This window comes from Haliotis rubra, unplaced genomic scaffold (genome assembly GCF_003918875.1).
Source record: "Haliotis rubra isolate DU_JTF1 unplaced genomic scaffold, ASM391887v1 Scf874, whole genome shotgun sequence".
NCBI classification, from domain to species: domain Eukaryota; kingdom Metazoa; phylum Mollusca; class Gastropoda; order Lepetellida; family Haliotidae; genus Haliotis; species Haliotis rubra.
Genome location: NW_025767606.1, coordinates 206,447 through 278,535, shown reverse-complemented (window position 1 = coordinate 278,535; position 72,089 = coordinate 206,447). Strand labels below are relative to the sequence as shown.

At 39.2% G+C, this 72,089-nt stretch overlaps 2 protein-coding genes across 2 annotated transcripts; both read left to right on the top strand.

Annotated features, from left to right (window-relative positions):
• The first annotated feature begins 18,907 nt into the window (after positions 1-18,907).
• Positions 18,908-43,650, top strand: LOC124263239 (cubilin-like). The gene is made up of 26 exons (XM_046697830.1): positions 18,908-19,039; positions 19,913-20,018; positions 20,213-20,337; positions 20,744-20,893; positions 21,344-21,437; positions 22,363-22,493; positions 22,588-22,743; positions 25,803-25,887; positions 26,691-26,797; positions 27,053-27,202; positions 27,699-27,774; positions 29,624-29,754; positions 31,821-31,961; positions 32,215-32,302; positions 33,155-33,288; positions 33,891-34,040; positions 34,414-34,498; positions 35,413-35,534; positions 35,804-35,959; positions 36,478-36,568; positions 36,876-36,994; positions 37,129-37,293; positions 37,929-38,007; positions 38,326-38,456; positions 39,306-39,470; positions 42,819-43,650. Exons 1-26 carry the CDS (start codon positions 18,970-18,972, stop codon positions 42,986-42,988), a joined length of 3,177 nt encoding a protein of 1,058 aa, XP_046553786.1. The 5' UTR covers positions 18,908-18,969; the 3' UTR covers positions 42,989-43,650.
• A 3,029-nt stretch (positions 43,651-46,679) lies between these two features.
• Positions 46,680-67,060, top strand: LOC124263245 (cubilin-like). The gene is made up of 26 exons (XM_046697837.1): positions 46,680-46,828; positions 47,876-47,958; positions 48,386-48,510; positions 49,096-49,245; positions 50,091-50,166; positions 50,542-50,681; positions 51,006-51,143; positions 51,455-51,536; positions 52,732-52,856; positions 53,813-53,968; positions 54,363-54,459; positions 55,443-55,567; positions 55,803-55,955; positions 57,986-58,070; positions 59,190-59,305; positions 59,787-59,936; positions 60,598-60,679; positions 60,934-61,052; positions 61,720-61,875; positions 62,140-62,218; positions 63,471-63,589; positions 64,108-64,263; positions 64,573-64,651; positions 65,327-65,451; positions 65,741-65,899; positions 66,477-67,060. The coding sequence occupies exons 6-26, from the start codon at positions 50,612-50,614 to the stop codon at positions 66,689-66,691; spliced, it is 2,586 nt and encodes an 861-aa protein (XP_046553793.1). The 5' UTR covers positions 46,680-46,828; positions 47,876-47,958; positions 48,386-48,510; positions 49,096-49,245; positions 50,091-50,166; positions 50,542-50,611; the 3' UTR covers positions 66,692-67,060.
• The last annotated feature ends 5,029 nt before the right edge of the window (positions 67,061-72,089 follow it).

The window sequence follows — 72,089 nt, the reverse complement described above, 5'->3', positions numbered from 1 at the left end:
ATTTAGCTAATTATGTCTACCATATAGTCCAGGTTTTTCAGTGAAACCCAACCACCAGAACTGGATCTATTTAGTCTACCCCCGACGCAAACGGCAGTAGAAAGGACGTATCTACAAGACTGTCGCCCTATTTCTCCACTGTCCGGATCAGCTCCTATCGAATTTCACATTAGCGGACAAAACAGTCTAGATTACATAGATCTCAGGCGCTCGTCCTTGTACGTCAAATGTCACGTGACCAAAGCAGACGGAACCAGCCTGACGCTCACGGACGAATGCTCTCCGGTCCAGCATTTTCTGCACTCACTATTTTCTCAAGTGGACGTCTGGCTACAGGGACGCCTCATCAATTCAACAAACAATCATTATCCATACAAAGCCATCATTAAAACGTTGTGAAATACAAACGAAGTAGACGCCAATTCCAAGCTGACATCGCAACTATTCGTCAAGGACACGGCAGAAAACATGGACGTTACAAAGCCAAACTCGACTAACAGGGGAATGTTGCGAAAGACACAAGCTTATGTCGGAGAGTAAGAGTTTCGACATGGAAGGTCCTATTATGCATGATCTCTTTCAGCTTAGAGGCTACATCATGAACCAGATCGACGTGCAAGTGAAACTATACAGATCTCCTCCGAGCTTTCTCTTGATGGCTACCAAAACGGATGAAAATTACACGGTGCACATAGACGACATCGTCCTTCGCATCAGGAGGGTTGAGGTGAACCCCGGCGTCATATACAGACACAACACCGCTCTTTCTACGACAACGGCTAAGTATTTTTACCCTCGCACGGAAGTGAAAAATACGTCCATACCCAGAGGTCAAGTGGCGTTCACGTACGATAATATCTTTCAAGGCATGCAACCCAATAAGGTGGTCGTAGGCTTCGTACCTTCCAACGCAGTAGCTGGAGATTACAGTCGAAATCCCTTCAACTTCGCCAACTACGATCTATCTCAGATAGCGCTCTACTGCGACGGTCGAAACGTCGGAGAATCGGGACCTATGAAACTTCAATTCGACAAAACGCAAGGTCAAAACATGATGACGGCATTCGCTAATCTCTTCCGGTTCAACGGGTGTTGGGTGGCTGACGGAGGAGGTATTGATTCACGAAGCAGCGTCTATCTAGATAGGACGGATGCCGACAGGAGTTACGCCCTATACGTCTTCCCATTGGAACCCGTCTTCGGGAGAAGCTACGAACAATCCTATCTAAATCTACAAAAACAAGGCAACCTCCGTCTGGAAGCTCAATTCGCCACTGCTCTTCCGGAAACGGTCACGTGTATGGTGTACGCGGAATTCGGGGATGGATTTCAGGTCGATAAAACCAGGAATGTCATAGTGCGATAGAGAGAAATGAACAGACAGAAGGAATGTTATGTATAGCGATATATACTGAGAGATTAGCTGTATTATCTCACTACTGTGTCTACCATTAAACGGTGTGCAACGCAACGACGATATGACGAGTACCGCACGAGACAGAGGAGTACACGGTACTATAGATGATGACGTCGACAACCTTACCTCTACTCGCCCCAACCACTATTTTCATTAGCGGTGCCACGCAAGCGGGGAAGTCAACCTTCACCAAGAGATTGATAGAAAATGTTGACGCCATGTTCGAAAGAAAAGTAACGAAAATACTATATTGTTATTCTGTGTGGCAAGATTTCTACAACTCTTTGGAAAGAAACGCCCGAGAAAATGCGCATCATCCGCTCTTAGAATTCCACAAAGGATTACCATGCGAAGAGAGTCTAAACGAATGGGCGAATTCTACTGAACTTAAACAACATAAGCTAATGATAGCCGACGATCTGATCGAGCAAGCATCACGTTTCCCGACAATGTGTAAAGTCTATACGACTCTTGGCCATCATAAAGACATAACGGTGTGTCTTCTCAGCCAAACACTCTTTCCCTCTGTCGCGTACGGAAAGTACGCCAGGACCATATCTTTAAATTCACATTACATCAGACTATTCAAAAATAGACGCGATACCTCTCAAATAACGACGATTGGACGACAGATCCTACCCGGGAAGGTGAAGTTTTTTTTGGATGCGTATGAAAAGGCAACGAGTAAACCGTTTGGGTATTTGATCATAGATCTGTCACTGAGAGGCGACCCGCGGTATCAGCTCAGAACCAACATATCCCATCACCATGTCCCATCGGTTATTGTCGGCGAGCGCGTTTCTGCATTTTATCAAAGATGCACTGACGGACTAACAGCGCAAGTCGATACTGAACCTAATGACCAATGAGCAAATGGACATACTGAGCGAAATGTGTGTAAACATCTTATATGGAAACATCCTAATTCCGCCCTATCTTAAGGAGAAGCTCAGATGCAAGAAAGGTCAGTTGAGGAAAATCGCCGACAGGAGAATAGGGCGCTCTATCACCAAACGCCTCCTGTTACAACTCAGACATTTGTTGCCATTAATAATAAGTCTATTGAAGCTTAGGACCGAATCTACACTCGAAGACGACGCATCAGAACAAGACACGCAGTATGGCACAGGAGATGGTTCTGATTCGGAAAGAGAAATATGAACGAGCGCTCATTGAACGATGCGTTCATCACGACGAGGAAAGAGCGAAGGATAACAACGTACCAGTCGACGACGTCAACGACATCACAACGCCGTCAAGTCAATACGACGAGACTACAACGAAACAACAGCGAACTGGGAAACAACGCAAACTCCCCGCATGTAAATCGACTCTGTATTACCACCCAAAAGCGAAAAGAATGAAGAATCATAGCGTTGGTCGACAACAGTGGATACGATATTGAAGGAATAGATCGTGAATCTAGAATATGAGAATACAGTACGTAAATTGCTCCATGTACAATCGTAGCGCTACTTCTCTATATGTGTATATGTATATGTATGTATTCTGTTTGCGCTATCTATGTATCCATCGTATATAGTTCTGTCGATTATATATTTTATCCATAGCCGACCTCTCAATGATAGTGAATCGAGATTATGAGAATACAATTTGTAATTAGCTTCACGTAAAATCGTTGCACTACTTCTCTGTTTGCGTATATGGGTGGTGTACAAGTATCACGAATCCACTGTGTGAATAGTGTTTGTAAATAGCACGATGTGAAATCGTAGCACTACTTCTGTTTGTGTATATGCATCGTATATGTATGTATTCTGTTTTGCGCTATCTATGTATCCGATATATACGTAATTACTGATTAACTGGTGTTTTGTGACTATGTTATGTTGTATAGATCACATCGGGCGCGTGTAGTTGTATGTAACGACGAATAAAAAACTCAGGAACACAGAAGTACATAATAGTTGTATTTTATTTATATAGATATATGGATATACACCGATACCAAGGATATATGTATAAATATATATATGAATCCAAATTTCGGAGCAGACTGTTCATCAAACACGTGAAATTACAGATCAACGTTATCTGAAAACGGGTTTCAAAGTCAAACGTAACGGTCGAGTCGTCACTCCGTCGGACATCACTACTCGTTTCGCGTAGAAATAGGACAGTCCCGAGCGCCTTTGCTGATACGTATACATGGTATTATCTCTACTTCTGAAACCGGTATTGACAATCGATCTTGACTTTCCATCGCGCAAGACAGACTGATAGAGATTCATTGGGTCGTGTATCTTTCTCTTGTTCTTGCAGCTCAATTTCACACGCTTATCGCTCTGACGAAGGGCATACTATTTGGAATTCAGCGATACCATCTCATCACCCTCGCTCTCAACTTTGAAAAGTCCTAGAGTACGTTTGTCTCACATGGCGTGTTTGGCGCAACATTCACGAGGTAGAAAATGCGTTTTATCGTCCGCCTCGATGTCATCTTTGTCGCAAAACCCGTACAGGATCTCGTCATACTCGGTTAGTTTTTCGGGTCTAACCGCCAGTCGTACATTCTTCTCTGATAAAGCGAAGTAACAGCTATCAGTATCGCACTGCAACAGCTCGAACATGCTCTTGTCTAGGAATTTCAGTAGGAATTCGTAATGGAATTGTAACATGCGTAGCTTGGCGTACTGTAACATGAAGTAGCCGAGGACGGATGGCATATCGACCAAGATAGACCTTTTAAGCGATATGACCTCGAAGTCGTCGTCGTCTAAAGTGCACAAGGACAAGAAATGTCTTTTATTGACTTTAGCCAAGACCGAGTTCTCTCCGTGAACGTACTTACATGTGGTATGTCGCGTTTTGTCCATCAAAAGACTACCGTACGCCTATCAGTTTCCACACCTCTCCCATGATAGCGAAATCTTTGTCGGAGTCACCTAGACCGCGACTCGCGGTCACCTTTTCCACGAAGGGTTTGAAGCATTTCATTCCCTTGTATTCGACCGCCTGGTAAATTTTGGTTACCACTAGACCGTGTTGTAAATACCATCTAAGTAACGGCGTGGCTAGTAGTATTCTGCTCGCTTTCATTCCTCCCACCAACAAAGTGCGATCGCGTTGACTAAGTTTCTTTTCTCTGACAAAGTCGCGCATATGAGTTCCCATTTCAGCGAGGGAAACTTTACACGTAGCAAATATTGGTGCCATTTCAGAAAAATGCTCGTACAGTTCGTCCGGAACGTGAATATCAACCTCTACCAATCGGAACAAGGATCCGGTGATCATGGCATTGAGTAGGGTCTCCTGGCTAACAGCGGTATTCGCGTGAGCACTCGTGAAGGGATAATGTCTCGTCTTAAGAAAATCTTGCAGTTCAACATCCGTTTCGCACATCATACGGAAATCGCATTCCCACATGCAAATGACCCCGTATCCCAAACCCCCTGAGGTAGCGCGTTCTCTCTACGGTTCTGTTAAATCGGAGTTTTGCTTTCTCATTCTGCACGACGCACGAATGTCCGTGAAAATAACACCCCAAAATTCGTAACAGGTTCGAGATAGCGGATCGTAACCATCCACCAGAAAAGGACCTATTCTTTTTTCGCACCCCGAATTCAATCGATGCATCAACGATATTCCTTTCCGGTGACTTTCCCAATCTAACCAATCGTAGCTCATGGTATACTTTTCAGATTTCTTGCGATAAAACCTGTTTTTACACCTCGTGTCCGGCAACCAGCGCATGAAATAACCAGTAGGCATCTCGAGTCCCAAACAGTAGAGATACAAGGCGTTGCAATCTAGACCAATGCACTTTTGACAGACTCTATCCTTATTCCCACGCAAAAATGTCTCGCCAGTGCTGTGATAACGACAAAAGATAATAGAAGACTATACCACGTCTCACCGTCTCCCAAAGATCACTATCCCCCGGTCCGAATAGGGAAAAGTGAGCGCATTCTTTAAGCGCTGTCCGGAACATTTATCGTCTCGCGATACCCAGTGTTGACACAGCATCCTTGAAAATATCTATGCGTGTCGCACGCCAATAGAAACGTTTTAGTCTGTCAATAGCCTCCACGCCGGGAAACACGTCTAGATTATTATACCAAATCAAAAAGTCCATCAGCGTTTGCATGTTATTCTAGTTTCATATTTTTTGTATGTAAGCATAGTTCTCCTCCGCGCTTCTCGGGACTGTTTTCAATTTCAAATGTGATAGTCTCTCTTGGGTTGACTTATTCGACGCTTCTACACTGCGCGCGTAGTTGACATATTTTTGCCAATTGACATCCTCCAGAGTATTCATACCCTTTAGGTTAGACCAAAACGCCTATATCGAAGAGAGCTTCGTTTCCTCTAGCCTCTCGAAACTATCGAGGTACTCGTAACAAAAGAAACCCTTAGACTGAGAAACGTTGAACGTAGATAGAAACTGGTCATAGCTTACTCCGGTTGGCATAAAATTAGAGATATCTAAAATTTTCAGTCTTTGGGAAACGATGCTAATGTACTGATTGTTTCTCTTGATGATGAAGTTATTATCGTCATCGACAATGTTTAATGCCCTGGCTAATTTGCTCTTCCATAAATTCAAATCGTATTTGGAACTATTGAATCCCAAAAGAGGGAGTTGATTACAATAGTCGGTCACTTTTCGTAACAAAGAAACCAGTCCCTCGAGCGTCCATTAACCCCCCGGTGTCCACACACGGGGCGAGGTGGCGCGTGCTTGAACATCCGCTTCGTTGATATCTTCCCATTCATTGTAGTTGATTTTTACTGCCGATGAGTCATCACGCAGTCCCTGCAACATGTCTCTGTACACGTTCGGTTTTGGGAGTCTATTGACCATGCTCGGAGATGGTTCCTCGTCATCATCATCACCATCATCATCATCATTATTATCATCATCATCATCATCATCATCATCATCACGTCGCTGATGTGGTGCCACGCTGTTGTTTTTCCTACCCCGTAAATGATCAATTTGCTTCCGCAATTCGTCCAAGGCCGGTTGTAATTTCAATTCGGTTAATCTTTTCGCCTCCGTGGCTATCTCCGTGACATAGTCCACGACCTGAGCGAGTAAACTCTCCGCTGCTTGTGTGACAATACACTTGGGTTCTTTGTAACCGGGAACGTTGGAGCACACAGAAATGGAAAAAGGATGGTGACGTGTCGTCCACGACGTAGACGAAGTATTTTTGCTCTCACGTATCAGGAGAGATTCACCGTCAAACATAGCGTGATATTCATAAAGTCTGTCATCCAGCGGAATGTAATTATCCACATCTTTCCTCGAGTTGTTCAAATATTGTCTGCGGCGGCGAAAAGTAACCACCGGGGAATCTAAGCACGCCTTTCTGACAACAACCGCTCTGTTCGTGATTCCTCTCGTAAGTCCTCCTGCTGAAGCACACATCGCAATGTCGGCACTTGAATCGCTTAGCATAGACCTCGAGATCGACGATGTAGGACAAGTGGTTCTCGTAACAATCCATATTCAGAGTGGATATGTCTTTGTCGTTGTCTTGTTTATTCGACAGATAGACTGGTATGCAAGAATGACCTTCGTCTTGCATTTTGAAAATGTTGACACGAACGTGAAAAGTCCTCTCGAACAAAGGAACATCGTCCGGGACGTTCAATCCTTTAAACGATAGTTGGCTGATTTCCTTTCTTCCCTTAGCACGCATAAATGTTCGAAATAGCTTTAAAATGGTACTTTTCTTGGGTGTTTGTTTTAATCTACACCCTCCCGCTTCACGATACAGTTGATGATATGCTAGACATCTGAAAGCGCATAGTGAATCCACTTCACGATCCCCCGCTGTCATAACGCACCTCTTGTTCTTTAACCACGTAGGTAGAGAGAGGATTTTCTTGCCGAGAACGTAATTAGTACGGTACACCCTGTATTGCGACATTGATGATGAATACTGGCTTCCACTTCGTGTTCGGACGCTGTTGGAAGATGAGCTCGTCTAGGTTTTTCCTGTGAATTCTTTTCACTACGCGTTTCAGCGAATCGCGCTTATGAATTAAAGGAGGTCTGGCAAAAACGAAAGTGTTCTCGTATGGAATAAAGTATCTGTATTCACCCGTTTCAATGTGACGTAAAATCATCCCAAATGATAAGTTCACTTTAAACAAATTTTCTTCGTGCTGGAAAATGTAATCCAGCTGATTTCTGGAATCGATTGCGTCCGTGTTGACGAGTTCGGTCAATGGGAAAATGAACGTGTGCACAATATTATCTCCACCATATTTATGAGGACGCAGTATGATATCTCTGTGAGTGATGTATACGTCTTTAAGAGCTTCGTTCACCACCGAACCTCCATCGACTTGGTCCGTCCACTGTCGTCTCGCATCTCCTTCTGGCCATGGCTCGGGTTGTAATAGTTCGTCATAACTGTTGTAATGGGTTCGACGTTGATGACGCCACAATAATTTACGACTTTCAAATCGTTGGTGAGATTGACGGCACGTTACCTTCTTAGTCGTTGCTCCGGAAGACGACGTCGTTGATAGATCATTGTTGTTGCGACATTGCAACGAGTGGTCGTGAAACGATCGTTGGCTTTGGAATATCCTGCCGCAGGATTCGCACAAATACAAACTCCTTCCTTCGCTGCAACATTTCTTGATATGTGCGTTGAATTTGGTGCGAGTCCGGAAGAGTTTATCGCACTTGGGACACGTGTACGTAATACCGGATCGTTTCCCCGCCGATAACATTTCACGGGCGTGAGAACAGTCGTGTCCGGCGCCATTGTCAGACAGACAGACAGACAGACAGACAGATAATTTATTTGAGTCTCACCTCAACATCATACATATGTACATAGAAGGAAATAATAGAACGTTGAGCCAATCTTTACAGACTTATGAGAGACTATATCATATAAAATACAAAACTAAAAGAATATAGGATATATAATATATATTTACAGTACGAAGTTAAGAATATAAAAGGGCATGTCGACGCCGAATGATAAGAAAGCAGGTTTTGGCTGTATCAAAAGACACCTTAGGATTGGACAGTAAAAATCGGATCTTATCAAAGTCACTAAAAGACAAAAAGCTCACAATAAGCTGCTCACATTTACTAAAAAGGACACCTCTTTCAAAAGAATAAAGTGGACAGTGCAGTAAAACATGACATTCATCTTCAATAAAATCATTACAATAAAAACATGTTCTTTCCTTTAGAGGAGTACAATTATAACGTCCAGTTTCAACTCTTACAGGAGCAATACCACATCTAAAAAGTGCTAAAGCACGTCTATAAGAGCGAGGTTATGTGGATAAATAAATAAAATTCAGGATGATATTCATCCTTAAAGGTAGCATATGTTCTTAACTTATTACCTCCGTTGCTCGTTGTACCATTTACATTTGAAATAGAATTTTTCCAAGAAGAGTTAAAACGATCAAATAATTTACGTATCACTTCCGAAACGACAAAGGGAATATGATAGTTAACGTGTATGTTATTAAAATGTTGGAGACCAAGATCAGAAAATTTAACGTGCACTCTAAAATTCCAATTCCGTTTCCTTAAAACAGCAGAAACATTACTCCAAACAAAAACTTTACTTGTTATACGGAATGGATCTAAATTACATAATCGTCTAAATAATCTAGACACACCTCGCCACTGATTAACAAAGGGTGGGCACCAACCCATGTCACCATTAACAGCATTGTTTGGGGCATATTTACGTAAACCCATAAAAAACCTCATTGCACGGTTTTGTACAGCATCTATACATGAAAATTTGTAGGTGCCCCATATGGATACGCCGTAATTGATGGTGGACCAAACCATAGAAAAAAACAACTTGGAATATGTTTGATATGGCATACCGCCTAACACTTTATACTTAGTAATTAATAAGCCAAGTGCCCGACTAGCGGAATTAGCTACAGATTTTGCCATGCGTAAATAATCTAAATGCTCTGTTAAAAGCAAACCTAAATAATTATAACAATCTGTTGTCTCCAATTCCGTATCACCACATACAAATAAAACATTACTTCTTGAAACTGACGGGCGTCTAAAATGAACAACTTTGGATTTAACATTATTGACAGTCATCTTATTGGATATACACCAATTATGTAAACATTCTAACATAAGATTTAAATCATTCTCATTTTCAGCAATTAAAACAATATCATCTGCATAGGTCAAAACTCCGATGCTGGTCCCGTCAACTTTAACACCCAGAGATAAATTCTCAATTGAAACAATGAGATCATTAACATACAGATTAAACATAAATGGTGACAGTACACAACCTTGCTTTAAACCACACTGAACATCGAACCATGATGTATATTGCCCATTAATACGCACAGCACATTTGACATTTTTATAAAGTGATAAAATAGCTTTATACATGCTACCATTCACACCAAGAGATCTTAGTTTCTCCCAAAGTAGAGACCTATCAATGCAATCATAGGCTTTTTTAAAATCAATAAATGCTGTAAAAGTAGACTTCTTCTGTGATTTTCTTGTTTCTATGATAGACGTCATTGTCACAAACGAGTCCACACGACTCGCACAAATAAACGTTGCTGGGAGTACGTTGATTATCATCCTCTCTATCATTAGTTTGCCAGTTACTACACGCGTCAATATGACGAATAAGATGATTGCGCGTGTCAAATCGAGTCTGACACATCTACACTCGAAACAACGTCTTTGCGTACAGGCACAATCTACGACATGTTGCTTAAATGCTTGTTCCTTCATCCACTGATTACAAAGTCTACACCGCCGATGTTTATCTTTTCTGTTCGTATTGTTGCTAGCAGACGTCGACATCCTACTCTCTCTGTTTGATGTTTAGTTTTCTTTTCAGGTATTTGTTCACTTTCAGGAGATCCTCGCCGGGGAAGCATATTCTGTTATCCTTTTGGTAGAGAGTACCCTCTTGTCCCTTAAAGCGACGAAGGTCCGCGTACCAATAGTTATCTATCTTGGTGAACGTGCATTGGTAGAACGGTTTCCTGGACACGAGCACTCGAGCCGCCTCTCTCACGTCGTGATCTGATTTGTGTCGCTTCACTACCACGCTGTACGTGAGCTTGATCTCCCCGATCTTCTCAAACAACTGTAAATAAATAAACATAATAATTAAAAAAAAAATAATACAAATTAATTTTGCAATTATCCAATGTTCCTTTAAAATGTGCCTAAGAGACAATTGCTCTGATAAAAATAAAAAAAATGCTGCGAGCGAGCGTTTGTGTTTCATATACCGTTAAATAAAGCTAAAATATATATAAAACATCTTAAGTTTTCCCCCTACGCATGCCCGCGAGTGCGCACACACACACGCGCGCGCGCGCACACACGCACGCACGCACGCACGCACGCACGCACGCACACACACACACACACACACACACACACACACACACACACACGCATGCACATTAAATGGAGAGAAAAGTTAATATATAATTGTTACATCTTAAGTTGTCCTTACCTTTCTCGCAACATTTTCCGGGAAGCACGGGTTTCTCGATGACGCTACTGCGAGCGAGCGTATGTGACTATAATCGCAAAACTATTGTCTCTCTAATGTTCACGCCAAGCACGCTCGCGCGCGCGCGCACACACACGCACACACATTCGTGCGAAACATATGAAAATAGTGACATTTCATATACCGGTTAAATAAAGCTACAATATAATTAATACATCTTAAGTTTTCCCCCCTACGCATGCCCACACACACACGCGCACGCACACACATACACACATTAAATGGAGAGAAAAGTTAATATATAATGGTTACATCTTAAGTTGTACCTACCTTTCTCGCGACTTTTTCCGTGAAGCGCAGGTTTCTCGATGATGCAAATGTATATTTTTGGATGTAAATCATAACAGCATCGATTTTGATTGAAATCTTTCTGGCGATAGTGTCCTTTAAAGTGAAGTGTGCCACGTTGGGGTTGCCGAAGTCGTAGTCGTCGTCGTCACTGTCATCGCTTAACAGGATAACATCGCTTTCGGTTTCGCTGGTAGCGTCATCGTCGTAGTAAGCGCTCTGTTTTTGAGTAAGGTTACTCAGCGAGTAGACATCGTCATCGTCACAGATCACGATATCAGTATCTTGTGAGGATCATTCCTCTGCTGTCTTTGGGTCCTCGGGCTCGTCGTCCTTCCAGTTCACCACTCTCTTTTTCGTTTTCTTCGAAGAAGAACTCGATTCAGCTACTTGGGGTGCCTTACGTTTCACATCTCTCTTCTCGGCTTTGGCGTTGTCGCTATTGCTGATTTTCTTCTTCAAGATGTCCATCACGTCGTCGTGCTGAGGTGGCGAGCTGTATGGTCTGAAGAGAGAATCGGGTAGCTTTCATATCGTTACACATAATACAAACACATGAAAAGAATAACAATTAGCGGTAGGATGCGAGGGAGAGAATAACAATTAACCGTGGGATGCGCGGTGCAGGAAAACGTAATCGAAGCAAAAAGACCAATTGTTACTAGGGTGCTCGGTTTCGGGTCAATAAGGAGCTTATGGGACGTAGATGTTTGCACGTGTCTACAGAAAGGAACATAACGAATACGCTTACTCGCGCACGATGTAGATATATTCGGGAAAGACCAATATCCTTTCTCATTACACGTCTCGGTATCTCTTCTCCATAAACAACTGAGGTTTAACGATGTGTATCGTCAAAAAAACAGGACTTCTCAAGGGTTTGAGTTAATTAATGCACGTGGTCACTTCAACGCCTCTAGATGTATCATCAAAAAACACGAATCTACGGGTGTTTATGTGATAACACAAAATTCGTAAATTACCCCCGACAAGTGTTGATAAAATACTACTAGATCCATCTCTCGTCACTGAGCATAGACGACCTCGCACTGGTGCAGCACACCGCCATCCCCAAACACTCCATTGATCTACTCGACAAAGTGTACCGCCAGTGCGTCTTACATACTATTAACATCAACCACCATAACCTCTGTATACCTAACGACGTGTTTATAATACGTGGGGGAGGAGGTGTGTGTGTGTGTATGAGAGAGAGAGAGAGAGGGTGTGTGTGAGAGAGAGAGTTGCGCGCGTGAAAACTAGATTATGTTTATTCATGTAAAATTATGTGATGAGTGTTTATTCATATATCATTTTGTGTGTGTGTGTGTGTGTGTGTGTGTGTGTGTGTGTGCGTGCTCGTGCGTGAGTATGTGGATGTGATTTATAAGTAAAACAAATGAAACACAGTATTACAAGTAAATAATAATAATAATAAATGTGAATTCTTACCTTCAGACAATGTTGTTGTTATTGTAGAATATATGGTTACACATCCTGTATTAGTATCGCTTAATTAGATGAATACACACCGTCACCATCTATTGTAATCTACGACTGCTACTTGATTCCATGTATATCTACAGTTCATCGCGAGCGATGCGATGTTGTATTGCATGTACCCACTCTGATAGTTGCTCCTTTAATTTGTTCAGATTTGTTTCCTTTAAAGTCCTGTATGAATGCCGAGTATTCATCGCGTAAGCGATATTGATATACATGTAGTTCGAATTGCTCAATGCTTCGTTCTTCAACTCGATCTCTGAGAGTTTTCCTGTGGGTACATACTGACAGCGGAGTATCCAAAAAGAATACGTAGTCAAAGTTCCATTGTGGAAAGTTTAGTTTAGCTTCCTCTGCTTTACTCAAGACGTAACGCTCACTGAATGATATCATGTTGTGCATTTTGTACAGGGTTTTGGTGAATACCTTAGCCTAATGGATACCTTTCTCCATCAAAACGACATCATAATCCTCTATGGGATTCTCACGACATGCTTTACTGATGGAATCCAGTACGTGCAATTGAAATGTAGTGGAGTTCAGTTGAGGGTGTGTGTAGAACTGTTCCAATGGATTCCATTCACTTCCCGAAAAAAATCCCGAAATGTCGAAAAATAGTCTCTACTGGTTCGAACAGACATAATGTTCTATTCGTTTCTTGACTGGTATCATCCGTGTAGTTGCGTAGAAGAGTGCTTTTACCGCTTGAAATAATACCATCGAGAGAAATAACTATTGGTCGCGACATGGTGAATCGCACAAGCGTATTGAACTTTTCAGTAAGTGTCCCTTTCCAATGACATCAAATTCAGCTTCTTGATTGAGATAGCGAACGTGTTGATTTCGGTGATAATCGGTGTCGTCTTCATTATACAATTTAAACCCACACTTCCTGCACTTATGGGTTTTTTTTGGGTTTTTTTTCGCACTGGTCGATGAATCTACTCTGCGGTATTGTAGGGGACGTATTGTTATGAACTCATTGAATGCTACAAACCACGTCTTCTGAGGATGAATCGTCCTGCGTAGATGATATTTTATCCGATTGTTGTTGTGTCTTCTCCTTGTAGTTTTCATTCGACATGATCAACGTATATATCTTAGGTTTTGAATTTGTTTTTCGTTCCGTGTAGTCTCTATTTTATTTCACTAAATACTTTTTTAAACGCGTTAATATTCATCTAGTCCAAAAGCTAACCATCACACGAAAGTGGGGATTGCTATCTTGTGTGTTAGTAGGGTTCTCCACTCGACATTTGTCATTCGATTGAGAAAAACGAATTGTATACAACACTCGCTGAGAGATGGATTTTTGTTTTAACCAGGTGGGGATGTGTTTGTCTTCGTTACTTGGTTTACTACAGTGTTTGTCGTTTACCATGTCTAGCAGTGTTTGTATTTACTAAATACTACTTCTCTTCAACGCGCGAATGTTCTTTGAAATCTAACTAATGACGATTCGGGTTGAAGTGGGGAATGCTAACTCGTGCGTGAGGTGTGACAACAGAGACATAATGTGTTTGTAATTAACCGCAAGTAGGAAATTGGTCCTTGAAGTTTTAGCGGGAGTAATGTTACCCATTCCATTGTTGTACGGATTAGTACGCGTGGGGGTTTATAAGTCGTGATTAGCTCGATACTCTTCCTTCGCATCATTCTTGTTGTGATATTCGTACAAATCATGGACCACAATCTCTACGCCAGCGACTTTTTTCATCTGTTTGACAGAGAGCTCATTTTCTCAAACGCGTACCTGTGTTCTCAGGTGGGGGAATATCTACGTATAGGATATAATTGTTCATGTAAAATAATGCTAGATTCATCTCACATGTCGTCCACACACACACACACACACACACACACACACACACACACACACACACCGATTATCATCTCTTCTACTACAGAGGTTGGTGATATTAATATATCTAATAATGTAGTGATTAACGCAATTATTCGAATATTTAACATATCACCTTCCCATGAAACGAAGATTTCTTCTACGACACAGACTAATGATATTAATATGACAAACGAAACTTCTCACATTGCGTATTAATAAAATATGTCTTACCTCATCTTTTTCCGGTGTCCCATTTTCAAAGCTTTTGTGATTTTGATGATCGCTCAATCCCGTGTCCCTAGTAATCCTCGTAGGGTTCGGTTTTTCTGTGTTCTGCTTAGGATCCGTGTGTATATAGGACATTGCTTTAGATGATGGCTTTGTGGGAACCCATGCATGATAAGATCTTTGAACATGTTTCTTTTTTCCTTACAGCGTCCCTGATGAAGACCTCGTTTGATGTTTATGACGTTTTAGAGCGATGATGCGGGCACAAAACAAACTTCCTATAAGTTCAAGATAAAAATGAAGATGAATAAATAAATAAATAATGCACTTCCTAAAAGTACCTTTCGTTGGTTGTTGATGATTGATGAACAGTTGTGTATATGTATTCACACGAGAATATTAGGAGCTTTGGTTGATATGTACAGTGTCCGACGGCGCTAGCGGAATGACATCAGTCTATCATGAGTTTCTGTACTGCCACCAAAATTTCTTGTATATCATGATTAGTCCGTGTATCGCATTCTCTTACACGAGCAGGAGTGAATCTTTGAAGACACCCTTTCTTCACAACACACTTGTTGCTATGCGTTAAAAAACGATGGTATGTGTATTTCAGTTTTGGTCTTGCAATACACACAAGTAAATAGACCTTCATAATCTTCACCGTTTGCGTCCACTGGAAGCAGACCAGAACACGCGTCACACAGGTAGGACATTTTACACTAAAGCCTAGGAACCCTCGAATGGCCTTGGTGCGCGCGTGACACTCCTCGACGAGATATTCAAACTCATGTCACTCTTAACCCATAATTGCCGATATCATTACACATTTAATTGTCATTTTCAAGTTCTACAGTTTGGTTGTTCTGTTCATACTATAAGACCACGTGTATATCTAATTAATTAACTGCTGTCTCATTAAAATACTTTTAGCTATGTCTCGATATCGGACGTCTGTGTACTTTTCTCGGTAGTTTCCTGGGGCAGGTGATTGACATAAGCGACGATGTGTTTAATCTGTGGACGCTCGTCTGTGTACTTTTCTCGCTAGCTTCCCGGGGCTGGTGTTTACCCTACGCGGCGATGAATGAATGAATGAATGAATGAATGAATGTTCTTTATTTCCACCAATGGTTTGATGAGTTATACATCCAGTTATGTATATATTTTTAGAGCATAACACACATTTGTGACAAAATAGAAAGTTCAATAATATTTGAAAAATTCAACAGAACATAAAAAATCATAGCTCTTGGCAACAGATGATCACTGGGCAATATGTACAAAGCATTGCATGCTATTCTTATAAATACAGAGATGCTGGCTAGGTTCCATGCACTGATGCGTTTTGCAATAATACTCATGAACCTAGCCCAGCTATCCAGAGTCATGTCCTGCACAACCGAGTAATGGAACCAAGGTATGTGAGGATTTTAACCTCGTCTTCAGCATCTTCGAGTCTAATATACGTGTTAAGAGACACGTTATCAAACAGATGCTCGCTCAGTGCGTTCCTGTTTTCTACCAGCTTGTCACAGTATAGGAGTTGATGTTTTACAATGTCCTCACTTTCAGTCTCGCATATAAGACACAGTCCAAGTGTGACGGGCAGTATACCCAACTTTATCAGAGCATAGACAGGAGGGGTGGCCATGTTATACCACAAACACAGGTTCCAGAGACGATGAGGAGAGAGGCGCGTATGAATGGCACCAAATCTCTGCATATTTGGACGCTCTTGGAGTTTATTTCTCCATTCAGTGTGTTCGTGGTGGCATATAGCCTTCTGTACCATGGAATTCCATACATTTTTGCATGGAAATTCTCCTGTTGTCATGAAGGTGTCAATGATATCTGAAAATCCATATTTGTGAGCTGCATTCAAGAGGTCATGGGTAATCGATCTTGTACTTTTTACCACAGTAGACATATATTCCGCGAATCTCAAATACATGATAGGCTTCACAATACTGGTACTGGCTGAGCGACAGAGTCGGCCCCAAAACAGGAGCTTTGATTTATCTACTCTGCCTTGCATTGACCATAGCCCTAGTACCTGAGCTGTAGCAACTGTAGGAGATCTCTTGTGGAGGTTCTGGACTCTTCTAGCAAAGTAGCGCTGGACAATTTCCATTTCATTCATCTCAGTGTTTAATTAGTGAGCGGCGGTTGCTCGCCGTGGCAGAGCTCGCTATTCTATTTTGTATTTGTCAGCGTGACTAATACACAACTACTGGCGTCTCTACTGTCACCATGTAACCTCAAACTTTACTACTCAACCGTATACTTGTATGTATGATTTTCTTCCAAACGTTATACATCATTCCAGTACCTTATGCTTACAACTTCTAAATGTCTGTCGTTATTGTCTTTGACTGACTGACTGACTGACTATGGCTTTACGCAGCTTTTGACAATATTCCAGCAATATCACGGCGGGGACACCAGAAAATGAGCTTCACACAGTGTACCCATTTGGTACCCGGTGTACCCGGGCCTTCGGCCTGACGAGCAAACGCTTTAACCATTAAGCAGTGCCACCGCCCCTTATTGCCTTTGAAAATCACTGACCTTTACCATGTTCCTGATTCCTGATTCAGTTTTCACGTGTCACTGATATTGGCATGGGGGTCTTGTGCACAATCATTCCAAGAAAAAAAGGCAATGTGATGATAAATGTATTGGTAGACTCGAATTGGTAGCACAAATGCGAGGCGTTTTAACATTTGCTAGGGCATATTTTACGGCAGCGATATCGACAAATCTCATCACTTTAAATCGGAGCTACCATGCTCGAGAGCAGAGAAAGGTTTCTGCACCTGGAGCTGCCAGAATCTGATCGAGAAGGAAGAAAAAATCTCAGTCATATCATCAAAATCTGGAACCTTTCAATACTTAACAGGCCTACTTCCAACTTTGAAGACGATACGCTTAAAAAATTTATTAGATCAAGTAAAGAAACAATGAGCATTATAGTCCGTTTGGCACAAAATCGGACTGATGAATTGCAATCTAACTCGAAAACTACTAAACATATAATACTCAATGAAACACTGATCATAACATCAGACAAACTCTGTGATTTGTTTGCAGAATTTATGTCCTAAAAATAAAAAAAAAGTTGTTTAACAAACTATCATTAAAATTTTGACACAGTTCACTATAAATTTTGTTACGAGGGAGGACTGCAAAGAGAGGAACAGCCAGGTGTACGCGGAGCACGTGCACAAGTGCCGACAATTCATTTACCTGTGCTGTGCATGCTGCGCAGTCTCCATCCTTTCTCGCACACCTGACTGTTCCTTTCTTTGCACCCCTCCCTCGTAACAAATAGTGACAGTCAAAGAAGTGACGACAGCAGTTATCACACACACAATAGCTGCGTTATCAGCAACACCGGCTTTCCCAAGGTATACATAGCTCGTAATCGGGGTGTTATCACTACGTGGTCAATTTAATCTTGTAAGACGTAAGTGGTTGGCCGGTAGTACTTAAATTTCCTTAAATATTCCCTCGTCTATATGATTTTATATGATATGGGGTGGGGTGGGGGCTGATCATGTTCTATCTGTACAGGGAAACGGTATCTGTCAGGCGAGTATACTTAGGAGTCTTGGGACCGTCCCCTTTAATGGATTCTCCTTTGGCAAGTGACGCGGAGCAATGAATGGGTACCCGGAAGTCTGAGATAGCAGTATGACTACTGCAGGTTGAGTTGTAAACTCCGCGGGGAGAATGATTCTGGCTTTCGCTATTATCACTAAGATGAATAGTGATTTAAATAAATCAAAGCGACGTTAATCCCTCACCAATATCGCGCTGTAAGGTAAATTTCTCTTGCAGAAAAGCGATCGCTTATATTGTATATCATGTGTAGCAGCAACTTAATATCAAGCCCAGAAAAACTCCCATGCTATTATTCGCAGTTGTTGTTTAGTTAGAGTGTCTCAGCCTTTATCTTCAGTCTTGATGTTCAGGTGTGGACAAGACCAGACGCTAGTCTGATCATGCAGATCAGATTATCCAGATTGACTTATCCAAAGACAGAAAGATTAAGGTTGCGATAGAAAACTCACAGTCACATAAATGTACAATCAAGGCATTTCTATATCCTACACGGCTACATATACGTCTCATTCGGGAATTTAAACATGGAAAACATTCTGAGTCTTGGCATCAGTCTGATGTGTATTTGTGTATCTGCTTTGGTTTCGCTATCTGGTAAGAACATTGTCTTAATTCATCAGTATATCCCAATCGCACTGTTATCACTAAGTCGTCGGTTAAAACTTGTTAGTCTTGATTATTATGTTTTTGTACCTACATTTCAGAATTGAAGTGAGGTAACTCGCCTTTATCTGTCGCGTAGTGTGATGACGTAGAAACTAATGACGTCATGTATTGACGTAATGTTTGCAGCTGCGCGTGCCAAGGTCATGTTTATAAACAAAGGCACGTGATATGGCGACGCCAACAATATCACAATATAGCGGTTAACGCTAAATGCGATTATCATGTTTTTGTACTTACATTAACATTGTTAAAGATGTTATGCACATTTTCCACATTCCAAGACACTGTATATATCCTGTAAAACACTGTGTATATCCTGTAAAACACTGTATATATATGTATATCAACACTGCATATGTTTCCTCAATGTCAAGCTTCCACTGTAAATTGTACATCCCCATTATGTCATACCATGTTCAACTGTATTTAAGGAGAAGGCGACCATGAGTGGTGCACTTGTGCCTAGTCCCGTTGTCTTTTGGACAATAAAATATGTTTAACCCAAACGTCTATCTCAACCTTAAATGCCCAAACTGCAATATATAGTATGACCTTCTGGGGTATTGATGAAATACATTCTTTCGCTGCTTGACTCTTCTGAAAGGGAAAACAATTTGGGTGTAAAATCAATTCAATCAATTTTAAAATGTTTAATTCCCCCAAATACTAGACAATACTCTATCACACGTTTAGGATTGTAGTTTATCTACAATAAGCCTGACTCGCCATTGACAATACATTATGTTAATCTCGTAGTTGGATAGCCATAGCTACTCAAACATAGCTTTATATTAATCATAGTTTCAGAGAATGCGACCAGTGTTCACACTTGCGGAAACACTACACTTACAGCGACGGACAAGCCGCAATACTTGCAAACCCCAGGCTATCCGAACGGATACAGAGAGTAAGCCACATACTAATCTATATTCTTGGTAGTGTTCTTGTGAGTATAGCCTTGTTTCGGCAACGATGTGTCTACTGAGCATGTAAAGCATCTCTAAGATCATTGAATGATGAGGAATGTTTACATTCAGTATGGATGTTGATACTCAATACCCTCCCCTGTTTTATGGCTGTATCCTTGCCTCTGTCTTCCAGCAATGATTCTTGTGTCTGGACAATAAAAGCAGAACTGGATTATATGAAGGTGCAGCTTATTGTTGAAGATGACGGAGTCGAATATGGCCTGACATGTAACCACGACTTTGGAAAAGCCTTCGATGGTACAATACCTATAACAATTGCATCAAGTCATAAGATACAACGACTGTACGTTGACTACATAGATAAACATGTATATCTGACAATATTATTCACTAAAATTATCAAATTTAACGGCAGTTTTAGTTTCTTTGCGTACATACATTGACACGAGTGTTGCATGCTATCACATGCCAAAGTAGATATTTGTCCCTTCTTGATTAGGGATCTATGTCAAAACGTTGCTGTAACGGTAAAATATAGAAGTTGTTAATGTAAATGTGTTTTTCGTCTTGTCATCCTTCAAACTTTAAGAAATGTCTATCAAGTAATCTGTCAGATACTAGTTGCACGTAGTTTGTATCCAGCACGTCTAGATTCGAGCACGTCTAGATTCGAGCATCTTTATACATGTCCACTTCCATCCAGGTCCTTCTGTTAAGTCTCCCTTGCTGGCAACATGGTGTAATGAAAAAACACCAGAGGTCAAGAGCAGTGGACACGTTATGACTGTGCAGTTTTATGCTGATTGGTATGCAACTTTCAGAGGATTCAAAGCCAAGTTCTTCCAAACCAATGGTATGTTCATCGTTATGAAATATTTTAACATTTTAAAATATACATAGATTACGAAATACAATGCAATGTATTATCGCTATTGTGATGTACTCTGGGCCATGAGGCCTTAAATTCTGAATAAAAATGTCTGTCTGTCTGTCTGCAATTCGTACGTGCGTGTGTGAGTACAGTTTTATGTGTGTGAACATTGCTTTTAGCAATTTACCACCGATAGCTTGGACGCATGTGTGGCGTATCATCCATGGAAGACTGCCCCTACGTGTCCATTGTTTTAAGAATCAATAAAACTTAATTATATCGAAATTACTGAAACGTAAATGACACAACTGTTTAAGAAGTTAAGTTAAGGTACATATAATTCGGTAAATTTTCCACAGCCACAGCAAAGAAAAACCCCGATAGATATTCATAGGATGGGAACTGAATCACTGATTGATTTGATCATTTCAGAGATTGACTCCTGCGGCGGGAATGTTGACGTCATGAGCTTCCTAACTCGAATCCAAACACTGGTATCTCCGGGTTACCCTCATGGTTACCGAAGGTAATAATATTAAATCGTCATCATATTTAATGCGACGATGAGAGCAAACTTCATCTGAAATGTACTGAGAAAACTATATGTTTAGTGCTGAACTTCAAAGGTTATATATTTGAATTGTATCTAGATGCGAATTCAGTTTCCTCTTGATTATTTTTCAAGGACTTTTCACTCATTCAATGACTCTGAATTCTACAGAAGAGATTGCGTTTGATTTGAGAAATGGTTTTATTTCTCATAGATAAATGTACATTTTGAGATGGGACACTGAGGCCATATCTGTTACTGACCAGGCCCTCCTTTCACAAAGCACTAAAGTACCCTGGGAGTTAAAGTTAACCTTAGTAAAGGTTGCTTCGTGAATGGAGCCCCTGTTTCTTTATGCATACGAGAGCGAATGTTTGCTCGATTTTGCTGAATCAGAACACGCTATTGTGGCGCAGACGTTCAACTTTATATATCAAGTGTGTCGTCGTTTTGATATCTTTCAATATTGATGAAAAGACAATACCTTCCACTTATTTATCTTTTGAACCGTAACTTAAATAGCACTCCACATTTCACAAATAGTGACTAGTGATGCTTGTTATGTCAAGATTTCAAAAAGCCTCGGACTCTTCCTTTAACAGTTTTTGGGTTACAACACCAAAGACCTGCAGGTCCGATGGAATCCCCTTATTTGATTCTGTGTTGCTAAAGAGAAAACTTGACTTCCAATTACATGTCATTGTAACGGGTGTCACCGTTGTGTTCAAGATAAACGTACACTTGATATCAACAACAGAAATTCACAAACACATGCTTCTGATATGGCTAAAGGCGTACGATGTCCTCTGGTTGTTGCAGCGGTTTCGTAGGGTTATGGAAAGGATATTATATGTAGTCATTCCTTAGGAGCATGGGTATATATTATTTCTTCAATTGGCAGCGACATGGAATGTGTCTGGATTCTCCAAGCAATGGGTGGTTCAAGAATTCGGATCCAAGTACTCAACACTAGTTTAGAAGCCACTTCTACATCTTCAACTAAGTGCCACGACTTTGTGGCTGTTCATGATGGTATGCAAATTAATACTCTAAGACTTGTCTTTCATTGGTCTCATATGCGTTATTATCTAGAAACCTACCACTCATTTTATAATATTATTTTCAGGACAAACAGAGTGTTCCAGTGAGCTGGGTCGGTTCTGTGGATCAGACACTCCCACCTTGATCAGCTCAGGGCCTTATGTACGGATAGGCTTCTACTCGGACAAAAGCATTGAACACCAAGGCTTCAGACTGCAGTTTGATTCGGGTCTATTTGATTGTAAGTGTCACAATAACTGCTTGTGTTGAAATTATTGTTGGAGCTCATGAGATAAGCAATTCGAATCAATATTTCAATATCATGTGACACATATTTACCTGTGTTGACAATAGTCTTTTTATGTGTGATTTCTATTAACTTTACTACATCTTTCACTGCTTCCTCCCCTCATGCCATCCTTTACACCACACCGTTCATTCTTCCTAATACGTTGAATAATCATATTTTGTTTTTATTGTTTCAAAGTTATTTTACATAGATATGCATGTAGTTGTAGATGACACAATACTTATTTGTTCATTTGTTCTTGCATAATGATGAATATGCGTTGTAGTTTTTTGGTACAAATTATTCTGTACGTATTGAATGTTTGGACACACCCTATAATCTGTTCACGTTTTCAGGTAGTCAGATTTGGTTCATACATCATATCGCATCCCAGCTGGGATACTCCTGATGTCATCAACTGAATTGACTGGACTGGTTTGTGTGCTTATCACCGTCATTTAGCTGGAACAGTGATGTTTGCAGTCTTAGACAGCAAAGACATGAAACAATTGATGAACGAGGGGTTTTTCATCATTAATAGGCTGTTCGGATGTTTAATAACTGTGTAATCAGACATTTTTGCAGGCTTAGTAAAAGCTTGTCCTTGTGATTACATCTCGCAGGTAAGAATGGTGTGACTTTGCTGTTGTTGTGGACAATTATTAGTAATAATTCAAATCTTGTTATGTCTGTGAACAATAATCTATGTATTCCTTGACATTTATTGTTTTATTAGTCTTTCTGTAAATGGTACATGTGATTGTTACATACACACATGCAAACATACATACACAAGCGTGCATGCATGCATGCATGCATACATAAATACATACAAACATGCATGCATGCATACATGCATGCAGGTAACTTACACCATTTTGAAACCTTATCATACGGCCTACAGCACAACCAACATGAGTGAACTTGAAGATAACGGACAGGAGTTGAAAACATTTAGGTCACTATGGTCTGTAAATAGATTGTGAAATTTGTGACAGTCATATGCTCACCTGGATGTTGTTTAACCAGCCATTGGATACAACGCTATGTTAATACACACATGAGCAGGAATAGTACTGGATACACGGAAATGTCATGACATTGTCGATGTTCCTTTGGTTTGAAAGTCTATCAACTAATACAGGTAGACATTCAGAGACAACATGCTGCTCCAGAAAAAGGCAATTTTAGGACTTCTTCTCGCCACACTGGTTTACCTCACAGGTAGGCCTTGATGTGTATTTATTTGCATGTGTCCTGAACAGCTTGTGTCACTTGTTATCGAGCACTGTTAATGGTGTGGTGTACATAGAAAACATGGTCATAAATGTCCCTTGAACATGTTATTAATATGGTTCTGATGTTGATTCACATATTCATGAATAGACATAGACGCCCAAGAAACCAACAATGACGCAATGACGGGTTGTAAATTAACAAGTCTACAAAATTGACTCGGTCTATATATCTGTACGGGGGTGGGGGTGGTATTAAATGCGACGGAGGATTCGACTCTCCACGTAGGTACAATATGTGAAACCCATTTCCGATGTCACCCATTGTGATGCTGGAATTTTGTTAAGAGCGGCGTAAAACAACACACATTCACTCACTACAATTCAGTACAATTTACTGCAAGGTAATTACAATGACTTTACACAACAGACTGAGGTACAACTGCAACACCAGGATGCATATAATAACAGTAGTTTCAACAGTAATATCGGTGATAATAATATTCACCTGACAATGGCCAAGCATCCGAGGCAGGTCACACAACTGGTGGTCTTGATGTACTGTTAGATAGGTTAGGAGACATGCAGTTACCCATCCTAAATATCCCCTGAATATCTACATTGTCGGAAACAGGTATATACTAGTCCATGTTGTAACAACATGCAGGATTAGTATATACCTGTTTCTGAAGATTTTTGATTAAACATGACTCCAAAAGCATTTAAATAACACCAGTCCCTTCATTAAAAGATAAATTCCAGAGTGGGTGAGTGTGTTTACTTTCACGCCGCACTCAGCAATATTCCAGCTATATGGCGGCGGTCTGTAAATAATCGAGTCTGGACCAGACAATCCAGTGATCAACAGCATGAGCATCGATTTGCGCAATTGGGAAATAACTTCCAGACAACTGATTATTTTTTTATATACACTGTTATGAACTTCTAATGAATCTCAACAGAAACAGTGAGAATACATTTTTTATATTGTTTAAAAACACTACCCCCACTATTAGTGGAGCGGCTAAGCAGATAAAATGTGCATTTAATGATATATTGCGTTGATGTCTCTTAAACGTTTCGTCATTAATTATAAACTACAGTGAGTTAGTGAGTATGGTTTTACGCCGCTGTTAGCAATATTCCAGCATTATCACGGCGGGGGACACCAGAAACGGTCTTGACACAATGAACCCATGTGGAAAATGGAACCCGGGTCTTCGGCGTGACGAGCGAACGCTTTCACCGCTGGTATAAACAACAGAATCCCTGTACTTGTACACGGCAGATGCAATTCACAATTACCATGTTGCTTTAGTTTCAACATAACTAGAAACAACGCTATCACTGGAATGTATTTCTCGTCCATCACTAACTTGATTGTCTTGTTTGGAGCTCCTGTGTGGTGTTATGCAGCAATTAACATATTGTTGTTCTAAACAGAAGGGTAAGAGAATGCATGCGTTTATGCATTCATATATGTATTTGAATATGGAGTTCAATTTTGCTATATATATTTCGTAACTAAGCCTTACTCAGTTCTATTTAATTTTTAAAAGTTACGTCTTCACCTACCCCCTATTAAAAACAACAACCTAAAACAAAACAACAAAAACTAACAAAAACAAAAGCAAAAAAAACCCCAGAGCCTGTTCTAACTGATTTGATTGAACAGACATTTCTCCCAAGTGGAGAAAGTGAAGAGAAGGTCCTCAGTGCAATCTCCATTGAAAATACATACATGCCTGTGTACATTTAGTATCTTATGTATTCCAGATGCTGGTACATGCAGTTGGGAAATCAACGCAACTGAAGCCATTCAATACCTCTTCATGCCAAATTTCGACCAGTCTAACGAAAGGTGATATTGCTGTTTGTACATGTACATATACATGTAAGGAGTGATTCTATGACAGGAATGGAATACACATTTCAATATCAAGCGAGCAGCTACTAATATCCTTTCCGAGTGACTTACAAGTATTTGTCCCAAGTTGGGACAACCACCAGCCTTCATCAACCCAAGCCATTCGTACGAAAGGATTAAATGAATTCCAAGGGCAGAGATTTATGCTCATTGTCAATCAGTATGCGGTACAGAGGCGATGATTGACAGTCATAGAGCTTGAATAGTGCTGAGTGGGACGTTAAACAACAAACATACACTATTATTATTTCGAATTATGAGTAGGTTACTCTTTGTATTATGAAAAGTCGGTTTTTGAGAAAGTGTTGAAACGTGAGTTTTTGAATTCCTGATCTCAAGATTAGGTCGTCACATTAAATCGGTATTGATGTCATGATCATTAAACGATGCCACATTGTTAGAAAACATCTTCGAAAACAGAGAAAACAATGTCTATTTCAAGAAATATGCCAATCAGCATAAGGCCAACGTTCATATGCTCTTGGAGATTCACTGAAAATCCTATGGGGAAAAAATCACATAGCTTTGTCGAAAAGAACATGACTGTATACATTGTTGAACAAAATGCACTTTACACAAAGGCATTTATGTGAATTAATGCTCAGAGCGTTGAGGCATTATAGCGTATAATTTAGTGTACGACACAAGGTACAGCCGCTTACTTGGCCCAGAACAGTCAATTCCCGAGGAATATAACAATTTCTACATAGAATATCAGTGGCTACTAAATATTTCAGCTGCTGGTGGAGACTACAGGCTGCAGAAGGACATAATGTCGTGATGGAGGTTATGAACCCATACAACGTCACCGGATGCCCGACTACAACATTAGCTATATACGATGGTATGTTGTTACAGTAAAATGTTTGAATAAATAATGAGTAACTAAATTAACATTACAAAACACCTGGGATAGAATTCCCAGAAAATATAATACCCTACACGCACACGCACACGCGCACACACATGTACACCTGATGCACAAAAGAAGAAACAGATTTTTTATCGTCGGATTTCGTTCCTTTTTGCTACGCGTGTCTATCTATGTCCAAAATTTCCCTAACATTAACATCAGAACGTTTCATATATGTTTTTCCAGGACAGGACAGCTCCGACCCACTGCTGGCGGAAATATGTCCGAATGAAAAGATGTCTATAGTGAGTAGTGGCAGGACTCTGTATATATACATGGAGCAGGGCTATACGTTCACAGTGACAAAGATCCATATACAAGTGTACGCAGTCCCACGTAAGTAGTTTTAATATTTGGCAGGTTTAGTAACAAAACAAAATACGTTTGAAAGGAGGACTATAGAAAAGTGAAGGTATTTCTATTGGTAACTATTGGTCATGCAATGTACCAGCTGTACCAGCTAGTCAGTCTGTAAACAGGCCTATGTTAGGTTCCTTCTGGAACCTCACATCCTTCTGGAACCTCACCTCACATCCTTCTGGAACCTACAATACACATCGATACCCATGCTGTTAATCACTGGATTGTCTGGTCCAGACTCGATTGTTTACAGCCCGCCCATATATCTGGACTATTGCTGACTCACTCACTCTTACAATACACAATACAGTCTCTTATCATTATGTAAGTCAATGTCGACATTTATACACTTGTGAATCCTTGGGAGAAAAGAATAAAACTACACGTTTCCTTCTTTAATGGGTGATAAGAATCAGGTTATACATAGTACAAAGATATTGTAGCAAGTCTCATTTCTCACATTTCTTTTAAGAATGCGGTGGCCAACTGACGTCGGTCGGGACACTAACCCATCTAACATCTCCTGGATACCCTCAAAACTATTTCAGGTATGACGCATAGGGCAAACCTAAAATAAAGCTGTCTAGTGTCAAGACACATATGTTCCAAGCTTTAGTAACCACTTTGTTTTCGAGAACGGTATGTGATCTTTGCATCCCTATGTGATTCATAGGAGCATGAATATGATTTATGCTAATATTTGCGTAGCGCCAATATCCAGCTCAGCTGCTCATGGGTCATCAATACAGAATCTGAGACTGAAACAGTGATACTAAAGGTGACAGACATTGACATGGAGCAGAGTGATATGTGTGAGAACGGATCCATTACAATATACAACTCGAACTCTTCCAATGGTAAGTTACGCTCTTTTCTGATGTGTTGGATTGTTCATGAGAGAATGAGTTGGGGCGATGGATTTTACGCGGACTGTTCAAGTAATATCACTGTTAGGGAAACTGAATTTACACACTATACCACAGGCCCTCGTGTCTTTGATTAAGGGTTAAAAAATATTGTTTTTAAGCTGACCCCCGATTCGAATTGATTCACAGTACAACTTATAATGACCGTCATGATGTATTGTACTGTGTAGCATTTCGAGTCAGGGGGTCATCTAAAAAACAATATTTTTTAACCCTTAATCCTCGCAAAGACACGAGGGCCTGTTTCCCAGAGAGGTGATAAACTCGCAACAAAAAAATGAACAAAATGCATCGGCAGGTAGAAAAACGAAACATTTTGTCGTAAGAAAGGTGTGATATGTTTTCTCTACAGTGGGATATTCCACAAACTATAATTAAAAACAAATAAAATTGTTACAGTATCAAACATAACATTATTTCCAAGAATATGTAAGATCATGTTCACGACACAAGTGAACACACATACAACGCCAGATCAATCCCTAGTACGATAACTACAAACTAGGAACGACAAGTCTTTATGGATGATCAACTTCTTTATTGATGATCAACTTCTGTAATGTACAATAGCGACGTTTTGGTATAGAAAATTATACCGCTTTTACGCATGGGAGTTTACAAACTGACATGTTTTATTCCTTAAAATCAGCTTTGAGTTTGGTTATCTTCTGTCTGTTTGACATACTTTCATATTCTTTGTTATACCTACGTTTTTACGTGACAGAGAACCTTCTTCTTGGACGCTTTTGCGGAATAGCGCCTACTGGAAGTATTGTGCAGAGTTCCAGAAACACGCTGAAAATTGAATTCAATTCAAAAGTGTCTTCTCCTGGAATATACAGAGGATTCAAGCTACTGTTTTACTCCGTCCCAGGTACGTTTTCATTACTGTAAACCGTTTTCCAAATTCCAAATCTGAAAATGTATTCTTACCTTCTAATTTTTCTTTGAACATTTTGTCTTTTTCCAGAAAAACACTGCAACTTTACAAACGAGCTTCGGGATAATATACCTATGTTTATATACTCCCCCCGGATATCCGAATCCGTATTACAAGTAAGTACTATGATTCTATCCAATTAACGGAAATTAAGGGAGAGGCGGGGCATATGAACGCGTATCATAAGGTTGGTACGGATGTGTTTCGACATGTCACTGTTTTGTATTACTCCAATACAACACCACGTTATGATAATGTCCACCATAACAAGGTGTAATTGTTCGTAAGTTTGACAATTTGCCACATAAAAAGTTTGATTACAACCATATCAAACATAAATGAAAAGAACGAAAGCGGCAATATGAATCGCCGTTGTTGAGTTCCGGGACAGACCAAGTCCTCAAAGCGACGTTTTTGTAGTTCTCATCCGTCACTTTGTCTTGACAGGGTCCAATGAATGCAGTCGTTGATTGTTTGTCGTCATGTCCCAACAATGTTGATCAGATTGATATTACTTCGTGAATATTGCAGTGATCTTGCTTGTTTTTGGACCATTTGGACACCTAGTGACACAAGTGACATTGTTCTCGAAGTTGTTGACTCCGACCTTGAAGGTTCACCTCCTTCCTGCAGTAAAGATGCAGTAAAGGTGTGGAGATACGGTGAGTGGTTTTTTAAAGTTGCTTTTAGATGTATGTGCATGTTATCTATGTCATGGCATATATTAGCTTTAACAAAATTTTAGACGCATTGCACAGGTAGAAGTAGGGCCTTGACAGATCTAATATCATAAATGTCACTACAATAATCTAGCATACGAATACGAATATATGGCCACACGAAATTCTCATCCCCAGGATTGGTGGAGTTTAGAGACCTTTGCACAGTTGCCTATTCAGATTGTCCATTCATCAATCTTTTAGTAGGATATATGCCTGATTGTATTGAACCTATCCATTGATGTTGACGATTGTGTAGTTAAACATAATTTACAATTTTAATATACTAGCATGGCTGATGGCGATATGTATCTGTTCATTGCAATGTAAAGGTTTGTTATCGCATTTTGGAGTAGCATGTATAGCATGTATAATCTGTTGAGAGACTGAACAATTCTACAAAGCGAATGCAGGGTTGTAAGTTTATTTCCAAGTGGCTTGAAATTTCAATGTACACGATAAAACCTGAAAAAATTGTGGCAACAATATAATAACAGTGTTCAGTATGTTTACAGAACATACATTTACATCTATTTATAAATATTCAGTACAATAACATTATAAATGTTAATAGAGCTTGAATGCATGAGCGCCGACAATGTTATCTGTGCATTAAAGCATTACAGGAATATAATGATCTCTAAGGGGTTGAACTTTACAAGGACCAGGGGCGATAACTCATGGCACGACTTAAACAAATCCATAAATGATATCGGCGGTAATCGCTGCATGGCATACAATATTTACATTAGAAGGTTAACATAAAGGACCGATGATTCTTTATGTTAGAATGATATATATATATATATATATACTCATGCCAATAACGGTTGTCACCCCTCCCACCCCAACCCCCACATACCCCTCTCCAATTAAAATAATTGAAGGGGTGACAACCATTATTGGCATGAGTATATATATATATACATGATATAAACGGTATTGTACAGCACAATACATACCCTAATGTGTACTGGAAATAGGAACCAAACCGATTCATGTACATGTCCATACAGACATAATGATAAGCATGGAAAGATATATTTTATACACTATAAACATTAGACTGAGATACTTTGCCATTATTTATGCAAATAAGATAATAAAAATTAGACAACATTCATACACAAAACATACTCCCAATGCCTCGCTTTATAGTTATTTAATGTTATTTACGTTTAAAAGGGAAGATATGTTACACTTTAAAACAGAAACTTTGCGTTTACCCGCGGGCCGATTACAACACACGCTAACTACCCTGACGGCATTAATTACCTTATTTATATATGTTATGTGCTTAAGATAACTTATTGAGTTAATGTTACATTAGATATGCATAAACGTTATCTAAGATAGTTAGTTTACTAGCCTGATGAGAATTTAGTTGACGGCTTTGCTTACAAGTTCGTCTGTCACACAAGTTTTGTCAGTCGTGTCTGGTGATGATATGACGTGTGAGGGTGCGAGGTGTTCAGGCATAGAAAAAGCATGCAGGTTTGAATGGACCAATCGTAAGGTGTTGTCACGGTTGGGTAAACACTATAATTTTATTAGTAAAACTAAGCGATTAACTATATGAACTGTTTCAGCGCTGACATGAGCTGAAATCAAGAAGCTTGTTTAAAATACATGAATTATTAAGTATTTCATTTCAGCCACTGTAGTGAGCTTAAACAAAGTATTAGAATATATATATTTACATTGCACATGTCATGTTGGAAGCTGAAATGAAGATAGAGAATTAATGATTATTTAAAATACTTAAAAGTAATTAACGCAAACTAATCATGATACTCAGACATACAAAATATGTCCCTACCACACTTATGTGGTACCATGTATTTAATTAATGATTTATATTATATGAGATATCTATGATTAAGTATTTAAAGAATTTCGTGACGGTATGCCTTTGCGAAGTTCAATATTTGCGGTAAATATTGACATCTTGTACTGCTCAAAATCCACGTATTGAAGGGCAAAACTTAATGATATATTGTTTTGTGTAGCAATAGACAAAGTTGGGACGTTTTGTAGTACCTCCACACCAAACTTCACCATTCCTAATGTGCTGAAAGTGATGTTTACAACGAACAACGCTGTTGTAAAGAAAGGGTTCCGGATGAAATTAAATGCAGTTAAACAAAATAGTAAGTATAGAAACAAAAAGTCGATATTTAAAGAAGTTAAAATGCATGTGTGTAATGCTTCAAAATCATATTTTAAATGTTATAGACATTCTAAACGATCACCGTGGTTGAAACATAGTGAGTGATAACTTAACCCTTTTATATGGTGTTTTCATCCCTGAAAACCAGAAATACAACTTACTGATACTGTTTTGCAATAGAAGCAATATCGAATTTTTAGGAGAATAGAAATTAGAAATATCTATTTGTCCAGTTACACCAAGCTGTGGACCACAGAACCTCAATGCTGTTCAGTCAGATCGATACCTTGTCTCGCCAGAATACCCAATGGCGTATGATAGGTAAGTATAACAAATTATTTACAAAATCATAGATCACTTCTAATTATACTGAGTGTACAAATGACCATATCCAGACGCAAGCTGTGCAAACGTAAGGAATTAACAGCGACAAGACATTCCTGGATGCGATTCCTGGTGAAATCACCCAGACTTGAATATTGACCAGGCTAACTCACACTTTCATTACGTCATTTTATAACGTTATTTCACAATGTTACAGTATCGACTACATGTTTTACAAATCGTATCATCGACCCGTGAAGATCCGGGGTGGAATAGGTCTTCAGCAACCCATGCTTGCCATAAAAGGCAACTATGCTTGTCGATCGGGTGGTCAGTCTCGCTGACTTGATTGACACATGTCATCGTTTCCCAATTGCGCAGATCGATGCTCATGCTGTTGATCACTGGATTGTCTGGTTCAGACTCGATTATATACAAACCGCCGCCATATAGCTTGAATATTGCTGATTGCTGCGTAAAAGTAAACTCACTCACTCACAAATCGTTTCATCGTTTCTGAAACGTTGATGCGACGTCTCTTTTCCAAAAATCGTAAGAACAAGAGTGACATCGAATTATTCGTACTTTATGCAGAAATCAAGACCGTAGTGCATTATTTACCTATCATATTATACTTTGTGATTACCATACATATACTGAAGTCACAGTAACGTAATTTCCATTCTTCCTAACAACGTTAATATCACGTCACTTAAACGTTTCGTTACAATGCTGTGACGACGTAAATGGTAATCCACAGAATGACGTTGTACGGACGAAAGCATAACATTGTGACAACATTGTTACAACGTGAAATTGTTGCCTGGGACGTTTCATTTTGTGTTGTAGGTATCTACATGTAGATTGCCAGTGGACCCTAACATCATCCGATCCAGACATGATGGTCCATATAGAGGTCTTAGACTCCCATATGGACGGATACAGGGACTGCGATTATGGCGACAAGGTCTATGTGTATGATGGAAAGTATTAAATTCATTATAAGCCTCTAATTCTTGCCCTGACCTTGGGTTATATAACCAGGTATAATTGATCTTCGTATATATGAAGATCAATTACACCTGTATTCATGACTACCTGTAATCATGACTGTACAATCACAAGAAAATTACCACAGAGAACATTGAAACAAGACTTGTGTCACTACCTCGTACAATGCGTGTCCCGAAATCATTTCTAGTTATGTTTCTATGGTTCCTTAACAGTGATGGATATAATTGTGCTTAGTTTGTAATCTCTGTACAACATTCTAGCTATGTACGGCAGCCAAATATTGTGCTTAGTTTGTAATCTCTGTACAACATTCTACGGCTGCCAATACACAAACACTGACAGTCACCTATTCGAATATTTCAAGCATCACTTTATTTGAACAAATGATACAAAGATCATTTTGTGGGGCGGTGTACTTCGAGAGTTTGTTGTTCGTATCTACACATGGGTTTAATATGAGAAAACCATGAGTGGTGTTCTCCGTACTTTGTCCGGAGTAAAACAACATTCCCTGCACCTTTCGTAAACTTTTAAACCAAGCATTTTAATAAAATTGCAGTCATGTTTACAGGTCCTGACAAGACAGCAGCAATTATACAGATTTGGTGTGAAAATATGAAGCCTGAGGTTCAGAGCTCTGGTTCCTCTCTCACTGTCAGATTTGTGACAAGTGATCAACGTTTACGCAGAGGATTTAAACTGAGATATACAGAAACACGAGGTACAAATGTGCATGGTTCTCCAGATGAGGACTTTAACGAATGACAAAAGTAGTGTTACGACGTAAATAATTGTAATAAAACGTTATTGTAATACTTGCACCAAATTGTAATTAATCTTGACGTAAATTGTAATATAAACGTAAATTATGGTACAAATATCTAGCCTTCTTTTGTCTAACTTTGCTCATTTTACTGACTCTTCTGTAAAATATATAGGTAATATGGTGAGCGATTTGCTGAAAATGAAGGTAAACGATTTGCACTGTCTTCTTTTCTTGATGTATTGTTGATATACCATTTGTGGTTTCTGTGTTTATACAAAAAACGTGTGGATTCCTGTTCCAAGCTAATAGTCCAAAATCATTCGTCTAGAACCTTTCCCATGTGGCGGTCAAGTCAACGTCAACTCCAGTAAACAGTATCTGGTCTCTCCTGGATACCCTGCCAATTACCGTAGGCAAGTAGAAATCAAATAAAATGAACTAGAACGGATTTGAATGAGCAGAAACAGGCTTCCTATACTGCATCCATTGGAGAAGCCGTCCTCGGCGAGACGACTCAACACTTTAACCCACTGCTAAAAATATAATCTGAAAGGAAAGAATTTGAACTTTGTTTTAAACAACATTCGACATATAGCAGTGGTGCCTAAGAGAAACTAAGCGAACTGTTAAGAATTTAGATATTATCATATCGGATCCCCCTCGCTGAAATGGTTTATCCTCCCCGATTCGATACGAATCCATGTTGCTTAGATTGATGGTCATGTTGTCAATCACTGGATTGTTTGAGCAGGACTCGACTATTTAAATGACTCCTTATTGATTTAAAACAATAACTTTAAACAGTAAATATTAATTTATTATTTGATTAAACCATACATCTAGATACCCACTACCTTTACACTGTCATCGTAACTGTTTTTCATTTTCTACAAGTATACCCTGTTGAGAATTCCTCATAGAGTGAATAAGGGAGTATTATGCAAAACGCTATTGTTTAGTACCTTGACAGTCATTACATATCATAGCATATGTCATCTTTATTCAGGACATTAATTCTTCGAGAATAATACTGTTCATTATATGAGTATTCGACCTGTTCAGATACGGTTAGAATATTGCCTTCAGCAACCCATGCTTGTCGCAAGAGCCGACTAACGGGATCGGGTGATGAGGGCTGCTGACTTGGTGCATGTTATGGTATCCCAATGATGTAGATGATGTTCATGATATCGGTCACTTGATTGTCTGGGCCAGGTTCCATTAGTCATAAACTGACGCCATATAGCTGGAAAATATCTGAAATACCAAACAAAGAAAAACAATAATCATGAGAAATCAGTCATTTCCTTGTCATACCTCATTCCAGGAACATGAAGTGCGTGTGGATTTTAAGGAGCCCACAAAACACCAGCATCCATATAAGTGTATGGAAATCTTCCATTGGTGACGGGAATACCTGCAATGGCAGTTATGTGAGTGTTAGAGATGGTGAGTGTAATCTTAAATATCAGTTCACGTAGTCTTTCTGTACCTACATTTTCACAAAAAGGTGAATTCTTCCTCAGCTAACTTATACTGGTCAACTACTTGCTGGATGAAGAGAGTATCCTCAGTGTGTGAATTGGTTAGTTGCTTTCAAGTGATTGTCGTTTTATATTTTTTTATCTTTGGAAAATAATACATAATTGCTCAAATCATGTCATGAATGTATAATTTTTACAATAGACATGTATTATACACATGATTTTTATGTGTAGGTGCAAACGAGGATTCCAAAGAAATTGGCGTCTTTTGCGGTAAAAAGCAGCCAACCTACATAAGTTCTGGGAATGTAATGTCGGTAATTCTCCATACTGGCCCAGGATCTGTCAAACAGGGATTCGTAATCGATTATATCTCAGGGTTATTTCACGGTACGTCTTCATGTTTTCACTAACGAATTAGTGAAATGTGTTTTGAACAGTTCAGTATCTTTCACAGATATATCAGTAAAACCAGAATTGATCAAATTTATTTCCATAATCAATAGAAGTATCTGCCAAATGAAATATTACGAGAGCAGTTTTCAGAACATTGAAAATGAGATATCATTGATGATAAAGATTACAATGTTTGTCAATAATTGTCACGTACACATTCCATAATCATAAACAATATCTTAAGCAAGTTAATTTCAAAACACCAATAATGAGATATGAGATGATGAATTTTGAAAAAATTACCAATGTTTCATCAATCTCCTGCGAAAGTTACCCAAGGACAGGAATTATGTTTTCACTCCGTCGTTGCGAATACGTGGTATATACAATTTTTAATAAGCAACAATACCGAGAATACTGTCTGCATGGCTGTAAAATACTGACCTATGTCAACAAGTGTTGAATATTCGTAGGTTTTTCTGTTGAATGTTGAATGGCTGTCTTTTCTACAGATCCTTATGATTGTGGCGGACACATACAGTTGAATGCTACAGTAACGTTTTGTAATTTACAACCGCCGGGATCCTTCTCCAACTATTATTTGTAAGTGTTTAGAATAGTGCAACATTTATTTCATAGACGTCATTAATTTGTATTCACGTTATAGTGTGTATAAGAGTTGCAAGCTAAATGTTTTATAGAAAAGTTATTATTTATTGAATAAAGTTATCCAATACTAGTTCTATGTACTGTGAAAAAATATACTACTTTATATACCTGTACATACATGTATAGTCTAGTATTTCTGTTCACTCTTAATGAATTAAAACAAACCTTACTCGACTGTCCTTGTTTTGACCATCAATACTATAGGAGATGGTAACCGTAATAATGTATCGATGACTTTCAGTGACATGAAATGTGTCTGGGTAATAGAGGCAAACAACCAGAACCTGAAGATTTCCATTGATAGCGTGGACCTCACATTTTCACCTTCCTGTACAGAGGAATACATCACAGTACATGATGGTGAGTATGACTGGTATGGCTCATTCACTTGGCTAGTAAGATTTCATCCCAAAACTAACGACCTTTCATATACATTTTTTATTTGAATTCAGACTTTACTTATTACATGTACACGATACATATTTTCTGTTTAGGATCTTTGTCCAAGCCCAGTTTAATCGGGAAGTTTTGTGGACATCTAGGCTTCTCAGAAGATCACGTTACGTCGGGAAAAGAAATGGTTGTCACATTTCAAAGCCGGAAGCCAAATAATGTCCAAAGCGGTTTCAGTGCATCAGTTTTTGCCGGCGATTTTGAAAGTAGGCAAACCTTCTATTTATAGGTTAACGTGTTAACGTGAGTGAGTGATTGAGTTAATATTTAACGTCACATCGGCAATATCGCAGCCATATCGTGACGAAAACAATTTTATACAATAAAAAGTAAAATGAGAACATTTGACATTGAAATGGAATATATGTACGTTATAAAAACCTGTCGACGAAGAACAGTAAAACAACTAGAATATCACAATTACAACTAAAACTAGTATGGAGAGTTAAAACAGATAGCAGCATTTGGACAATACAATATAAAAACAAGCTATAGATCGCCAACACCAGAAGGTAGATCACCATACCAGGGACCATGGGACGTGTTAACGTGATTTTCGTAAGAGAGATATAGTTATGGTTGGTGGACGAGAGTAAAAATGATAATCATGAATAGTTTTAGTTTTATAAATGAAGATAAGCAAGTATGAAATGTATATTTAATATATTTATGTATATACATGTAATATTTTTAATATCTCTCCAATATAAATTTCAACAAACAGTGAAATGGCAATGTAACATATTGTATCTTTTTAAATGAAATTGATGATTTTGGTTACTTTTCTGAAACCGAAAAAAACGCACAAAAAATGACGTTCATGTAATTTTGCCTGTTTCAGTCTGTACATTGCAGGAACAGATGGCTTGGGACACAATAACATACATAACATCTCCTAACTATCCATTTAACTACCCAAGGTATGTGTACCCTGTGTACAAGTACATTTTAATGGAATTACGTATTCATTACAATGTTTAAGTACCCAAGGTGTGTGTGTGTGTGTGTGTGTGTGTGTGTGTGTGTGTCTGTGTCTGTGTCTGTGTGTGTACCCCATGTATAAGTAGTTCAATGGAATCATATAGAATGATTATTATGGTTTACGATTATTACACTTCCATCTGTGAGGTCGCGTTATTCCTTAAGAATAACGTAATCCACTTCACTGAATTGAGAATAATCACTTCTGTAATGATTTATTCGAGGTAATGGTTAAATCTTGCTATCTGTTCTTGTAGAAATGCTCACTGCTCATGGAGATTAGACACTGACGGCGCTGCACATATCGCTGTCCAGCTGACGGTGATATCATTCAATACTACAAAGGTGTCAACTTCATGCGATTCCAACTACCTTGAAGCATTTGATGGTATTGTATATAGAAGCAAAATCGAAGTGACATTGTGAATGATATTAACTGATACTGCCGAATGTACACTTAAATACAGACATTAATTACTAACTATAACTTAGGTGATGACGATTCCAGAATTATTGGGTTTTGACCAATTAACGCCAACATCTACTGTAGACCTACTCACCTACCCACCTACCCACTTACCTGCCTACTCATCCACCCATTTTTACTTTGAATTATGAAATGACTTCGCATGTTAAGAAAAATATTTTTGACAACACGGTTAATTTGAGTCTGTAACAGTTATCGTAGTTATTGTATCTCCAAAGAGGTATTTAATGAATGGAACAAGAAACTTCTACTGATAAGCCGTGCAAATCCGGGTTAGAATTGATCTTCATCAACTCAGGCGTGTCGTAAAATTCGAATAACAGGAAAGGTTTGTTAGGTTCGCTGACTTGGTTGACACATGTCATCGTATCCCAACTGCGTAGATTGATGCTCATAATTTTTTAACACTGGATCCAGACTCGATTATTTACAGGCCATCACCATATCTCTCGAACATTGCTAAGTGCGGCCTTGGACAACAAACCAACCAAAATACCCAACCGAGAAGCTGTTTTGACCTAAGATTTACACTGTATATGTCCATTTGAATAACCGAGACGCTCTGGAGTAAGTGGTTGAGAAATCGTACTATTGCAAAGTAACAAGGAGTATGACATGACCATTATTATACCTCCATGTATATATTGATACTGATATTATGTAGTACATAGGATGCAGACCTAGCCTAATATTGTTCTGATTTGTGAATACACTACAACTGAAATATAAATGAAGAACTCCGTGTTTAAGGCTATGATCCCAGCAGTCCGTCCTTAGCTCGATGGTGTGGTGCAGGTCACGCTCATAATGTCATATCCAGCACCGGGAGGTACCTCTTCCTGAAGTTTGATACCAGTTATGACACACCCAATACAGGCTTCAACGTTTCCATCAAACGGATCTATAGTCCCCAAGGTATCGTATTTTTACAATCCAGTTTTTCATAATGCTTTAATGCCTGAACTGTAGTTTACTATTTTGAGTTTATTTTGAACTCAGGGATATTCTGCTATTATTAAACCACGCTGAAACCCGTTCAGAGGTTTAATCGCTACTATTGTACTGGTAGATACGCATTCATGAATGTTTGTGTAAATATGATTCACGTCAACATGAGGTGAGGTGAGGTGAAATTGGGTCTAACGTCGTGCTTGAGAATATTTCGCTCATATGACGACGTGCATGCGTTTGTATGTGTATGTGCGGCTGCTTGTACTAGCCCAGACTGAAGTTGGTTTTATAGTGCTAGCCCACTGAGATACCATGCCGCAGTGAAGCATGAATACCCCACTCAGACACATTATACTGACTCCGAGCCGACCAGTCCTTGTTGTACCCATTAATGCCGAGCGCCAGGCAGGGACAAACAAGTATTTTAACGTCTTTTGGTATGACGCGGTCGGGGATCGAACCCGCGACCTTCAGCTCTCTAGGCAGACGCTCTTACCACTACACCACGGAGGCGGTCTTAACATGAGGACATAAATGAAACAGACATTTGAACGGCAGAAACATAAACAGGATATAGCGTGGGCCCCGTTTCACAAAGCCATCGCAGCGCTACGACTGCCGTAGATCCTATACTGTAACGAAGACTTACGACAGTCTAAGCGCTACGATAGCTTTGTGAAACGGGGCCCTGGTGCATAAATGAATCACTTCATCGTCTTAAAGGACAACCCGGCAGTCTAACACTGCCTCCGATGTCTCTTTGCATTACATTGTTCCTGCCATGAGACGATTTGCTGGTGAACGCTACTTGAGTTCCAAAGAATAGAGAAAAGTATTAACCCATAATACGTTGACTGATTAATCACTGTTATGTTGTTTTGTAAAAAAATAGTGATTATGTGTGTAGGTTTATTTACACCTGTCGTTAAGTGCCTGTGTAAAAGCAACGTCTTTTGTTCAAAGGATTAACCGATAATACGTTGACTGATTGTCCATTGTTGTCTGACTCAATGATTTCTCTATGGAACCGTACAGAAAATAGTTGAAACGACTGCTCTTTCGGCTGACAAATGTGAGAAAACTGAAACAAATTACCTCACCAGCTGAAGAATTATCACGAATTTCAATATCCTGAAACAGGTATATACTCATGCCAATAATGGTTGTCTCACACACACACACACACACACACACACACACACACACACACACACACACACACACACACACACACACACACACACACACACACACACACACACACACACACACACACACACACACACACACACACACACACACACACACACACACACACCACCCCATCTCCAATTAAAAAAAATTGAAGGGGGTGACAACCATTATTGACATGGGTATATTACAATATTTGATAGTTGAAGACACATGACATGGAATTTGTTTTGGTTAGCTGTGATATATGTGGGATAATGTTACTTTGTGCGGATATTGATGAATATAAGGTAGCTGATATATTTGTTCATGGTTGTAATTTGGGATGTTTGTATTTTTTATTTATTTGTTGTAGCATTAAACAGAATCATTCCACACATCGTTTACGCTATCGTTGGGAAGTCCTTCGATGTGAGACAACATTTGGCTCTTTTTTCACAAGCCATTTGTTGTAGGAGTGAATGTGTAAAATGTGTTTCGCTGAGGCAATTTGTAAAATATCAAGATGATACAGACTTGAGTTAATTTACAAATACACAAAAAAACCAGATAGACTATGTTTTAATGAACTTCCAATGTGCATAAAAAACATAATAAAAGATTTCGCGCGTTTAGTGCGAAAACGGTTCAATAGTATTATTCTCCGTCCGTCCGTACATATACGAATTGGACTGACTGACTGACTGACTGAGTTTGGTTTTACGCCGCTTTTAGCAATATTCCAGCAATATCACGGCAGGGGACACCAGAAATGGGCTTAACACATTGTGCCCATGTGGGGAATCGAACCCGGGTCTTCGGCGTGACGAGCCAACGCTTTAACCACTAGGCTACCCCACCGCCCCTATACGAATTGGAATATCTTAAGAACCATTGACTATTATTTTCGTATTTGGTACCTAGGTTCATAACATTATGCGAAAAGTCATCAGTGAGGTTTGGTGACCTTGATCTTCATTTCAAGGCAATTTCTTTATCACCATTTTTGCATATTTCATACACCATGACATTCATGTAGATGTCAAAACGAGTCTTGAAAATATTTGTGTGTTTGAACAACTATAGAGCAAGATATCATATTTTTGTTGTCAATGACATTTAACTTCATTTTAAACTATGACGTTCACTTTGATTACTTTGTAAGTCTGATTTAATAATTTGCGGCGGGGATACGGTGTGACAATGCTTGTTATATCATATAAAACCCTATAAGGATGTAAATTTACTTCCGTTTTCTCTTAAGTTTCTTTTTAATCACTGAAAGATTCCATTAAACTTTAAAATGGTTCGAATTGTTACCCTGAAAACTAGATGGGTCTACTTTGTACAAAGATGGCCACATTTCCCAATTAATTCCAAGACGAAACTGTTTTTTAAATTTTTTGTTGATAAATGTGAGGACACGCCCTGATGTCACAAACCATAGAAAATGTCTCGGAGTGCATCCGGGTACCCACAGGCATAAAACAATAAGAAAAGCAACAAATTCCGAGGAATTGTTCCAGATCAGTGCTCCACGACATTCCATTCATTGAAAAGACAGGACGCTGTTTTGAGTGCCACACAAACAGAATTGTTGACAAAGCATACTTACACTGTAAAACTTGGGGGTCTTCCCACCTACCCAACTCCTATTGTTTCAGTAGAAGAAATCCCTGGGGTGTGAAAATCCCCTTTAATACCTTATTTTGTTCCCTGTGAACTAGTTTCCGGGACCAAATATGATCAAATATCAACTGCTTTTGACTCAATGTTTATCTTTATTTATGAATTATATACAAATATATGTTACAGTGAATATGTAAAACCAGGGATTATGTATAATCCCTGAAATTTTCAGTGATTATGTATAATGTGTGATTAACAGCTACAGGTCAGTGACTGTGCAGAGTGAATTTGTTAGCTACGGTACCGTTTATAAGTTCAAATATTGTAATATACTGAGGGGAAAAAATAAGGGATCACATAAAAGCATAAATGTTCCTATCTTTTTTCCAGGTTTCTTCACAAGCTTTGTATCGCTTAGCTTGTGAAGAAACCTGGAAAAAATAAATGAACACTTGTGCTTTCATGTGATCCCTTATTTTTTCCTTCACTATATATAACACATTGTCCTTCCAGACTCCCCTAAAGGCGTCATCATTGGAATTGCTGTTGGTGTTATTGCTGGTGTATTTGTCATCGTTGCTATCGGCTACCACGTTGTCCGGAGGGGATCATGCTTTCAGAGTGACACCATAGCGCACAGAACAAACCTTCACCGTTTCTTTTATAAGAACACGCATCAATAAATGACAATGCATAAAGGATGAGGGAAAGAGCAATTTTCCTGGAATTAGGAAATAGAGTCAAATTAATGATTTGAACAAAATATGTATCGTGAGCTGTTAGAGTTAAAATATTTCAGGTTGTTACGATCGCCTGCAACTGCTACTTCAAGTAACATAAATGAACACACCTACTGGTGTATTTACTAAACTTTTCTTCACGATCCCGTGGATGACTGATGGTATCAAATGGTTATAAAGGCTTGGATTGTCGTTTGTGCAACTCGCCCGGAAATGACAGACACATTGCTAAAACCTGCTGGTATGTAATTGGATGTGAAACCAGACATATTTACTGTAATCTTCACAGATAGTACATGACTCATGTAGTAGATTATAACATGACTTATACAGTGATCGAATTTGTAAATATTGAATAGAAGGTGGAAGCTCTTTTACTGTAGATCAATTACATGTATTGCTTGTATGTGAGCGTTGTTCAAAAGTAGAACGATATGTCACAAATAACCAGTCTCAAATCTTTCACCGATGTATTTCATATATTTATAGATAGTCCATCAGCTTACAGAAACCTATTCGATTTACTGACATGCATTTATCATGCAACCAAACATTGTATTATGGGCCTGTGACCTTGTTATCGAATAAACTGTCTATGTACATTATATTGATTTGTGGTCACTCACTCTGTCTCTGTGTCTGTGTCTCGCTCTCCCTCTCTCTCTCTCTCTCTCTCTCTCTCTCTCTCTCTCTCTCTAGTATTCTGAAATACGTACTGCTAAGGAACGTTTTGCAAAAACAACAAAATTGATAACACTGTATGCACTGTGTTATCATTAGGCACGTTTGCAAAAACAACAAAATTGATAACACTGTATGCACTGTGTTATCATTAGTGACGAACGACATGGTATAAGACAATCGTCAATTCTTGAGATATCCCTAGATCATATTTGGTGTCCCACGATAGCTAACGCATTCACAAATGCAACCCATCAGCTTACAATCGTCGTAGCCTTTTCGCACTCGTTACGCAATGACCTGGTCACAACCGTAGCCTTATCTAGGGATATCACGCATATGTGAATGTGATAACTACAACTCACAATATGTATACAACGTTAAACACGTTTGTTGCAGTGACGTAGCCGAAAAAGCACAGTTGAAATCCACTGTTAAACACAAACCCATCCTCGATAATCTCTAGGGTATACGTTCCGATAAATATCCACTATACCCTGGATGCATCTACGGCTCGAGCCGATGATTTCATTACCTCCCTTGGTTGTTTTTTTTATCCAATCAGGTGTTTCCGCTGGGAAGTTGAGCGTACCAATCACAACTCACTTTCGCTTTTTACATTTTCTAACCGATTAAACTTGGCAACACAATAATATATTGTTGCAGAGGTTCTCTGAAAGAGGTACAATGAGCTCTTGCATATGTTTTTTTAAGGTTTCAGACCTGTCAATTTGTCTGTATGTTTTCCCAGCAAGTTTGAGTCGCACTGCGAACAACTTTTCGCAGCTGCGATCGCTATCTTTGTCGACACTGGTAAGCTCGGTTGTAACGGCGGCTTATTTGATTGGCTACTGTGAGAATGCGGAGCCAGCAAAGGGAGGTAATAAAATCATCAGGCCGAGCCGTAGATGCACCCAGGATATAGTGGAGATTTATCGGAACGTATACCCTGGAGATTATCGAGGAAGACACAAACCCTGATCAATATGTTAATATGATTGTACAGTGCCGAGCGTGCTTCATAGTATATGCCATATAGAGATACACAACTGACTCGATCAGCTGAACTTATCTTACCGTCGTTATCAGAGGTGAATATCTGTAATTCTATACCTCGGTCTATATCGCCTTCTCAACATCGAGTGGGCGTGCAAGGATGATACTGTCTGGTCCACTGATATTTGCACCTAATATATTTGACAACACCAACACGCATACTGAGCTTATCATGTGAGGCAAGGAGATCAACTGTCACATGAGAAATATCATAGTCAATATTGTTATAAGAAACAAAGCCACTGAAGACTCCACGTTGTGCTTATTAATGCAAACCAAACGAAACGCAGTGCTATATGCATGATTATAAACACACAGATATGTACACATACTTAAGACATAATACATAATACCCCACACACTGTTATTGGTGGAAAACAATGCATAGGGGTACACTTGCGAAAACTTTCATGAGTACTGATAAGGTTTGTCTCAAACCATAAAATCAAATTTATTCTTATTCTTCACGAAACAAAATACTGGCTTTCTTCTGTGTTAAGAGTCTGTTAATACATGCATGTAGTGTGTAAGTTTAACAATAACTTTATATCCCAGTCAATTCAAAAGCTTGGACATGGACTTTGCTGAGCTATAGATTTATAGATAGGACTATATTGCCTTAAATAGTTTGGTTAAACATCTGTCAAGCATTCATTGTCTAATGTCTCATATTTTACCAGTTCATTTCCATGTCAGTAGATACTAGATGTAAACACATTTGCGAACAGTTTTGGATAGATATGTGGATCTACGCCGACATCTTATCAGGGTATCACTGAGCTGACCTGTTGTGAATTATTAATACACGGAACGTCAGAGGCATTAGTGATAGCTGCAACTACGTACGTTATTATGGACTCATCAGTGTTCGAGGTTGTCCGCGATCATTCGGTACATGGATAGGTGGGTTAGTCTAGTGGTGAAACGTTGCCTCGCCACATCAAATACAGGGTTCAGCTCCATTCTCAACACACAGAGTGTCGTCATATGGCTGTTGTTAAATACAACATTCTCAGCCATTCACTATTTCGGTGCAGCAATCAAACCCTCATGAGGTGGAGACATCCACTGAAATACATGTATATGCAGTTACCTGTCTTTAACTTCGTAACAGATGAGTAGGGATGGAAGAAGGTTGTCGTTGCGTTATTTCACAATTCTTATAATAATTGTCTTCAGAATATTGTTATGAAAAATATAAAGAAAACAAAAGGCACATTTGCCCTTGCACAACTGCCGTAAAACCGAACAAAATATACCTTCCTTCCCAAACAAAAGTGCGCACTTGACAATGACCTTGTCATGACCTTACCTTTCTTCCTTACAGCTTGAAGCTAAGGATGTATAGAGCTAAATGACAATGCTCAAACTGAATACCCCAACTGAAGATGTGTTATGTCCATTGTGTCACGTAATGCCTATTTAAGAATCTGAATACTCATTTTTTTCTATTTTAGAAAGCACGAAATCACATCATCATAGTAAGGTATATCTCCATCTTACCGGAAAATGTACATGCTGCTTTGTGCAAATTTTTGCACACTATTATCTTACATATTACGATGTATTTTTAATAGTTGAAATGTGTGCAAGAATTGTGTTTAATACTTAAATATTAGTATTATAATATTATGAACAGATTAGTCTGTATGTATGTGTAAATCTATAATACGGGTTGGTGGCATCGTCATTTCAATAAACGTAATGCATAATAAAAACGCATACTAAATTGACACCTCACATATCCGCCTATCATTGTCGTATTATATACGTTCTTTTGCAACTAATGTTATTGATAGGGTGCAATCTGATTTCATGCACTGCATTGTTTATGATGAAGCCGATGGGTGGTTCATAGGTTGATGATAACAAATCACGAGATACTGTGTCATATATCAGTACGGTTTCGCAATGAGATCTAATATACATATTAATATAGGACCTTCAGCCAGTTGGTTCAGAGGAGGATACAGTTTCACAAAGGGATGAACGTTCGCGAATTTCTCTCGGCCGTGGTTGTCTCTGTGGCGCTGTTTGCTATAACAGGTAGACATTCTTTTGTTATACATTGTCACAACATTTTGTACTTGCTAGTTATGGGAATGATGGCTCTGTACTTTTCAAGTAACCATTGTGTTTTCAAAAAATTTAACATTGACCTGTCAAATTCAATAGTGTTCATAAATTCATCAGTATTTACGAATAGAAACTGGTCACAGAGAGGTCATGTTCTACACATTCAGGATATTTTTCCGTTGAAAAGGGGCGTGTTTCAGGTATACCTATTCTCTTTATTATTTTTTTCATGCTTATCTTTTTACGATTACTTATGTTTGATATAAAACGCCAATACATTACTATTCAGTAAGTCGGTATTTTTCAAGTATTCATTGAAGGGGAGGATGATCTACGGTCTATTGACACTTCTTTCTGTCTAGGCGTCATATGTATGGCTCTGTGTAAACCTGAGGGCGTGCCCCTATATTCATGTAACCAGTGTTTTTAATTACCATACTGATAAACATTTGAAAACACTTTGCAATATATAATAAATTCATCTTTATAGTTCCAAATTTAACCGGAGGATTTTGTTATTTCTAGAAAAAGCTCTTTCATTTAAATTTAGATTAGATCAGTTTAGTATGGAAACGTGTACACGAAAAGAAGCAACACTGTGAAAAACGAGTTAAAGAATTGATTCATTAGCAAATTATTGTCAATGATTACATACACAGTGTGTAAAAGGACTGTGCGGAGAGGACGTTGCAAATGGTTTACCTGCTGTATGGACATGTTGATGTCTTCAAAACTCACCAAACCTGTCTGCCTAAAGGCAGCTATGTTGACTTAACTGCATTACCTAGTATTGTCAGGATCCGCTTGTCGCTAGTTTGAATCTCATATTCACACCGATAATAATCCTCGTTCTATTATCTATACTCTTTCTCATGGTCTCAGTCTTAAACGTCACTGTGTCTTGGGCGTAGTTCCTAAATTTACAGGTCATAACACAGCTGAAAAACGGTTGAAAAGACGTATTAAACAGGGATATATTGTCATGCAAACTTATCAGCATTTTCCGTTTTCTTTCAGAATCATGCAATGTGGAGTTGATTGCACGAGGGACCCCATCTAACCTCACTTCCCCAGGATATCCAACTAAAAAACTATCCGACGTAAGTCTATAGCACCTTAAAGCGACTCGTCTGTGGACAATATCGGTAAAATTGAGTGTGAGAGTGGGCATGGCTTTACATCGTTTTCAGCAATAATACAGCAATATCACGGCGGTGGCTTCAAACATGGGAATCGAAGACTGGCCTTCGGCGCGGCGAGCTAACGGTTTAACCACCAGGCTATCCCTAAAGAGGATTATCTGAACAGAACATTTACGGAACATGTTCATATTTGTTTCATGTTTGTTAACTGGTGTCGTGCCCAATTCAATCCTTTTAAACTTTTGTACATTACATTTTATGATATTTATTCACGTGTACTCCGTGTCAACCGTGCGCAGTTACAATGATTGTAAGTGACGGTGTGGGAATGGAATTTGTGTATCACGTAGATATGCCTTAAAACAATTCTTTCTCATTATCACAGCAATCTGACTTGCTGGTGGAGGATCGAAGCCAGTAACAAACAGAATACAGTCATCGTGAGAGTTCTGGATTCTGCGATCGAAACATCGAAAAACTGCGTTTATGATAGTCTGTCCTTTTACGATGGTAAGAGCGCACATACTACCTCGAGTTAGCAATGCTTGCTTATCTGTATTCAAAAGTAAATGGAGCTTTAATAACATTAATCGTAAAATTGGTGATGATCGCTCAAAAGTATTGCCTCATTTGCAGATAATATTGATCCAGGTGAGGCCTTAGTGATGCAACTTGATAATTTGTTTGTTCATGTTTCTATTTTGAGGATCTAAAATTGTGTTTACCTACCTACAAAAGTAAATCCTTTCCCGTTAAGTTAAGATATGACATTGGTAGGAACATGGGGATCTTTCAAATGCCAGCAAATACTGCCGGTCTTATGATAACATATGCATCCTAGGTTGTGATCGCAGTCTGACAGATCTTTTGGTTATACGAAAACGGTATATATCTTATGTTAAACCCAGCTCATTCAATGCGCCAGTACAAGATATCAATATTTCCTTTGTGTAATGACACGTGTGTAGGCTCAAACAATACTAAGTACAAATGAACATGTAGGTATGGTCATCATAAACCTTGGCTGGCATTGCCCTGCTAACTGTGAATCTGTATATTGGTTTTCAAACGGAGATTGATGTTTCCGTGTTGCAGGGCCAAACTCGACAGACCGCTCCCTTGGGCGAATCTGTGGACATGACCGCACTACAGTCTTCAGTTCTGGCGGTGCCATCTACATCTTGTTCAAGACTGACAACGATCACCAGTTGAGGGGATTCCATCTGCAGTTCTATGAAACACCAAGTATGTAGTGATATATTATTTCTTTAGAATGCAGCCTCAGATGAAACAAGAAGAAATGGTCATCATTATCCCCCTCCACAGTGTTCTACTGTTATTTGGTTCCTTTTTTTAACTTCGACACTTCAAGTCCTGAAAACACATACCACATTTGGTTTCTCTATCTATAACGGTTACTTAGAAAATCGTGGGATAACGTGCACTAAATAAAAAAACGCATGACAAAGACCATAAATCTGTAAAATTGTAACACGGTTTCCGTTTTCGAAGGCTATCAAGGAATTCATGACTTGAAAGCACATGTCAAATTTGGCTTCCCTCTCTATAACGGTTTTTGAGAAAATCTGTCCCCATCATCTCGGACGGATGGAAGGACGGAAGCTATATCTGCCTCCCACTTCGTAGCGGGGGATAATAATGACAGAACCCTTTTCCTAACCACAAAAGAATTCTGCTAAAACCTCCCCTAAAAGGAAGCCTACCAGCGACATATATCGGACTCATAAACTCAACATTCCTACTCATCTCAAGAATATATTTTCAACGGTCAAGTGTACGTCAACTTTAGTTATTTCAATAGGCACTCGCATATTTCATTTAGCTATGTAACCGTAAGGCTTGGGTGAACTTGTGTGGTTATAGGTCATAGGGTCCGATGAGAAGGTACATGTTTCGAAGCCAAGCTGTAACTGTCGCATCAGTAAAAATATGTTTCCGACATCCAAAGCTAATCGTAACAAATCTGTATTTCGTTATGCAATGTACAATATTTGATTCTATGTTGCTACTATGATTCAGTTGTTAACGTGACATGATTTGATATATTGCATATTCTATAATCTTCCCAGAATGTGGAGGGTCGTTTATTGCAACACCTGACAAGGCAATCTTTCACTCACCTGGGCATCCTTTTCAGTACTTCAAGTAAGTACATTTTACAATATGATTTACACGGGGGTCTGTAAAACAACCGAGACTGGATCAGACAATCCAATGATTGACATCATGAGCATAGATCCACGCATTTGGGATACGATGACATGTGTCAACCGATTCAGCGAGCCTGATCACCTTATTCCGTTAGTCGCCTCTTACGATAAGCATGGGTTGCTGAAGAGCAATTCTACTCCAGATCTTCACTGGTGATATTACAAGAATTGGCAGTGTCTCTTTAACCAGTATATCTAAACAGAACGGTTTCAGTGTTACATGCTGTGTCCAGTATGTATTGAGTCGACAAGATGCGTATGCCTACCGGTAACAGTCAGGTTGATGCACATAAATGATGTTGTGTTACAGTAATCTGAACTGCACCTGGCTGTTCACTGCGAAAAATCCGACTGATACCATAGTAGTGGTATTCGACTCCATGAGGGTGCAGTCCACAGACAAGTGTGTCTCCGATTCTGTGGCTGTTTTCAATGATCACGAAGGGGATGGTAAGTAAATCGAGGACAATGTTCCTGACTTGTCCGTGAATATTTCATTAAAGACAACCATAATTTGTTTGACCTACCAACAAACTCACTCGTGTCGCCAAAAATTCTACGAAATTGTGATCTTCATTACTGGTGTCTACTGCACTTAGATGCTACATTAAGAATCACAATTCCAACCAACAAGTGCAGCTGAAAAGAATGAAAGTTTTACATGATGATAAAGTTGTATGCACAATATTCTATATGATATCATATATAAAGCTATAGCAAGATATAGCTCATTAAAAGGTTGTTTCAATCGGTAACCTCGTTTATTTCCTACAGGGAACCAGTTCCTCGGATCCTTCTGTGGACATTCTACACCTACGTTCCAAAGTTCTAAAGATCAATTACGGATCGATTTCAAGACTGATGGCTCTGTTGTTGGGAACGGTTTTACATTCCATTACAAGACAGTTGAAGGTGAGCATCACACAAAGTATCTTAATAGAAATCAGCATGGATAAATTTATGCTAAACACTGTAATGATAAAGCTTAAGTGGTCGCAATGAGACATTTAAGGACACATCCAGATGTAATTCCTTGAACACAGGAATCAAACATTTCAATAGATTTTAAGGCATATGAGAATCTCACATTTTCATATCCAACAATGACTGATCAACAAAAGAATGCATTAATAGTTGTAATTGATTGTAAATATTTTTCAGTTACATTATCATGGCGCTTGACTGAGGAATATCATTTAACTGTATATGTGTGTTGTTTTCAGCTGGTGTCTGCAATTTGACAATGATGCCCACCAACTCCCCATTGTACATCGTGTCTCCTGGATACCCGGATGAATACTCTAAGTATGTCCAAAACAAAATCAACGTTAATCAAATTAATATGGTTTTTCATGGCGTCGTCTCATAACTGACATAATTCACATGTCTGTACTGACCGTGATTAGCATGTGTGATATCGTATTATATCTATTATGTTTCTGTAGTTCACATTTGTTTCTGAAGACATCAGTCCATGAAGACATTAATCTCCTTCGTATCCGTATCATTACTGAAGTGTACATACGTGATATGTCATATACACACAACACGAATGAACATTACAACATACTAGTCGATTTAACCCTGTAACAACAAGGGGGCTGACATATCTGTATATCTGTACCTGCGTCGCAATTCAATGATTGGATACTAAATATTCACCAGACTCAAGTATCAGCATTATTCAGCTGAGATATTCTTGTTCGCGACGTGTCTTATCGTGTTGTGTTGTGATCTGAGGGCGATAACATGGTATTTCTACATGGACGCGACAAGGACGCGACACAGCTGCGACAGGACTGCGGTCGTATACCAAACGCCCTGGGCCCTTATTCTCGAAACATTCGTAGCCCTAAGAATTCTTAACTTTGATCGTAGCCAATGTGTTAAGAATGGGCTTAAGAAGTTCTTAGAGCTACGAACGTTTCGAGAATAGCTAGTCTGATCTTTATAAGCCTGGACTTGAGTTTACCTTAGTTTTGAAGTGTATAGTTCATGGGTACGGTCGTAAACTTCGCTAGGGTACGTAAGTCCCAAAACTTTCAAAGTAAAATGTAAATTTACCATATTTTAAACGTAGTATCTTTGTTCTTTTAACTGCCGGCTAAATTTTCCTACAATCGCCAGCGGCTGAAGGGATGGTGTAAATCCAACTAGGATCCATGCAGGTAGCAACAGTAATGTAAGTCCCTATGGTTCCTAGTATGGTGATCTACCTTCAGTTGTTGGCGATCTATAGCCCGTGTTTTATACTGTATTGTCCTTTTTAATTGAAATGTTTTAGCTGTGCTCGCTAGTTTTATTCATATCTGTGTTTCTCTAGTATTTTTACTGTCCATCGTCGACAGGTTTTAATCTTCAAAATGTTTTCTCTTTATATCGTATGTATTGTTTTCGTCATGATATGGCTGAGATATTGCCGATGTGACGTTAAATATTAACTCACTCACTCACTCACTCACGTAAACTTCGCGTAATATAACCCTCTTTATATTTTCAGTGACTTGGATTGTGTGTGGCTGATGTACGAATATTTCCTCATGGGCAATGTTGAAGTTGACGTAGTCGATTCAAGCATTGAGGGAGTCTACCCACAGTGCAATGACTCACTGACTATATATTCAGGTATGGTCGGACATTGTATGTTATACGATGTTAAAACTATTTTATATGGAACGGCGCATTGAATAACTCAACTAATAGTAATATTCTCAAAACCAGTTTCATATCTAAAAGTACTAGTAACTGCTTCCATTGATTATCACCAGTACATATATACTCAATGTACGTCAAATTATATATAATTTGATTTTCTGCGGCAGTTTATTTCGTTGGCATAACCAACACCATAACGAACATATTCATTATTCAATCATATATGTGATATTTTTGCTCAGTATTATTGTTTTGTTGTTAAATTATTTAATTTATGTATTCAGCTACTGTAATAATGTACAGGAGCGGCGTTTATATAAGCCTCAAGGCTTGTTCGCCTATCCAGGTTTCAGCTTAGGCGAAACATCAATATGTATGTTATACAAGTTCACCACGCATGCTATTGCCAAAAACATTGATAAAGGTCCGTTTAATTGTTGTTCTTTACCTGTAAGCACCCGAATGTCTCACTTTTAAGCTGTATGGTTCAAAATTCATTTCATTGTTAGTTACTACAAAACCAGTAAGTGCCATCGTGCCAAAGGATTGTCTGGTCAAGATTCCATTGTCAAAACTTATAGATCTCCTTTGTGTATACCCTTGAACGGCCAGGCAGAGATATTGCTTTTCATGATATGTAGCATTTTTCGTATGTGTGTGTACTGCTTTTTGGCAAACCTTTGTAAACTGAACCCTGGTTTTACATTTCCCGAAATTGGCGACCAAACAATGGCATTACTGACATACCGCCATCATGGATAGCTACATGACCATTATTGAATATATTATGGGGTGCTAAGTTCAGTTCCATGTATATATTTATGAATCCCTATCACAAGGTGTTCATGAAAAGGCGACCGTGTGCTGTCCTACCGGTGTCACTCGCAATAAGCAATTTACAATAAAATCTATCATATATTGCACAGGGTCGAACCAAAAGGCAAGGAAACTGGGAACGGTTTGTGGCAATATGACGTCAACGTACAGATCAACTGGCATGGGCCTTACGGTTGAATTTAAGACGGATGATGACGCTGCTGATAAGGGCTTCCGAATTAGATACAAGACAGTCACTGCTCCAGGTAAAGGGTCACCAACCAATGTCTTGAGCTGGTACCCATGGATATAAAGATTGTTTTGATTCTTATTTGCACGTTATTGCCTTTTGTTCTTGAGAACTTGCTCTAAAGGCTTTCGACATTTTCATGTCTGACATTGCGATTATGTCAATGTCTGTGCTCATTTCAAAACCTGGTTAAAACTTCTGATTCCATTTTATATGTAGCAATATCTACCATTATATATATCCACTTGTCAGTGGTAATAGTACATATACAAAAGCTATGCTGTGATTCTGCATATATACATGTATATCGTTCTTTAAATGTAAAACTGACACCATTACTGATATCGGGTATTACCCATGCATGTTCGTCTGTTTGTCCATCACGAAATAATACATTATTTTGGTTTCAGCGATTCCAACATCAAGCCAGTGCGGTAGCCGAACTCTCATAGCCCACACATCTCCCCACTACATTCAGTCACCAGCATATCCCTCTAGCTATCCAAAGTAAGTAGAGGAGTTATTGAAAACACTGTTCTTATGAGTGACGCTAATTTTGTTAATATCTTAATGGTCAAGCTGCAATATCGGTAGGGAAAATGCGTTCGTGCTCAACACAAGCTACACAAGTATGGCAAATTTGTAATTTTCACATCTAATAGTGAGACAGTTGGGGAGCCAATTAGTTAAAGCGTTCGCTGGTCACGCAGAAGGTCCTGTTCGATTCCCTACATGGATAAAATGTGTCAAACGTACAATCTGGTGCTCCCAGACAGGAAATTGCTGATGCATTGCTAAACGGGGCGTAATCTCATATCAACCAAAACAATCGTACATGATGTTCAGTTATGGCTACTGTCTATGCCACCCTTATTATTTCTGTAGAATGCTTCTGTAGAATGTACGGGGCGGTGGGGTAGCCTAATGGTTAAAGCGTTGGCTCCTCACGCCGAAGACCCGGGTTCGAATCCCCACATGGGCACAATGTGTGAAGCCCATTTCTGGTGTCCCCCGCCGTGATGTTGCGGGAATATTGCTAAAAGCGGCGTAAAAACCAAAGTCAGTTAGTCAGTCTGTAGAATGTACACTGTTTCATGCAGATAACCTTTGCCTCATAATATCACAAGAGTCTCCATATGGTAGCATGGCTCGGACACCAGAGGTGGCTTAAACAAAGGCTTTGTTTTTGTTTCCTGATTCTGACAAACTGATGCTTTCATTCACTATCGTATCTATCCATCACGCGATTGTACTCCGAGACACAACTGGGATGATCTTAACTGCGGCCTTTTGTAACGACATTGGTTTTGTAGGAGCGAATGTGGTTACTCAAGTTAACTACTTTGAGAGGCATTTAGACGTTGGGGCAGTAAGGAAGGATAACAATATATAGATGCACAACTTCTTTATTGCTGTGAGAGCTCTCCTTCCTTGTTACTCAATTTATATAATTGATTTACTTAGTTTACACCAGTCATGCTCTGTTTCAGCAATGCATTGTGTATTTGGACGTTGACAGCATTCTCGCCAACCATGATGGTCAGACTAGTGGCATTGTCTTCCCAACTTGAGAATGAAGCTGGATGCTCATACGATTCCGTGACAGTTTACGATGGTGGGTATACAATAGCCTGTTCAGCTGTATGATGCAGTGATTTCGGTTTTGACTTATTGTTGATTCCCTCACTGGGTTTGGTCCAGCGGGTGTGTTCTATGCAAGAAACTAGCCTCTGGTCTTCATAGCAGGTTTGCGGGTACAAATAAATGCATTCTGCTTTGTATATTAAACATACATGCAACCTCACCGTGTGTGCAAACTATTGCGTGATATGTCCTTTCATTGCTGCTAGGTGTTGGAAGCAGAAGTTCAATGATGTTGAAAAAGTGGTGTGGAAACGCGGTACCGACAGTTCAGAGTACAGGACAGTCTATGACAGTGGTGTTCAAAAGCGACATTTCCGTTACCAAGAAAGGCTTCAATCTCAAGTACACCGCAACATCAGGTAGGAGAACCTATATTCTGTACCTCCAGGAAAAATGTAAGCACCAAGTACCAAGACATTTCAGCATACAATAGCCATTAATATCGTACATGTACCTGTTCAAAAACATGTTTTTGTTCTCACGTTGACATACACATATTAGAATGGAGAAAGCAAAACCGGTTATGCAGTGAGCTGACAAGGAAATCTAGTACCTCTCTGTATAACATTCTTACCCCTCAGAGATATGGAACATTTTTTGCAAGGAGTGTATATTTACGATCGTGTCCCACTCATGTTTTGATAACATGGGCTGTGCAATCAATTCCTCTTCATACTTAACTGAACAGAGGCGTCCGCATCAATTTGGGGAAACATTTCTCGGTTATCTCCCCTTACCACTCCGCCAACAGATGGCGCCAGACACTGTGGTATATTGAGATATAAATGAACAGCATGCGTCGTCACGTACGAGTTAATTCCCCTTGATCGCTCTTTCCAAGCATGGCGTTTGAGCTCCAAGACCCGAGTCAACATGCGCTCATAATGAGCTATAACCTAGCATTGTGTAAACCCGGCTTCAATTTGAGTTATTTGTTTTATTTCATTAATCTTTTCAAAGTATCTCAATTGCATTTGTTATCGTTCTTAGGGAGTAACATTATCTTACTTTAGTAAAAAAATATTATTTTTTGTATCTATAATTTAATAATCGTGAGTTGACCCTTCTTGTTGGAGGCTTTTTTTTGCTACATATGTTTCGTTTGATGAATCGTTCAACTCTGAACTAGTCCCAAACAAGAGCTGCTTTGTACCCTTAAGTAAGTGATTATAAACGATTTATCTCAGTATTCATTATTGCAGCACTTCGGATCAAGGAGTTATCAGAAATACCGAAAACTCCGGGATTCGAATAGAACACACCCCCCCCCACACCCCCCCCCCCCCCTAATTTAATGTAAATCAAAAAGTATATAACAAAGTAGAAGACCTAAATGTATTTTGGTTTAAAGATATTCGTTTCATTGGCATTGATCTCTTATACGGTGTTTATCATTGTGTTCTAAGGGATATGGTGATTCTTATGCAAATTGTTCGCATGCACGAGTACTCTGATCACTGCCCAAATTCTTGCAGTTCGAATTAAAATAAAATAAGATTACGATTCGCATCGAACAGAAATGCGAGTTGTTTTAATATTCCAAACATTGTATTTCATTGAGCGTATCAAACTTGACACAAGTAACTCCATGCTTGCATTTTTTTTCATGAAAAGATGGTATGATTGTAGATTTAACAGATAAAAGATTAATAGATTCGTGTTGATCAGCAATCAGTCTTGACATACATTTTGCAATGGCGGTTCCGTAAGGAAATGATTTAACAGTGGACAATTTTCCTGATATACATGTGCCACCACAGATGCGACTTAATGTTTTTATCTGTGACGATACCATTGTTTAAGGGCAGTTTGCTAATATCATTGAAAGAATGCATTGGAAAGTTATTTCGTTCGGTGAAACATCCCTGAACCGCATGTTAAGAGCATTGGTGAGGCTAGCATCTCCCCAAAATAACTTTCTCCTTTAAATGACATAATTCGACGTTAAACTGAACGGACAACTGTAAAACGCGTTACAAGGGAGATACCTCTGATGGGCATAAATTTGGAATGTTAAACTTTTTTCGATATGTCTTGGTTGTACTTCAGGTATATTAATACTGTTCCATTACAAAAGCTCAGTTATTATGATGCCTGCCGCTGTGTCTCGGTATGCTGCAGTGGAGGTGGTTCGACGTGTACGAGAAGTCAAATCTTGCTGAAATGATGGTTGATTGCTGTTTGTAGTAGCGACGAATCAAATTAGGGCAATATCATGTAGCTGTTAGCTCTGGCTAGACTGTGTTGCGTACTTGACGTTTTCCTGGTGGAGTTAAGGTGCAAGCTGATGACGGTATGGTCGCTCGTTTCGTAAACTTAATAGCGATTTGTAGTGCGTGACTATGGGTATATATTTGACCATCAGTTTGCATCCCATTTGTATCTGCAGCTTCATTGACATGTGGGGATCGCCGTTCCGCTTCCAATCAGATCCAGTATTTAACATCACCCGGATATCCACTTGATTATCAAAAGTAAGTGTTTTCATTTAGTGATTGTTCTAATAAACCATTCAAGTACAAATAATGATAATTTTATGAACACTATATCAGTGCCTATTGTGGAGTGTTGTGGCAGTTGTTAAGACATGATACCAGTTCCGGGCATGCTCTCAATGAAGCATATACAGCGTACGTTCGTAACTACTCGTGTCATTCCGGCAAGCCGGGTGGCGTCCTCTACCCCTCTCGTGGCCATGTTTACGACTGGGCCCTGTCTAAGCGCAAACGGCTTAGACAGGCTTCCTAATCCCCACTGTACTGTACAAACATCTGCGCCAACTTGTATATTGCTCCTTCATCCTTATGCTTTCATCATTTGCTTGATAACGGTGTTAGACCCTACACCGAAACGCCGCTCTCACAGCAAAAAAGAAGTTGTTCATCCATATATATTGTTATCCTGCCTTACTGCTCCAACTTCTAAATGCCTCTCAAAGAAGAAAACAGTTTACAGTACTACTAGTAATACTACCAAGGAAAGATAACTCTGAATTCCAAACATGGCTACTCTTATAGAATATCATATATTCCGTGGGCAAAAAAGCAACACATTCATTCCCTTTGTAAATATGTCTCAGTGTTGAAAGTTGCTGATCCTGAGTTGAACTCAAACTTTATGTTTGAATTGTGCTTTGCATAGTTTAGCGAAGTTTCAAATTTCAACGGTACCGCCATTTTCATGCTTCGAAATGCGTTTTACTACGCGCGAATTGATTGGTTTGCCACGATTATTGGCAATAATGGCGGACGGTAGGGGTACGAGTCATCTTGTAGGTCACGGAACGAATAATACAGCGTAATGGGCGTCTTTTTCGGCACGCAACTCTGGTTCTTACAGTGGGTAAAATGAGATGGTTAAGTGATTTTTAACCTTCTAACGCCTCAGATAGCTGTTCCCGATATATGAAGAATAAAAATCGAATGCACACGGTTTCATTGACTGTGGTAATGACGTAGCGCATCAACATGCTTAAGGGTGTGGATTTGTCTCATTATAATAATTATGCAATTGTGAAATAGCGTTATCCGATGGACAACGTTGTACTAGGCGAGATACATTTGGATAATTAACCCTTTAAAATTTGTCAACAGCTATATGGACTGTGCGTGGACCATTACAAGTTCGAATGGCATCGTGATTGAAATCATCACCTTCGACCTTGAGCAATCTGATAATTGTATATATGACTACCTCGCAATCACTACTGGTAAGAAATGAAACTTATGATTGATGCCATATTAGTTACTCTCAACATCGCTCATGGCCTCAGAAATATGAAATGAATGACGACACTAACGCGTAACCCGTTAAAAGAGAATATGCGAACTTCTTAAAATAGTCACTATAAATGGAATCTAACGAAGCGGTGATTGTTATACGTTTCAATGATGTTTCAACCGTACGAAGTGGGTGATGACACACATTACATTAGTACAAGTTGTTCACTGCTGTTGGTTTACAACGTGCAATAGGGCGTTGGGGTAGCCTAGATTTTAAAGCGTTCGCTCGTCACCTCGAGGGCCCGGGATCGATTCCCCACATTGGTACAATGAGTGAAACCCATTTCTGGTGTCTCCCCGCCGTGATGCTGCTGGAATATTGCTAAAAGCGGCGTAAAACTACATTCACTCAGAACAACGTACAGCTGCACAGACATAACGGTAGATTCATTGTATATACATTATCAGGGCCCGGAACAGATTCCTTCGTACTTCAGAAGTTGTGCGGACAACATACAAACGTGGTCATCAATACGGGCTCAATTGCCACCATTAAGTTCCATTCAGATGGCTCGACAACGAGGCAGGGCTTTCAACTCTCTTACAAAGCCACAAATCGTAAGTAATTCGCTTTGAATCAAAGAATACCTTTAGCAATACATAGAACCAGCACTACCTCTTGTTACTCCTGTAAAAGATATCATATTATAATATCAAAGACATGTGTTTTCCTCACCCCTGGAGGTAGAAAAGGTCTGTAGGACACAACATAACTTTTATATATATTGGGAGGTCCTAACAACCAGCACGTGTTTTGTGATATGGTATCCATTAATGTTATAAGAAAAGCAACAACAACAACAACAACAACAAAAGCATATATTTATTCTGGTCTAGTCGAAACTGTTATGTGCCCTGGTTCTATAACTGTAAACTCAGACAACTTGATATTCTGTCGGTTGTGGTGTGGTGTGTGTGTGTGTGGTGGGGAACTATGTATGGACAGCTGCAAAACAAGATAATGTATTAGTTTTACATATTCATCGAGAGTCAATGAATATCTTAATTTCGTTTTTCCCATTCTAAAGCTTGACTGTTTTCAAGCATGTTCAAGGACAGTCCCCGACTACACACCATCCAAATATGAAGGGTTTGTCGATTGTGATCTCCTTTTTCTTCTGCGTTACTATTTTTCTCTTCGTGAGACAGCAACAACTATGACTATGGTAAAGGCCTGCAGTGTTAATTACTTAATCATATCGTCCATCTTCACATCCAGAAGCGTCATGCGGTGGACAACTGACCGCTCTTTCCACGGACAAGGTGTTAACGTCGCCTGGGTACCCTATCAGCTACCGAAAGTAGGTGCATGCACTTGTGGTTAAATGGATATTCCATCGTCATACATTATATTTTTCAAATGGTCAGATATATCTTTATAATGTTTGAGGCGAGATGAAACATATTCATGGCTACAATGCAGTTGAAAACAAACGACCAGTTCCATCGCTTTTGGGCCAATAGAACCTTCCAAGTGATACAGGTACAACTTACACAATTTTAGGTTGAAGTTGAGGTGGGGGACGTATTAAACAATCCGCTTGTTTCTTTTTAGCAACTTAGACTGTGCATGGATCATCACAACGGTCCATTCACACATAAAGATTAGTATCACCAGCCTCGACATTGAGTCCCATACCAACTGCGATTATGACTACCTCAGAATTATTGATGGTAGGTGATTGTACTGATATATTTTATATAATCATAAGAAATTCATTTAGTTATGTCATCTCTATCAGTGTTATAAGGGATGGTAAATACTGGAACTGATATAGATTCATCAAGCGTAGGACAGTTCTGGCGTTATTTTCTTACTTCATTGTCTCTTGAATATGATACGACTGCCTGTCGTCCATAACGTGTGGTTTTATGTGGAAAATATTGGTCACGTCACACCTGTCATGATACTATCTCTGATAATAAGACATTGTAGAAAAACGATTGTGTTGATTTTATAAAGTCCATAATTGACATTTCACTTTGGTAAAATAACACTGACTTTATCATTCCATAACATATTCATTGCACATTCAGTCAGCCCCAATGACGCAATGATCGTGATTTCCTAACTACGAATAACATATGGTTCAACAGAGTGCAGTGAAACCTTTGGCTGAGTTGTTCTGAAAAGCGTTGATCAAATCCAAAAGAAAGCAAAATTCATAATACTAACTTACGATTTACAACCAATGTGATTTGGGCACAGTCCAATTTTGACAATTGTTTTACTTCTTTTCTTGGGTTACCGCAACGAATTTGTAAGGAATGAAAAGTCTACGTCTCCACGCCTAGTAAATTTACGTTGTACACGTAACCTCTGAACCTATTTGCTGTTTAGGTTCCAGCTCAATCTCGTCTACACTTGCGACACTGTGTGGGTCCCAGACTTCAACTTACTTCAGTTCAGGTTCATCTGCCGTCGTTAAGTTCCACTCAGATGGCTCTACATCAGGAAAAGGATTCCGACTCACTTATAGTGGAGTAGCGCAGAGCCGTGCGTAATTTACAAATGAACAATTGATACATTTATATAAATCTTTGAGCTTATAGCCTTGCCCTAAAGACTCCCGCCTAAAAGGAGATTCCAAACGCATGAGGATTTTCTAAACTGTTTGTTCTTAGTTTAGAAAAAACACCTTTAGAAAACATAAGTGCCTCAAGGTAGTAATCGTATGTTCAAAGTTTATAAATGTAGCAGATATTATAGCATTATGTGACCTAATACATCGAAGTATCTGTATGTACTCTATATTTGCAGAGTGTGACGACAGAAGTCTTGTGGCCCATACGACAACGAACTTCTTGACGTCACCAAACTACCCCTCTGATTACTTAAAGTGAGTTGAGAGCATGAAGATGTTTCTTTCAGAATTTCTGTATCTAAAGCCGTCATATGTATGCTTGGCCAATATGCAGTTAAAGTGTTTCCTGAATGACGTGTGGTTATGCCAGATTTATCAAAAAAATTATACAATTTAAGTGTTTTTAGAGTCTTGATATTTCCACTTAAAAAATCTCCTGGACACAATATCTTTGGTCACTCAATTGCTCTTCCGACGTAATTAAACATTGAGCGTTGTCATAGCAGAAGCATAACAGTAGTATCTTGTCAACTAGTTGTGCGTCGTCTTTGACTACGTTGAAACAAACCGAAGTTACATCAAATGTTTGTTTAAGATATGCAATCTACCACTTTATTGAAAAATACTTTACTGGTCTGTAAAGGTTTAAACTTATTATATACAACCACATTATACGAGGACATCTGATTGAAACAGCTGATGGTTATCAACTTATATACATCTTTATACAGTCGAGGTGGGTAAACAATACCGACTGAGACTCCAAAACGTAATTTATTATGAATAACAGATGTAGTTAAAACATCTCTGTGTTATGTAATATTGCATCAGTTATTCTCCAAATGTTAAAACATACTTTTGTCCATTTATATGTAATATTGAGAAAAATACATTCAATTGTATTCCGACGGTAGAGGGGGCGGTGGGGTAGCCTAAGGGTTAAAGCGTTGGCTCGTCACGCCGAAGACCCGGTACAATGTGTGAAGCCCATTTCTGGTGTCCCCCGCCGTGATGTTGCTGGAATATTGCTAAAAGCGGCGTAAAACCAAACTCAGTCAGTCAGTCCTACGGTAGAGCCATGCTGTCCTCATCTCCACAAGTACTTTTAATTACTTAAGTGAAGGTAAAATTATTGTTTTCTAAATGGGAATTGGTTCAAAACAGATATACTGGTATGTGATATGGCTGAATAATTGTGGATGTCAAGTTAAAGTTTTACATAATTACAATGCATATGTAGTTTTTGGACATTGCCACCTGTGATTTCTATTTTTTTCCTTTTTGAAATCCTATCCTCATTGTCACCATCTTTTGTCAGGCGTGCCTACGTTCTTTTACACCATAGAGGGATGCCCGCTGAATCCTCCCACACTCGAAGTCCACATGTGCATACGGTGTTGTTTTAAAATGAAACTAATTGTTCGGTATTGAATTTATTTGCAGCCTAACTAAATATAAATTCAATAAATGACACAGCTTTTTCAAATTACTCTGTTCATATCAACAGCAATATGTACTGCACATGGACCATAACTACCGTTCTAACAAACATCAAGATCAACTTCCTTGACTTACACTTGGAGTCCAGCTCTGATTGTTCTTATGACAAAGTCACAGTTTATGATGGTAAGTTACATGGCAGTAATGCCAAATGTAAAGTAAAGCATCATTAATTCTGAAAAAATAGTGCAAGGATTTTAAGCTGAAGAAAAATTGGTCACATTATGTTCCAGCAACTGATGTAAAGACCAATTGTCTTGCGTTAATATTGTTTTGAGACATCTATGTTCTATAACATATAGTACGAAAGTCAACATTATGTGTGGTCTGAATAATCCGAAAATGTTCGCATAAATAATGATTCAGTACTCTCCAAAGATGTAGTTTATCTCATTTATACCTAGATTTAGGATATGTCCACAATATCTGGATGCATACTCACTGTATACCCGCCCCCACCCCTCACACACACAAAAACAACAACAACAACAAACCAACCAACCAACAAACAAACAAAAAACAAAACACAAACAAAAACAACAACAACAAAAAACCCAGAAAAACCCAAACAAACACAGAAACTACTATCTATTTTGTCCATCGTTATTGGATTTGGTACAGGATCAAACACATGTTCTCTTTAGGTCCGGCATTATATTCAAACATCCTTGGGGCAATCTGCGGAACCACTACCGGGACCTACGTCAGCACGGGAAGCAGCGTCACTATCAAGTTCTCCTCAGACACTTCAAACACGTACAGAGGCTTCAAACTCTCGTATATAGGAGGGGACTTCACATGTGAGTAGCTCCACTACTCCCCATAGTTCTAACTGCGAAATTGATTATGGGAAAAACATATCAACAGGAACAGGATCGAGACGATGATAACGCAGAAGAAGTTCTGACTTACATTTAAAAATTCCCATTTGAATGTTGATGAGATTATTCAGTATTGCCGAATCTGAACAGGCGTGAAGCGCAACCTAGATGTCAAACGGTTGGCACCGTTGTGAAAATCTTAGATATAAAGTTCGCCAGTTACGTGTCATGGTCTCTCGAAACACATCAGTTTCTATATTATTAATGACAACGTAAAACTATTTTCAGCATGTGGTGCCAGCGTTCTCCTGGCTTCATCAGCGCTCAGTTACCTAAACTCACCAAACTACCCATCTGATTATCCAAAGTGAGTATCCCTTTTGACAGCTGATAGTTTCTCTGTCTGTCTATTTGTGTTGTAAAGATCCGGGTTAGAATTGGCCTTCAGCGACCTATACTTGTCGTACGAGGCACCTAACGGGACCGGATGGTCAGGTGCACGCATCGTTCATTGCATTTCTATCATTGAAGTGACGTCATCTATGCATTAAAACTATGAAAACACTTTTTGCTTGTTTGTGGGTTGCTTAATGCCTCACAAAACAATATTCCAGCTATATGGTCTGTAAATAATCGCGTCTGGATCAGACATTCCAGTGACTGGCATCATGAACATCGATCTACGCAATTGGGATACGATGACATGTGTCAACCAGGTCAGCGTGCCTGACCACCCGATCCCGTAAGTCGCCTCTTACGACAAGCATGGGTTGCTGAAGATCAATTTCTAACCAACATGCTTATGACATTGTCGGGATCGTTGAAAATAACTTTCTGTGACGTCCATTTTAGTTTCCATTCCATGGAATCTGTTTGGGTGTTTTTTTCTGGTCTTAACGTTCTAAAAAGTAAGAATAGGGAAATGGTTTTGTTGGTTTTTGTTTTAAACTCGGGACATAATAATAACTGCGATTGGGATCGTTATGATGTAAATAGCAAATTTGTGTGTCCTGCTTTGATGTAGTGCTGTAATTTCTTTCAGTAACGCCGACTGCTCCTGGACAATTAACACTATGGATTCAAATTACATAGTCACTCTTGATGTCATTGTATCGGATTTAGAACAGAGTGCCGGCTGTATATACGACTACTTTGAGGTATTTGATGGTGAGTGAAATGTTCCTGAGCAAAATATATACGCGTTTACGGACGTACCAAAAAATTATACGAGCACACACGTGTTCAGAAACTCACTTACATGAAAGACAAAACAAACCCCATAAATCTTCTTACCTAGAGAAATCCGAATGAATAATAACATTTTATAAATTATTATCACTTACAGTTATATATCGTAAAGCTTAGGCGTTCAGTTCAACATCTGCAGTTTCAAATGTATTATGTGTTGAACATTTATTCTTCAATTGAAATATCATGCCCCTATGTTATCCCCCAGGGTCAAGTGACATAGCCCCATCACTTGGAAGATATTGTGGCTACAGTGTTCCCACATTGTCCAGCAGCGGACAGTACATGTACATCAAATTTAAATCCGATGGTTCCACAACTGGTTCAGGTTTTAGCATGTCTTACAAATCCTCGTTCCAAGACATCGGTAAGTACTGAAATGTATTCTGGACTCTGCATTGTTGAGCTTACAATCAATGTTAAGAAAATAGCCTCAATGTTATGATTACAATATATACGAGTGACACAGTTACAAATAACCCGTGAAGATTGGTCTTCAGCAACCCATACTTGTCGTAAGAGGCGACATGTTGTGTCCTCAGTTGGAACTCGAACTCGTATTGTCATACCATATACTTACCCGTGAAGATCCGGGTTAGAATTGATCTTCAGTAACCCATGCTCGTCGTTAGAGGCGATTAACGATATCGGGTGGTCAGGCGCTCCGACGTGGTTGGCACATGTCATCATATCCTAATTGCGTTGTTCGATGTTCATGCTGTTGACCACTGGAATGTCTGGTCCAGACTCGGTTATTTACAGATCGCCGACATATAGCTGGAATATTGCTGAGTGCGGCGTTAAACAACAAACCAACCAAGCAACTCTACGCAAATACTTAATCATGATATCAATTGAGAGGTTCACACTTTCGTTTTGGACATGATATACTCACATGTTCATACATGTGTAGATTTATGATGACGATATGATAATTTGTATAGTTCCAGATATTCCGAATATTCCGAATATTCCGAATATTAACTTCGATACTGACGACGACGACGACTACGATGCCGGGCCCATTGCCGGAGGGACCGTAGGTGGAATCTTCTTCATCGTTTTCATAATGGCCCTGGCACTACGAGCCAACAGGAGACGATACACTCCTTTTGTCTCCCAGGCAACTACCACATCTGCCCAAATGACAAAGTATTAACGTCGAAAAGGCGAACCCGAATCACAAGCCTACAGTTCCCAACGTTTTCAAACTGATAATCATACGATCATGTAAGTGTCAGCTCTGGCTTACATACGAATATCTCTTTACCTCCAAAGGAAAACAACGTAGATATGTACAAAAAAGAAAGACATTTCTTTGTTTATTTATGTATATCATGTCTTTGTAACAGTGAGAACGCCCACTGCACGGAACATTTCTCGAGCTATGGAGTTTAGGCTGATATAACATAATGTGTGCAACCCTTAAGGCAATGTGTTTGACACAACAAATGTGCCTTTCTCTATATATCTTAAGCGGACATGTGCTATGATAACAATTAAGAATGAATTAAACATGTGCATTAAATCGTTCAACTTTGTTCTTACTTTGGACTACTATCAGTTACAATGTTTCTCATTTATTAACAAATTGTGTCATTAAACGAAGATAAAGCTCACTTGGATTACAAATTCTCTATTCTTTCAGTGCATATCACATTTGGTATTTGTAACAGAAACGTTGTATTGAAGACAATTAAATAAAGGAGTTAAATGCATTTTAATTTGCTGTCATTAATAGTAATGCTTCAAAATGACCACTCAAATATTAATTGATATTTCAAAATTGTGAGAGATATGTTTCTGGTAGAAGATAGTTGTATGATATTACTAAAGGTATTCGGAACACATGGAAACCGGTTGTAAAGTATGACAGTAGAAGTGACCGGCACCGACAACGGTAAGATGGGAAATGTCATAGCTGACGGTTTGGGATTAGTGGTGCGTAATACCGCCAGAATTCATGCGAGCCAACATGGTCGTTGGTCTATGATCCACGTCTTCCTATCATGTCCCAAACTTGTTCATTGTAGAACAGGCATGGTGCCCGATGTGACATGCTATGGACCTTGTGGACATGAATATTTACGATTCGTGCATGGTGAGCCGTCCTGAAAAACAAGACGTCTCGCAACGGGACAACAAAGTTTGTCAGTATATTGTCCCTATAGTACTAGCCATTTCTTGCAAAACATTGCGAGTAAGTGAGTTCACCGTTTTCATCGCTGCACAATAATAAGCGTGGTTCACACAGACAAACTGATTGCACCCAAAACCTGAACAGATCCAAATGGCTTGACGTTCTACCTCGTCACATACGGCCATGGCCACGCCTATCGATAAAAGTGAATCGGGACTCATTTGGAAAAAACATATAGGATGGGTCTATGGACACCACTGATGTCGTGCAGCCAAGTTTTGGATTTGTTGGATTGGTCAACATTTTGGGTCGGTGCACCTGGTCCATAGTTTCCTGTCATCACACACACACACACACACACACACACACACACACACACACACACACACACACACACACACACACACACACACACACACACACACCGGTGAACAGTGAGTGAGGGGGTACATAGGTGCACATACGTGGAACATTTCAACACTTTACTTAATCCTGACATCTCTTATCTGGAAGTACTCGAGATATGACAGTGAATTCGGACAATGATCCACTGGACCAACCTATCACCGTTGAAGATATACAAATGGCCATCTTCAAAACCAAGACAGGAAAAGCTACAGTCATAGGTGCTGAGAAATAAAACCAGCATATACTCCTCACAAAAAGTTAAGCAACGCAAATCTTTAGTCTCATTCGCTTTTCATTTATTGAAATTGCAAATCATGGAATGATGCAATAGGAAGGGGAAACATATCTACACTCTATTCACAAAATGAAATGAAATGGTATTGAGCAATAATAAACTTACAAATAATAAAAAGCATGTACCTGTGAAACAGTCGTGCAAAATGTGCTGCATTGATGGAGCAAAATATTAACATTAAGGTGTTCAGTAACGCGAATGACCACCATGAGCACAAATGGAAGCTTCATTTGCATTGACCAAAAAAGCCTTTAAAGCTGCTGTTGTGGAATGTTCTACCATTCTCTCTGTAACGCCTGCTCAAGGTCTGGGGGTGAACATGGGGACCGTAAACACGACTTCCAATAATGTCCCAAACATGTTCGAGGGGATTCAGATCAAGTAACCTTGCATGCCAGTCCATATGTGTGATGTTGTTGATCTAAGCAACATCGTTAACAACTCTTTCTCAGGCATTATCATCCACGGACTAGAATTAACATCCATAAAAATAAAGTTAGGACCCGCTTGTTGTACCAGAGGAATGATTACAGGTAGTTTTACACGGATCAGGGTGCATGTGTGAAGAGTGAAGCACATTCATGCCACACATTTTGCATGTTTTTTCTGAGGGTGGTTGTGTTCGGGTGACGTTGTCAATGTTATCTGATAAATCAATTTGACAGTCACTAAAGGTTATGTATTCTTTGAATATTTACCTTTCAGTATCATGTCGGCAAAAATCGCCATCGAGATTGATAAAGATATAGCAATGGAAATACTTGTTGCTTATTTTTTGGTGAGGAGTATATTGTTCTTCCATAAAGCCTTTAATATATGTTTTAAATATGGTGAATGCTGGTCAAAAGTGGTTATACAACCTATTGTGAAGAGTTTTAACTGTGATCGTCGTGACACCTCATCTATAGAGGTATTGCTATATCTCCTGTTTAGTTTTAAACAATCGTTTGTCAAGATGGTGTGAAGAGAATAACCTATTAGCTGACGAGCAAAACGGATTCAGGATGGGACGCACAACCACAGATCAACTCTCTACAGTTACCAACATTATAGAGTCAAGAAAGGCCAACAAACAGCCACCCTTTGTGGCATTTATTGACTTTCAAAAAGCCTATAATCACATAGGGCGTGATCTACTTTTTAACAAATTAGAAAACTTTGGAGTCAGTTCACGGATAACCGGTGCATTGAGAGGGATCTATCGTTCTGTGAATTGCTGTGTGCGGATAAACCACTTAACTACAGACTGGTTTACTATGCGGTGTGGCCTCAAGCAAGGTTGGGTGTTATCGCCTCTATTGTTTAATACGTTTATAAATGAACTAGCCATGTGTACCAGGGGTCAAGGTAGAGGCGTGAAAATGGGAGATTAACTAATTGGTATTTTATCATATGCAGATGATGTTGTGTTGTTAGCGGAAAACGAAGAGGATCTACAGTCAATGTTCAGTGAGCTACCTTGCTGGTGTGATAGAAATGACATTAACATAAATGGTACAAAATCTCAAGTTGTTCACTTTCGGCAAGCTAGCGCTCTAGTTTCTGAACACAGCTTCACGTGCGGAGAGATGATTTTGTGTACAGTGGGCCAGTACCGTTACTTGAGGCTTACTATAACGGAACACCTGGACCCCGTTTCACAAAGCTCTCGTAAGCCTAAGATCTCTTTACTTTTCTCGTAGCATTCGTACCTCCTATGTTTCAGTATGGGAGGTACGAATGCTACGAGAAAAGTTACGAGATCTTAGGCTTACGAGAGCTTTGTAAAACTGGGCCCTGGACTGTAAGGTTACAGCTCGTCACGCGGCAGCCGCTGCTGGTCGTGCTCTAGGTCTCGTCATATCTAAGTGTAAGACACTAGGAAACGTCAGTTTTAAAACTTTTACCAAACTATAAGATGCATCAGTATCGCCAGTTATTTCGTATGGAATTTCAATCTACGGAACAACGGACTATTCTTCTATCAACGCAATACAAAACCCTGCTATGAGATTTTACCTTGGTCTAGGAAAACATGCACCTAATGAAGCAGTCATCGGCGAAATGGGATGGAGCCCTGTGAGTGTGCGACAAGGTATATGTTTGAGTCGTTACTGAAGAAAAATAAAGAGCATGACCAAGGACGTATATATGATTAAAATATGCTTTTAACTCGGAAAATCATGCACGAAACAGAAACAAGACGTGGCACCCAGCTTTCTACCGGCGAATTGATACACTGGGAATAACCAAAGATGCTCTTTTAAACAACACTATCACTGTAAAAGAGTACGAAACTTTTATAAGAACATGGGGAAATTCACTACAACGGGAGAACGCTAAAAGAGGAGCGGGAAAAAAATAAACTCAGGCATTACAGAATCAATAAATCTTTATTCCAAACAGAAGCCTACGTTTCATCACCTATGTCAAAGTCTCACAAACGTGCCCTCGCTTTGTTCAGGACGGGTACAGTGCCTCTGCGTATAGAAACAGGACGTTTTGAATGAATCGAACTCGCAGAAAGAAGATGTTTCCACTGCCCAGATAACGTTGAATCTGAAGAGCATGTTTTATTGAATGTGCAGCAAATTATTTTCTACCTTATTTTACCCTCTTATCGGAACCTAAGAAGTTATCACTCCTATTAAGCACCGAAGAACTATAAAAGTATGTGCCAAAAACTGCTTTAGAATCCTTTTACGACGCCAGCAATTTATATATCAATAATCTCATTTTTAATGTTGCATATCCTTTTTTTGCTATATGTATGTAAGTGTATTATTTTATGTTCAACTTTATTTTATCAACTTGAATTCTTTTATATTGCTCTGTGATATATCATATATATCTCTCATAACTCCATTGGAGTGATATTCGTGCATTACAACTTTACTGTATATTTTGTATGTATCATTCTTTTAATAATTATACATATGGTGTGTCTGTCTGTCTGTCTGTCATCGTATCCTATTTGAGTAGATCGATGCTCATGCGGTTGATCATTGGGGTGCCTGGTCCAGACTAGATTTTTACAGACAGCCGCCATATAGCTGGAATATTGCTGAATTAGGCGTTAAACAACAAACAAAACTATTGTTCAAAGTGAGGACTAATGACATGCTAATATTGACAGAGAATCAATAGATTCTGCACACCGGTTTTAACTTCTACACGATCAAACCTTCACAGACATATTGAGGTCAGTTGTTATGAATAAATAATTCAGTGAATTGAAAACCGATAAGAACAGACTCAAGATTGCTTAAGCAGTAACACAAAGCGGTAACATCATGCGGAGCAATGCTGCAACACTACCCCCTTCCACTCCATCATCGACCAGTCAAAAGAAGATAGGCTTGACGCTGATTGATGTATGTTCCTTTATGGAATCGTAACCGCTACAAAATGGTTTCAATGTATTGAGAACATGGAGAACGCAGTGGCCTTGTGTTGGTGAATACTGTTTTAAGACGTCCGCAGTCAATCATATGGATAACAGAGTGTGGACCATGTGATTCAAGGGGTAATGGTATTAGCAAAGACCAATCATCCTAGTCGGGGATTAATTCAATCACACCTGGGGCCGTGTAATCTTCATTTGACTCTCGCGACAGAGAAGGGCCTATTTCCGCCCTCTGATCTCCACTGGGATAGATGACCTTGTCAACATCATCATGGCAGGCAGTTTATGTTCAGATTTCTATTCGTTTCCTCAAAAGACTGTGGCTACAA

Coding starts and splice junctions, on each gene's coding strand:
- LOC124263239 (XM_046697830.1), top strand. CDS start 18,970: ATGGAAAACATTCTGAGTCTTGGCATCAGTCTGATGTGTATTTGTGTA. Junction 21,438..22,362: donor TACCCTCATGGTTACCGAAG/GTAATAATATTA, acceptor TTCAATTGGCAG/CGACATGGAATGTGTCTGGA. Junction 34,041..34,413: donor GAGATATACAGAAACACGAG/GTACAAATGTGC, acceptor TCATTCGTCTAG/AACCTTTCCCATGTGGCGGT.
- LOC124263245 (XM_046697837.1), top strand. CDS start 50,612: ATGAGGGTGCAGTCCACAGACAAGTGTGTCTCCGATTCTGTGGCTGTT. Junction 50,682..51,005: donor CAATGATCACGAAGGGGATG/GTAAGTAAATCG, acceptor TATTTCCTACAG/GGAACCAGTTCCTCGGATCC. Junction 59,306..59,786: donor CTACCTCGCAATCACTACTG/GTAAGAAATGAA, acceptor ATACATTATCAG/GGCCCGGAACAGATTCCTTC.